Consider the following 68,853-nt stretch of genomic DNA (forward strand, 5'->3'; position numbering starts at 1 on the left):
TGGGTTGTTCGTTTGGGCACAGCAGAGCACCTCGAAGGGCATGGGATGGCTCCAGGATGGTTCTGGCACGGCGGGAGGAGCAGCCGGTGCCATCCCGTGCCCGTGCCGGTGCTGGTGGTGGCTGTGCTGACCCGCTGTGGGAGCGAGGAGGGAGGCAGCTCCTCCCTGGTGAGGTGATACAGCAAGGGGGAGGAAAATAAACTTACTGTGTCAGAAATGTGATTAAAATCAGCCATGACAAAAAAAAAGGGGAAACAAAACCCTCCTGTGCTTGGCGTTAAATTTTACTTATCTTTTAGCGGCAAGGCCCGTCCCACCATGCTCATTGTTTTACTTACTCTGAGCTTCTGCCAAGATCATGGTGCGATCTGTAGCGCTCTGCAGACCAAAACCCAATTGTTTCCAGTATAAGAGGAGACACAGGTTGGTTTTTTTTAATCGATACTCGTTTCAGAAACTCATTCTGCTGCTTTCACAATCCCTTACTTGAAAGCTTCACCTTTCCTGTGGGTGGGCGCTCTCGGCCGCAGCCAGACACCCGACCCGGGCCGCCCTCGCGGGTAGAGCTGGTGTGGCAGGCACAGAAACCAGCTCCAAATTGTGGAAAAAGTCTCTACTGTGAAAAATGAATGTAACTTGTACACTTTTATTACTTCCCTGTTTTGACAGCAATAGCCTTGCTTTTCCCTGCAAAGGTTCAAATGCTAGCGAGGGTTAATTGTGACGAACTCTGGTGCCTTTGTACATTTACCAACCTGGTGTTTCTCCAGCTGACTCAGCAAAAAATTTTAGAGCTCTTGCCCACTGACAGTGGGCAGTTTTTCACTGGAGTGAAAAAAACAAACCAGCCAAAAATTCAGAGCTGTGAATCCTCCCAAGTGTGTTTGGTGCTGGGACAAAATCCTTTGAAAGAGAGGAACCCCCTGTAACTCGACTTTAGAGCAGTGGCTGGCCACAGGGGTCAGGCCACACTCTGGCCAGACCCGGCTGGGAACCCCGGCAGGTCCCTGGCCGCCAGCGTGTCAGGCGGGTGTGCGGGGATGATGCCTGGGGGGGTCTGGAGGGCACCCGGGGTGTCGCTGACAATCGCACCCCCCCCGCCCGCCCGGGTGGGCTCGGTGCGTGGCCCCGGCCGGGCACAGCGCGGCTGCCTCCCCCTCCGCCTGCCGGCAGCCCCTGTGTCGCCCTCCGGCCCCGGCCAGTCGGCAGAGGTGCAAGGGCGCCGCCCGGCCAAGGCTCTCCCTGGCCCCGTGCCTGCCCCCACTCTGCCAAGGCAGCCCCTCGGGTCCCTTCCTTCAGGCCCTGCGTTTGCTGCTTTGCTGGGTGAGCCCTTGCTCCTTGCCAACGGGCGGGCGCTGTGCTGAGGGCGCTGCTCCGCCCTTGCTCTGCGGTGGTTTCAGCTCCTGCTCTCGGGCTGTGGCCTTCAGATCTTCCTTCCCTCCCTGTGGCTGGAAAGTCACGCACGGGCACCGTGAGCCAAAGAAAGCATTGCCAGAAGGTAAGCTGAGCAATGCAAGGGATGCTGAGCAAGTGAGAGGACGAACAAGTTGAATTCAGGCAAGTGTCTGAAGCAAGTAGTGCTTTAAGGACAAATTATTGCAGGGAGAAGCAGCCGTTCAGTGAGAATTGTTGTGTGCAGGAATGGAAAAAATTAAGCAGATTTCTTTAATTGCCAAGCCTAATTCTTAACTCTCCTATGAGCACAACACATACCGAGCGCCCTGGTGATCTGCTAGAAGAGATTAACGTAATGTGCACCTAAACCACAGGTCACGTGGCTGGCTTTCCGGCCTTGTACTTTTTGATTGCAGAGAGACGAGCATATTTCAGTTTCCTCAGCCATGCCCCAGCGTTTAGCAAAGCTGTTCTGAGTGTCCTTCCTCCGACATGGCTCTAAGGCGGCTCATTCAGCAGAACCATAACGCCAACCTGGTAGGGCTCGGGGCCGGCCCCGCCGGCGGGGACGCGGCTCTGCCGATGGACAGCAGGAGGATCCAGCACTTGGCCAACACGGTGGGGACGCTGCCCCGCGGGCGCAAGCAGGTACGGGGACGCTCCTGTGCTCCGGGAGCCGTCGGCTCCTTCCTGCCCGCGTTTGCAGGGGTGAGCAGAACCGGTCGAGTTTTCCCGAGTGACCCCCGCTGTGTTCACTGCGACTCCTGGTTGCAGGGTGCTGGAAGGATTCCTGCTGGGTGCCTTTAGCCGGTTTGGGGACTGCAGTGAAATCTTTGCAGTGCTGGCAGCCTGGGAAGCCCTTGGGAGGAGCGAGCGAAGAGGCGTTCTGCCTGCGGGGGCTCGGGCACATGAAGTGCCTCTGCAGCTGAGATCTGCCCCGGCTGCGTTTCTTCCCCAGTCACAGCAGTGCTGGGCGTCAAAAGAGGCTCCTGCCGGCCGGGTGCTCCTTTAAACCTGCGGTTACCTCAGTAGAGCAGCCTGGCTAGGCTGCCCTTTGCTCTGCAGTGCTGACAGAAAGCGCCTACCATGAGTTATTTCCACCCAGATTTTGGAGTACTTTGCTAGAACTGTTGGGGCTGGTTGGGCTGTCTCTCTCAGCTGGGCGTTTCCCCCAGAACAGCACATTTCTGTCGTTTGCAACTGGATTCCCACAAAACTCTTGCTGTTGCAGTAAATTGCCAGCTGAGCAATCCCAGCTTGGGTCTATTTGTCTGGCATGAAGAAGCCTAAATAGAAAATGTTTGAGACACATTATAATCTGAAAGTATTATCAGAAGAGTGGTACATAATATCTGTGCACTTAGGGCTTTGCTTTGTTCAGTAACGGAAACGCACTTAATCCTTTTCTTTGCACAAGTGTGGGGAGATAAAGGGAAGCCAGAGCCAGACTAATCCTGGGAACGCTGCTGCTGGGCGGCATCCAGCTCCCTTTGTGCGGCGGCTGCTGCCCGCGCGGGGAGCCCGACGGCAGCGGCTGTGACGCGGCTGGGCTGGTTAAAGACGAACTCCAAGACGGGCGCCAGCCCCGAGGACGGCTCTGCGCGGGCCGTGCCGGGTGCTGCAGGGCCCAGCAGCCCGGGCGAGCGCCCGCCATGGGCTCTTTCACCCGTCGTGCTGTTTATTATTACACACTTGGCCTCTCCCCCCTCTCCCATAAACGCGTATGTATAACGTCAGGTGTTTCTGGGGGTGGTCAGGCTGTGGCGTCGTTTTGTACTGCCAAAGGCATTTGGCCATACTGACTGCAAACATTTCAGTGATAAAATCCCTTATTCCTGGTTCATTTTTATGGGAAGGATCAACGTTTAACACTGATCCTGGCTTTTTCCAGAGACCCGCTCAGGCCCAGGCCCACCCAGCCTGCAGCAGGGCTCCTGATGCTCGGTGCCATGACCAGGCATGCACTGGCTCGGCAATGCTATGCAGCCACCAGAACAAACTGCTGAGATAACTGGCTGATTTAGGTGTGCTTCCTGCCTTTTCTGACGAGCATTAAGCTTATAAACACCCACAGATATTTAGGGGAAAGGTACAAAAGAAAGGTGAGGTCTTAGCATAGCAGAGACGTGATTTGGGCTCACTAGTCACAGCGTGAGGGGGCCCGATGGCAATCCACGGCCTCCCGAAGCTTGGAGCCTCACTTTCTTCAGCATTCTGAGGCGTCCCCACTGCCGGAGAGACACCCTGGTGCTGTGTGCCCGTCAGCCCCTTGTCCTTCCACAGGAGCCCAAGTGCCTGTGCACCCCACGGATGGAGCAGCCCAGCCGTAGCTCGTGGCCTGGGGTGGCCACTTGCCCAGCCGCGGCCCCAGCTCGCCCCTTGCTCCCCAAGTGTGCCACAACAAAGCCATGTGATCCACAGAGAGGGAATAGTCCTTCTCTCATTCAGAAACACAGGGCTGCCATGTAGCTTTGGGGTTTTTTTGTAATTATGCAAAAGAGGAGGACTGGGGACATTGCAGGGAGCAGTGGGAGGTCCATCTCCCATGGCCTGTCCACGCAGGGTTCTCTTGAGCGGTCGTGCCTCTTGTCTTTCCCACTTCTACTGTCCATAGAAATTACACCTCCAGCAGTTCGGGGAGGAGTTGCCTGCCCCAAGTTCTTTTGCTGTCAGAAAATATTCCTTGGGATTCAATCTGAATTTTCCCACGTGTTCTCGTGCCTTTTCACAGCAATCTCTATCATGCTCAACAGCACCTCGCTGCCGCGGGCTCTTCCACCACTACAGGCGTCTCCCAGCCAAGTCGCTTCTGGTTCCAGACCTCTGTCCCCCTCCGAAGTAGGTGTCTGTGAGTTTATGACAGCAAATTGTGAAGGTGTCAAATCATCACCCCCGTGCAAAAAAAGCCTTGTGTTGCTTCTTATATTGGCTGGTGGTAGCTCAGCTCTCAACCTTAGCTTGTTGCAGGAAAGGTTGGAGAGGTAACAGGTGGCAAATTTTTTCTATTGACGTTGGAACGGGTACTGCGTTGCCATCTTCCAGCAAGGATGCCCAGATGTTTTCTGGAGGTGAACAACTGAAACAATATACATTATGATGTGCTAAGAGTACCCATGTGGTTTTTTATTTTGGAAATATGGAGTTTTATATTTAAAAGGTTTGGAAAAATGAAAAAGCTGCCCTATAGCCAGGGCTTTAGGCTTTTCCAGGGCTTAATTTCCAACATAAGAAGAATAAACATGAATTCCTTCAACAACAGCCTCTTGCAGGTTAATGCAACCCTTCACACCAGAACGTGTCGCAGTTGCTACTTCATCTTGCAGCAATGCCAGTTAAACGTCCCCCACAGGCATCAATATCAGACCTGTTACTCTGTAAAATTACTCTCTAGCTCACTTGGAAAGGAACCATAAGGTGGAGGAAGTCTGCTTGGGCAGGAGGGGGCCTCTTCCAAGCTTTGCAGGGAGCAGTCAGCATGCCCAGAGGCTGCTGCCTCTGCCTGGGCCTGGCGGAGCTCCCCGCCAGCATCTAACGGGTGGCTTTGGCTGTGACGGTGCATTGTCTTGCATCCTGGACCTAGTTGCTCTTCCTCCTGATCTGAAAGTTTAAATTCTCATTTGACTGAGGGAGAGGCTGCGTTGGTGCAAGCTGGTGCCAAGTTTTTCTCTAAACTGCTGATTTTAGCCATGTGCCTCAAAGAACCATGAACCTACTGACCCGTTTCCACTCCCATTTCTGGTTCCAGCTTGCCTTAGCCCGATCCAGCTCCCTGGGCGACTCCTCCAGGCCACAAAGGTATGAAGATATTCTTCTCTAATCACTGTTATTTACTTACCCTGCACAAAATGTGTGTCCTGGGAATCTTCCTGTTCATCAGCCCTCACGGGACAAGGGTGCAAGGCAGGGAGTGGTGCCCGACACCTGGGACATGCAGGTGAAATTGTGACACTCAGTTTGACTCAGCAAAGAGCAGGCACCACCACTGCAGTGTCGGGGGAAGGCGTGCTGACACCCTGCGGGCATGGGGGGGGTGTCGGGGGGGGGCACAACGGTTTTGGTTAGAAATAGAGTGCACGAAGTGTGGCACCCCAGCATTCATACGGAATTCTGTGTATTCTCCTTCCAGACACCTCGTTGCTATATTAAAAGAAGATAAAGAGACGTTTGGGTTTGAAATCCAGGTAAGACTTACATGACACGTCGATTCATTTAAAAAAAAAACATGGTGCAAACTTGTAAGTGTAACATCCTCAAAATTAAGACAGCATAGAGCAGAAAACGGTATCTGTCAGCTCCTCGTGAGATCTGAAGACCTCACAGCAGTGATACAGAACTAGGATGCATTTCCAAGGAATTTTTTAATAGCAAAGGTCACAGATAAGAACTTCTGGCCTGCTCACAAGTCAGAGCCTTGAACGTAGGAGAAATCTCATCCAAATCCAAATATGAGGCAATGTCAGTGTCTTCTTACCTCCATAAGTGAACATTTTTGGGCAGAATTGTATATGAGAATATGTTCATATATAAAATGAGAGATAAAAAATCCCCTCTCCAAATATTACCTTATCCTATCATTTTATTACATCCTTTAACATATATAGAGACATGTATTTTTGAAGTAAATGTACAATATTGGTATGGCTTTTAAGAAATAACTACTCAGCATGACTTTTGGGGGGCTAAACCATGTAGAAAGACATTCTGTTAGATGTAGAAATCAGTAAATCAGCAAAAAGTGGAAAAAAATCAGGAAAAGTGGAATCTCACAGCCGTACTGCTAATGGGAGATTATCGTTCTGTAGATTTTTGTGAGAACGGTAACTCTTAGATCAGTAAACCTGCTAAAATTCTAAATAAACAAAAAACAATCCCAGGAGTACAAGGCTGTAGTGTTGGGAGCAGCGGGACGTGGCAGCACCGCAGGGCTCGGGCTGACTGGGACCTGCAGGCAGGAGCCTGTTTCGGTGCCCCCTAGGCCCTCCCACGCCCCCCCCCGGTTTCGGTGGCGGCAGCACCGGGGCATCTTCAAAGGGCTTCCTGTATCTGTGCACAAAGGGAAAACGGTGTTTTCAGTGAAATGAGTGTATGAGGAAAAGCTTAACTTTTTCAAATTTGGTTCTGTGACTAATGAGCGGGTAAGTGTTCAGCTCGTGAACAGTGGCGAGCTTTCAGAAGGGAGGATAATTGAGTCAATTATTGGGCTTTTGTAGAAATCGTCAGGGCAGATTTTCATTATATGTGACATTCTGATAAAAATAATCGTTCTTGGCACATTTTCTTCCTGAATGTACATTCAGCATGAGCACTTCACTAGAAAGTCCAGGCTATGGAATGGCAGCATCTGTCTGATACTAAGGATAAGCCATTATTTAGAAACTATAATTTCATTACTACAAGTTAAATTTAGGCAAACCAGAACAAGATGATGTGAAACTCCAGGTCTACCATCTGCAGGGAGCACATGAGAACTACAGTGATGGCCGAACGCCAGAGCTTCTCCCATGTTACTGCTTCTTCTCCTCCTTCCCACTCACGGACCAGAGCCTGGGGTGAGGCGGACGAGTGGTAGCACGTCTGTCCCCTCAGTGCAGCCACCTCAAAGCTAGATGTCCCCTCCAAAACCATGGCTGTTTGCTGCTGTCTGTCAGGAGCAGAAGGTACACGAGAGGGAAGTCCACCCCCCAGGTCGGAGTGCTTCTCTTGGGGCCATCAGTCACACGCCAGAGATGTCCACTCTCCTGGTGGCGCTGGTGGGGATGTTGAGACATCTCTGTCCAGATGGCTCCAGTTGGGTGTGAGGAGCCCCATACCCCTTGTCCAGCTTGTCTTGCTCAAACTGGCCCAATCTTCCAGGTTAGTAGGTGAGACCTACCACTCTGCACTAGGTAAAAACAAAAAAGGCAAGTGTCACCTGCAGTGGCTTGTCCTCCAAGACCCTCGTGCTTCACTTGGCGCTCTTAGTTTAGCCCAAAGTTTTAGTGTTGGTCTAAGGGCTGAAATCACTGCCTTGTGATTTGGCCAGATGATAAGCTCTGAACTCACCTGGTCTTCATCCCTATTTGTTCTCTGCTGACTGAGAAATTTGGGAATCTAACGTGACTTCTTATATCTGGTTTAGATGTGGCTGTCACAGGTTTTCAGGAAGTTCAGCTTCAGTCTTAAATTTCGGTAGGAAGATGTGGCTAAATACCGATATCTACATGAAAGCAAGAAGACATTTCCTGTCAGTGCAAGATCTGGTCATCACCCACTTTTGCATCTTTCTAAATACGTGTCAGCACTGATAATCACATGACGGATTTGTACTGAGAATTACTCAATGTGTGTTTAAATGTGTGAGTCAAGAACTAAAAGCACTTTGGAGGGAGTGTGGGGCCATGTGTGGATAATGAGTTTAAGAGGCCAAAAGAGCCAAAGAGTTCAACTCTTCTTTGCTTTTCAGTTCTCACTGGGAACCAATTTATCTGTCAGCACCAGCTGCCTTCATGCAGCACTCGCCATGAGTAGGAGTCCAGCACCTGGACAGCCCGGGTCACCCTGCCCTGCTGTGCCTGGGAACGTGACATACCCTTCCAGAGAGCTGTCCACATCCGTGCTAACAGATATTCTTGACTGAAGTCACTCAGTTTTTCATAATGCATAACCAACTTGCTTTAAAACTTTTTTTTTTTTTTTTTTTTGCAAAACCAACATACATCTGTCAGGTGTCTGCTGTTCTCTATCATAAGAATGCAATTTCTAATTGTTAGGTTATAACATTTTGGTGTTCTCACTTGCATGATACTATACCATGCTCATCACAGCCTTTTTGTTCAAAAAAATGTGTAGAAAGGCTATTAATTTAAAAAATTGTTTTCATGGTTTTAATATCGGTAACACTGTCACTTTGCTATTAACAGACAATTAGATTTCCGCACCAAAATGATAACTCCCTGGAGGTATGCACCTGTGTCTGCAAAATTCAAGAAGAAAGTCCTGCCCATCTTTCTGGCCTCCAGATTGGTAACTATTCATGTTTTTTCCTGCTGTGGGTGGCCTCGTCTTGCTTCTCTCCCAATTACTTTTATTGGAGAGCATGTGGAGGGTGTGCGCGTGCTGCAGATGCTGATTTTCACCTCTTTGTGTCTCTAACAGGCGATATCCTCGCCGGCATCAATGGTGTGAACACAGATGGGTTTAGTCACAAGCAAATAGTAGACTTGATAAAGTCTTCAGGGAACTATTTAAGGTAGGCATCCCTCCTTCTTAGCTTAATAGTCTCTCCTGCTGGAAGCCAAGAAAGCGTCTCGTCTGACCCTGCGGGCCTGTGCTGTCTCAGGGGCAGAAACCCCCGTGGGTTGGGTTGTGCAGCTGCGATTTTACAGCAGGTGACGGCTCAGGAGGGGGACCGGGGCTCTGGGAAGGGGCACTGGTGTTGACCCTCCTGGCCCTTTTTCTCCTGCTCTTGCCACGCATTTGCTCGTCTTGCACCAGCACCGCTGGTGCTGATTGCAGGCTTAGGGGAGAGGGTTTGGATGGGTGGGTGCTCCCTGTCCCCCACCTGCAGCCGCTCCCCAGGAGCCCTGCGGCACCCTGTGCTGCGCCGCAGGGGTGGTGATCTGGGGTGATCTGTGGTGAGCTGTGGTGAGCTGCGGTGTGATGTGATCTGGTGCAATGCTGCGGTGCGGGGCCCATCAGCCTTGGCAGTGCCCAGCGCTCCTCTTCCATTCGGTGCCAACATCGCCCGCTCCTCACAGGTTAGAGACTGTCAACGGGGCCATGTTTCTGCGGAAAATGGAGCTCGAGACCAAGCTGCAGCTACTGAAGGTAATATAATGGATTCGCTCATCCACTGCTGAACACAGAGGGCTGTTGTGGATTCACTGCTGAGGGGGTAGGTGGGTGTCCTGGCAGGGGGCACACCCCTACGTGTTCCCTGCCACCAGCACCCCCAGACACTGGCCCTGTAATATTTTCTGTATAGTTTTCTGGTAATACTTTCCCCCACAGTAATTTGGGGTGCCAGCACCCCAGCATGCCTCTCCACTCACCCCACTGTAGCCACGCAGGGGCCGGGCCTTGCCAAAGCCGGGACTCAGCCTGAGTGAGGAGTTTTTCCTTACGGCAACTCTGTGCCAAAACCCTCCACGCAGGAGTGTGGTATTTTAAAAAGTGTGTTAAAAATCAATCTGGCGAGAATAACCCTCCTGCCAAACGGGTTGGGCTTGCCAGGGCTGAGCGGCAGGGGCAGGGTTTGCCCTGTGTGCCATGGCCAGGGGGGCGATCTCATGTTTAGTATTTAGCATGTTTAAAACAATGTTCATTTAATTTGGTTCATGCTGCATTTATGAGAGCATGGCACTGGGTGTTGTCATTTGCTGTGTGCCGCTGATGCTGTAGACGAAGGAAATGGCAGCCGGGGGGGCTGGACAGTCCCAAGCTCCCCCGGTCTGCACTGGCAGGGTGCTGAGGCAGTGCTGGGCTGTGCGGGTTATGTCTTGGTCACCCTTACTTCACCTTAGAAGATGGTCGCAGCAAGGAGACCAGGGTGAGAGCTCCGTGAGCTGGGTTTCCCCTCCGAGGCTCATTACACTGGTGGGGGCTATGGGGTTGCTTTTGGGAATAGCCGGGATGGGTTTAGGTGTCGCTCCCCAGCTGCTGGTGCTCCCTGTGGGGCTGGGGCTGGGACAAACCCCTGCACCCCCGGCACGGCCCAGTGTGGTGGGATGCGTTGGGATGCTGGTGTGGGCACAAGGGCCGCATGGTGTGAGCTGGGGCAGTGGATGGGGATGCTGAGACTGCCCAGCCGGCTGGCAGACGTGGCCAGAGAGCTCATCGCTGTGTTAGTGAGAACGCAGCAGCAGGACGCTGCCATCCCGGGCACGCTCAGTGCCTCTTGGCAAGCTGTTCGCTCTGGTCCCTTAGAAGTCTGGAGGAAATAAGCAGTAAAGCCACCAGAAATGGGCTATCGCTCTCCCCCCCTGCTTCTTTCCGGGGAAATTATGGCACCAACATCTCAAAATCTGCTGTGAAAGGTTCTGTTTCAAGAGGGGAGGTTTTAGATATCAGCTGTTTCCCAGAAGTGCCAAACCTCTGCAACGAGCGTTGTTACAGAGTAAAACCCGGGTGTGTGCCCGGCCTTGCGCTCTCACGCCACAGTGGAAAGAACCCAATTGTGTTTCTAACTGTCTGCGCTGCCTTACAGAGGGGTGCTCGCTGGCTGCAAACCCCCGTAACCGCAGCGAGACGGCGGCGTGCCCGCGGGTGCTGAGCTCCACGATTCGGCCGCTGCAGCCAGCGCAGCACCCGCGGGAGGCTCAGCCACGCCGGGGGAACAGGCGGCCGCAGCCCTCTGACAGTCCCACAGCCAGTGAGAACTGGGAGAAACCAAAGAGGTCATTGCTCTTTTGTCTGGGTGCGGATAGGGAAAACCTTTGGGCAACTCCTCATCATCTCTTGTGTACAATTTCCTGGATTTAGTTGAATTAAAACTTCTAAAACCTACTTTATTCAGCACTGTATAAGCCGACTTCTCTAGTCTAATTGTCCTGAAGAGCTGTCATTGCTCCCGTTCTGCAGGTGAGCCTGTTTTGTGCTGTAGGAAAGGCAGTTTTGGGGAGGCTGGAGCCCCCCGTACCCCCAGTTTGGGGATGGCTGCCCACCCAACCTGCGCCTGCCAGCCCGGAGGCACCAGCACCCCAACACGTGGTGTCCAAACCCGCTGGGAAGGGGTTCAGTAAGGAGAGCAGCCAGGAAAGGGCTTGTTTCCCAGAGCCCTTGTAGATGGCTGAGGGACCCCCAGGACCCGTTGCCCTGCTGGGGGGCTGCTGGGCCTCGGTGGGGTGCTGGGGCTTGCCATGCTGGCTTTCATTTTGCGATTGATTTCTCTGAAATGTGGAAAAGAGAAAAAATGTGGATGCAGTATGCCCACAGAGACCAATTTGGGTGTGTAAACGTGTGGTTTGCCAGCCGGTCCAGCTGCAGGTCTGTGGTGCACTGGGTTCATGCAGTTCACGGGGAAGTGCCTCCACGCAGAGGTTCACCTTCTTGTTGGTTCTTTTTTATCAGCGACGCAATAGTTTATTTTTACACCAAAAGCTGACCTGCAACAGAGGGAAAACAAGCTGCTGCTCAGCGCTGGCTGGCTGGCAGCTGTAAGGCTGCACGGGGCGGTGTGTCCTCCACAGCCAGCTGTGCCATCCCCGTGCCACGCTGCCGGACCCCAGAATCAGGAGTGGGATGCCCCGATCCTGGCTCACTCCGGAACCTCAGGGGGTGGAGGAGGGCAGCCTGTGGGGATCTGGGGTCCCGCGGCTGGAGGGGGACAGCCTGCGGGGAGCTGGGGTCCCGCGGCTGGCCGCAGGCAAGCGGCATGCTCGCCGGGTGTCAGGCTGCTTCTCTTTAAATCAGATTTACACAGTACCTTGGCCGAAGCACCCAGGGCACGAGTGGACTTGTGCTTTCTGCAAGGGATTTGCTAAACTCAGGGAAAATAGTCAAAAGAGGAACGTACAAACGCTTCCTGTAGGTGACCTGTACTTTCTAGATACGCTGTTTTCTTTACAAGTGTTTCATACTTCTGCGAAAGTGCAGGAGTCACTGAGCCCTGTTTCTCCTCACAGCAAACTCTGCAGCAGAAATGGGTGGAGGTGCGCTCTCTGCTCGTGCGGGAACAGCGCTTGCTGCACGGTACGTCCTCGTTTCCGGGTAGGAAACCGCAGCGCCATCGAGTCCCCCTGTGGAAACACTCTCTGATCAGTAAAAACACAATTCTTTAACCTGATTTTCATTTGCTTTCTTTTACCCCTGTTAATGAAGGCCTGGGGCTGGCCCTGGGGTAGCTTTTTTTTCTGGGAGTAATGAATTTGGATGCTGCTTGACTAATGCAGACCAAAGGCTCTTTTGCCTGAGTTCGGGGAAAGGAGTTGATGTGGGTTGCAAAGTTTGTTTCCATTCTTACTTTGGACTTATCAGGGGAGAGTTCTGTTTGTTTGTTTGTTTGTTTTAAATGGGTTGCCCAGGGAGCAGCTTTAACCCTGCAGGTGGGGCCAAGAGCACCCCACAGCCAGGAAGCAGCTCCCCCGAGGGGAAGGGGGGCCGTGGCGTTTCCTGCGCGCCGGCCTCGAGGTGAGTAACGCTTCCCCTCGCCTTCTTCTTCCAGGGGAGGTGAACGACAACGCTCTGCCGAGCGTGCTGGAGCTGGAGGGGTCCGGCCTGCTTGGTGGCAGCACCACGCCGGGACCCCTCTTCCCGACGCAGCCTCGCTTCTCCAGCGAGAGCAGCTCCCGCAGCCGCCTCAGCTCCATGACCCTGGGCAGCGAGGACAGCTTCTACCTGAGCGGTGCCTTCGAGGACTCCGCCGCCGAGAGCCTGAGCCGCCAGTCGAGCGTGGATGACGACTGCTTCTTCCCCAGGGACGGGGACGGCGCTGCCAGCAGGTCCTCCCTGCGGAGGAACCGCAGCATCAGCCTGGCCAGCAGCGGCTCCATGTCCCCGCTCTGGGAGGGCGGCAGCTGCACCAGTAGTTTTGGGACCCTCCCGCGGAAGAGCAGGAGATCCAGTGTCCGAAAGCAGCTTTTGAAATTCATTCCAGGCCTTCACCGGGCGGTGGAAGAGGAAGAAAGTCGGGTCTGACATCGCACCGTCATCCTGGACGCCTGGGGCCGTGCGCGTGGGAGCGCTGCGTGGCCTGCGACGGGGCAGAGCTCGCCCAGAAGCACGCAGGGTGGCGCGGCGTGGCGTCCTCCAGGCAACAGTACTGATGATATTTAAAAAGCTTTGGGCTTTTTAATTATTTTAATTTTTAATCAGGGCACACTGTGGACCTCTTCGTTGAAGTGAAAAATGACTAACTCTGAAATGTGAAGGATGTTTGCACAACTTCCTCATCATACTTTAGTGTTAATAACGGTTTTTAATTGAATGCAAAAATGATAGCTATTTATTTCCTGCTACCGAAGTCATAGTCTTCCAAAGGTCTTTAATAAAGCAAGTGCTTCGACTAAACCCACCGACAGTCCCGTTCGAAAGAGCCCAGCGTGTGGGACAGAGACAGACCCTGGCAGTAACGTACTGAAATGAAGGGCAGAGATTCACCCATGGTTTGCAGCAGGTGATTTATGCGGGTGTGCTGGAGCATAATATTCCAGGGGATCTGGAGTAGAAAGGACCCTCCTGAGCACACCCGCAGCCCCTCTGCTGTGCCGGTGCAGGGGAAGCCAGCGGAGCCCCGAGCAGCTCCGCGCACCCGGAGCAGGAGGAGCGCGCCCGAGAACACCGGCGGGATGATCTGAGCTCCTGAAGGCGAGCGAGGTGAGGGCAGAGGGTGTGCTGCAGGGACGAGCAGGGTTGTGCTGCGCCTGGAGGAGGTGACAGGTCGCAGGTCACTCTCTGGGGACCTCCTCTGAGGGCTGTGCCGGGGACCCCGTCCCTCTGCAGCCCCAGCGCGGCAGGAGATGCCCCTTGGGCTGGTGTTTCTGCTGCTCGTCCTCAGGCAGATCATCAGCTGTTCCCATTTCTCCAGGAGCAGAGGCTTCAGGCAGTAAGATTAACTTGATGGCTCATATGAAGTGATTTAATAAATACGGCATAGAAGTGAAGAAAAAGAGAAATTTTATCTCCCTCTCACACAGCACAGAAATAGGCCATTTGTCCAGCCCAAGCAGCCTAATTATGTTTTTCAGATACAACTGGAAGAATTTTAAAGATAATTTAAATACCTTGTGTGACTCATTCGTCTTCTGACCGAGCAGACCGTGTTGTTGTTTACCACTCGGGTACTACTGTGGCAAGACTTCCTGGTCTTTTCAGGAAGCTCAGGCTGAACCCGACAGCTTCTATCCAAGGTGAACCCCAAATAAAACCCCGAATAAAACCAACCCCTTCCCAATACTTCTCTAATTAATAAATGTTGCTAAGCCAGCAGAATCTGTACTGGCATCTGTAATTTCTCTTAAAAGGATTAGGTAGATGGTAATATGGCAAGTCTCCAGGAGAGCAGCTCACGAGGATTTTACGTATGGGACTGCTGTTGTGTCAGTGCTGCTGAAGCGAGCAGCTGTGGTTGGTTCAGCCTGTGAGCCCCTCTGCCGTTGGCTCAGCCCCAGCCCCGGGCCCGGAGGGGTCTCTGGCCTGGCACCCAAACACCACTCGTCAGCCCAGACTGGGGCATTTCGGGTGCTGGTCTGGGCTCTGCAGCTCATGGCTAGACATCGAGTGTTTTGCCTGTGATTTGCTGTCTCAAGATAGAGCTTTACTGTTCTTTGCCAGCTGAGAGGAGAACAAAAGGTAGAGAAGATTTCTGTTTGGACAAACGGTGGGGTTAGAGCCAGATACGTGGGTGTGGAAGCAACTGTGGCACAACAACCAGAACATATGGTGAAGCTTGTCGTAGTGCCCCGTGGAGAACAAACAGCTCAGCACTTAGGAAGGGACCTTGAACTCCGTCCCACGGTGCGATTCAGACGCTTGGCTCCAGGTTTCAGGCTGGCAGCCGAGGGCAGAGCGCTGGCCATCGCCTGCAGAAATATGTGGAGGTCTTCAGCCGGGCTGGCTCTGGCTGCGCGTGGCTGCGGTGCCTTGCTCCGCATGGGCGGGCGCGCTCCTCTCCATCCGCCCAGGGAACGTTTGGCCCCACGACTGTTGCATGTGTTTGTGTCAGAAAGCAAAATATCCCTAACCTGGTGCTAATCTGAGCGGGGGGGTTGAAGCTTTGCCCACTGGTGCTACGGGCTCGTTCCCTTGGGTGACAGTTGGTGTAAGCCCAAAGCCAGGCCAGAGCCCTTTGCCTTGGAGAGCGTGGGCTGACTGATCTGCAGAGACCAACAAAAACGCGTCAGCCTGGCCAGGACCTGCTTCACTTCCCCCCCACAGCTCCTTAGAAATAAGCACTGAATTAAAGTCTGCTTTTGCCTTCGTTGCAGCTGCTGTATAGAGACCCCGTGGCCTGGACAGGGAGCCTTGGTGACAGCCCAGATCCTATGCTTTGTTTTATAGAGGGGAGAAAAAAAAGAGTATTTAAAACACTGTATAAACTCTAGCCCCTACGGCTGTGTCTCTGGTGGGAATTAGTGCAGCTTTACAGTCCAAAGCAGGGATTCCTTCTGGTATGGAAAGTTAATTCGACTTACCTTGGAGATACGTGCTTGCTTTTAGTGTGGAAAGGCCGAATGAGCCCGAGCACCCAACAAGCTTAAGAAAGGCCTTAAGAAAGACCAAAACATTGTGCTCTTCCAGCGGTGGTGAGCACGTGCTTTGGTTGCTACAAGAGGACGACATGACACGTTCAGCAAAAACAGGATGTGGGTGACGGGCTCTGCGGGGCCGCTGCAGCGGGCGGGCGGCGACATCAGCAGGGCCCCAACCTTCCAAGGGGAGAAGGGGCTCACAGCCAAACCAAATGGCTCCGAGAGCAAAACAGAGGAGAAATCTCTTTTAAAATGGCATTTCTCCTTGCAGAGAGAAATCTGGAAGGATCAGGAGCTGGGCAGGAGGAGGGAGGGCGTAAGGGCAATGCTGCGTGGTGCCGCCGCGGTCCCCGGGGCTGAGGCTCTGAGCAGCGTGTGTGGAAGGTGCTCTGACCCTCGGCACGGGTGTTCTCACTGATTTCCTAACAGCCAGGGAATCACCTTTTCTCAGCCCCTGTGGGTAAAGGAGGCAATACGAGTTTAGTGCAGAAAGAAGCATGGCTGCGCTGAAGAATGCAGTTCTATTTTAAACTCAAAACTTCAACTAATTTGCTGCATGCCACTTAGCCGGGTCCTGCCCAGTGCTCAGCTCTAGGCAACCCCTCCCTGAACTCAAGACCCTGCATCAAATACTGGGACCCTGCAAGGGCCTAGAGGTGCCTCTGCTGCTGCCCCGAGACCTGTTCACCTTGTTCGTGCTGGCTTGCAGCTCTCTAGCCAGCCTTGCCCTTTTTTATGACATTTGTGGTATCTCAGGGTTCTTTTTTTTTTTTTCCACAAAACCATGAAACAGGTTGTGGCTTCTGCTGGGAACATTTCAAATCCAGTGGAAAATCATTCTGGTTCCAAGGCCGTACCGTGCTGCAAAACCTCTCTCCTCTCAGGTTAAAGGTGCAGCCCTGGAAGCTGCTGGAATGCGTGAGGAGTTGCCGCGTTTCTCTGCCTGGCCCGGTCCCGGTTGGCTCCGCTGGGCCGTGCAGCGCCGCTCTGCAGGCAGGGCTCTGTGCCCGCCCTCCCGCGGGCAGCTCCGCTCCGCTGCCTCCTGCTTTCGCACCCGGCGGGTCCTTTCTCACGCAGCTGTTTCAGGCGTGTTCATGCGTAGCAGCTGGTGGCACCCAGCTTCTGTGGAATTGAGCAGAAGCTCACGGGACGTGGCTCTGGCGGCCGGGCGGGCCGGGAGCGTGGCGGTGCGGGTGGCGGTGCGGGGGAGCCGCCGGGGATGCAACCCGAATGGCTCTGTGAACTTCAGCCCCTTCAGCACAGGCTTGTTCTTTTTTTTTTTTTTTTTAAGAAAGCTTAAAAAGGCAGAAATCGCACCTCCTCAGGTTTGTGCAAATGAAATGTTTTCCTGCCCTTGAGAGGTGGTTTTGCCCAGCTCTGTTTATAAACAGCTGCCTGTGGTGGGAGGAACCTGCAGCTACTTTTTCCTTTTCCCAAGTCCAGCTATGAACCCTCCCTGCTTAGAAACACCGCGGGGGATGCTGCAGTGTCCGAGCAGCTCCCAGGCTCTCAGTGCCGTGATGGTCGGGGGGTGACAAGCAGCCCCCCAGCTCCTGGGGTCAGTCTGGGGAGAACAACCCGCGTGGGCAGACGCCCTCAGACAGGCAGGAGCTGCTCCCCCCACCAGCGATCCCTGCGGGCTCCTTGCAGGGTGTTTCCATGAAGACAGCCCCAGCTGCCTATTTTTAGCACTGTCAGAACGTTCATTACTCTGCATGTGCCCACGGTTTGTAACTAGCGTGCCCTTGCTGCATCCCTCTGGCATGTATTCCTGTTTTCAGAGACAACACGCTGCTCCTCCGGCAGGTCCCCTCTGAAGCCCGGCGTGGCCAGCACCAGCATCGAGCATCGGGCCAGCAGCGCCCCGGCCCCGGGGCTGTGCAAGGGCTGGCTGGCGCCCGACACGGCTCTGCTGGGGGGATGCCCATGTTTCTGCTTTTCCTTTCATTCCCCCTCAGTGTGAAAAGTTAAAATTTTGAAATTTTCTATAGAAGAGGAATCCCAAGGTATGATTTTTCATAACCATAAGGTGTTTATCTTGCTGACAAAATGGAAATGCCTGACTGTAGTTTGTTGACGTGACCCACAGGACATTTTCTCTGGGTGTTCAAGTGAAGTGTAATCCCTCCTGGCTTCCTGGTGGGAGCGTTTGCATCCAGCGCCACCATGCCTGTCATCCTGCCCTGGCTTTTGGGTGGCATTGCATCTCCCATGGTGACCCGGGGTTACGTGGCTGCTGCTCCAGGGCTGCTCCAGCGCCTGTGTGTCGTGCCTGTTGTCCCCCGAGCAGCAGGGTCTGTGCAGGAGCTGCTCCTGGAAACCTGGGATCGGAGCAGAAACTGCGGGGCTGAGAGTTAACGGCAGAAGAGCCTACAGAGCTCTGCAGTAACACTCTGCAAACACCCTGCGAACGCTTTGCCATGGTGGCCTCTTCCTACTTCTGGAATGAGCTGGAATTGCTGTGGCTCTAATGATTTACTGCACCAACTTTCAGATCCCTGTTGTGCCCCAACACCTCTGAGATCCCAGGTGCTATTTCTGAAATTTTAGCAGAGGATAGATATCTCGAACGGAAACTTCCTGTGTTAAAGGTCACACGGAAAATGATTTATAATAGATTCATGCAAATCGCGCTTCGGCCACGAGGTGCTCGTTTGGGAAAATGTGAGTTGTCGAGAGCTGGTTGTATAACCAATAGATGGCATCAGGAAATTCCTGAAAGTGTCAATATCTTTTTGCCATCAAGAAGGCAGGTGGGCAGGTTCCTGGGGAGGTGGGGGCAGGACCTGTCCCCGTCCCTGTCCCTGTCCCCATGGGAACTGGTGTGGCTCCCGGCTCAGCAGGGCTCCCCGCTTCCCCAGCCTGGCGCTGTGTTTTCAGCTGCAGGTTATTTCAGCTTTGAAGCCTGGCTGGGAGTTTGCCCCCACGCCCAAGCCCCGGTGCAGGATTCGTGCTGGCTGTGCCGAGCAGGGTGTGGTGCCCATCCCAGCGTGGCCACAGCCCCTCACCGCATCCCTGCTCTGCCCTCGCACCCGCCACCGGGCCAGGGATGAGCCGGGCCTGGAGAGACACCCCCATGGCTCCCCTGCCCAGGGGGATGCCAGCTTGGTAAGAACAGAAAATAACCTTCTCCTCTGCAGCCACAGCCAGGTCCTCGGCCTCTCCCGAGGGCACCTACCACTGAGTGTCGTCAACCCACTTTCAGACCTCGTCATCCATTTTTCTTGGATGAACTTTTCCAGCATGGGATTGAGTTTATAAATCAGTTACACCAAACGCATTTTCCTAACAGTGATGAAAAGTTGTTGATTTAAAGATGCAAACTCACAGACAAAAAATAACAGTGGAAAGGCTTTGGGTCCATTTCTAATCAAGGTCTGAACTCGACAAGAGGATTTTCAAACCCTAAAGCCCAAAGGTGTCAAAAATGTTGTATTGTACAAACACAAGAAGTCATTCACAGCAGGAGATTACACTCTTACGTAAACCTGGCTTTGGGCACCAGGGTTGAGTTCAGCTGCGGTCAGAAAATGCCCCAGTGCTGCTTCACTCTGCAAAATGTTCCCCTCTCGCTCCTGCTCACTTTAGGTCTGACTGATAATGACTGATCTAAGTGCTGATCTCGTCCCTTGACCCTTTGACATTCCTTTAAAGAGAGTTTCTACTGCTGGGGCCAGAAGCTGTTTCTGCGGCTGGGGGTGGTGCTGCCCTGCCTGGGCGCCGGGGGGGGTCCTGCGGGGGTGCCAGCAGGAAGCAAGTGTCCCGCTCGGCCTCGGGGACCTGCCGCCTCAGTTCACATCCCCCCACAAAACCTCCCTTTGCCTTCTGATTTGGTTTTCATCTGCTAGTTCCGTCCCTGAGGGCCCAGCCCTGGCGATACGTCATGCTGAGCAGGATGCTGCAGGTGCTCAGCACCCAGCAGGACGCGGCCCTGCCCGTGTGTCCGGGCTGAGGCTGCGCCGTGGAGGAGCGCGGCGTTGTGCCGTGTGCGGGGCATGTGCCCTTCCCACCAGCCCCTCGGTTCCCCGACAAGTGCAAAATGCGCTCATTGTCCAGCTGGCGGCACGGCAAGGTTTATCGGCGCGCAAACCCGATGGGGAATGTTAAGCGGGTTAGGTGGGAGCAGCGCGACAGAAGGTGGTCACCCTCCGGGGATTAGGGGTCAGAACAATCGTCGTCCCTGTGACCAGGCCGAGACACAAAGGGCCATTGTGCCGGGAGGACAAAATCTCTGTTTATTACCGCGGGGCTGACATGCTGAAAGACCCGCTCTCCACGCCAGCACAAAAGCTGCCTTGCTTCAGATTGTTTGTTTATGTAAATTAAAATGGTGTATTTAATTATGCAACGGGACGAGCCTCAGCAGTAAGCGAGGTGCTGATTGGATCGCCCCGTGGCCAGAGCCCGCTGGCAAGCCCTCGGCACATCTGACGGGGCGGCCGTGGACCCTGCTCTGCCGCAGCGCCCGCGGGAGAGGAGACGCGCCTTGACCGTCGGCGCAGAGGAACAAAACCCCCGGGGGGAGAAGGGGTGAGGAGTCGCGTCCCCACCCCGGGGTGCAGGAGCGGGGCCCCCCGAGGTCCGCGGCCCGGGTCGGCGGGCACGGCACGGCCCGGCACGGCCCTCAGCATGACAGAAGAAGTCCCAGCGGCGTCCGGCATGCCCGAGTGCAACGGGAGCGTAGCCCCAGAGAAGGGCCCACTCCAGGTCCTCGGTGTCATCGATGAAATAGCAAAATCTGTCGGGACGGTTCCTTACGCAAATGCAGAAATGAGCCCTGATGCTCCACCTGCAGAAGGAAAACAGGAGGAAAATAGAAATTCATTGGCAGAGGACACAGCTTGTGGGGGTTTTGATGGAGAGAAGCAATGCGAAGGTAAAGTACAAGGCTGCCTGTCTTTAAGCGTTTGGAGGGAAAAGCTTTTATTTTATGTATGGCCTTATGAATAATGGGATGTGTTATGTGTGTCAGTCAACATTCCTAACGTGTGGTAGTTGTGACAATGACTCAGAGTAATTCAGAGTTAGGGACAAATTTGAGCTAGCAGTCACACAGGAGGCAATAAAAAGTATGTAACTAAATAAGCAAGCTATTTTTTTCATCTGCTCTAAAAATCTACTGCCAATCTAAAACCCAGTTATCGTCACTAACTGCTCCATCAGTCCATTTCTTGCGCTTTGTATTTCCTAAAGAAAAGCAAGAGGCAAACGATGGGACACTACAGCAGGGATCGGCTGATCTCCAGGACACGGGGACCGACGGCCGGGAATCAGAGGAAGGTAAATGCTGTGTGACGGGGGGTCTTCCCAAAGCATAGCAAGGAGTAACCTTCAGAGACAGTTGCATACAGGTGGTATTTTTTTTTAATTTGGTCAGACCCTTATGTTCTGGAGAGCAGTGGCTCATTTCTCATCAGTAGAGTTGCTGCACCTTAGAAAACACGGCTGGCGACTTTGTTCCTGAGGTTTGTGTGTGTCTCCGTGACCACGGAGGGGTCTTTGGCCAGGAGATCTCCCACAGCCTGGTGAGGCTGGGAGCTGCTTTATTTTCTGCTCCATGCAGGGGAGTCCAGGGGACAACCTCGGGAGGCTGTCAGTCAAAAATGTGTGGCCTTAAAACTCAAATCTTTTCCTGCCTGATTCAGCAAGTGCCTAAAGCCCCCTGACACACAAGTGTCGAGCAGAAAATTGCTCTCCTAAACATCCGCTCCTGGGTCTCTCTCTCCTCATTCCTAGGTGAAAATGGTAAAAACAGTCAGATGGAGCCAGGGCTGGGGCTCGCACCGGTCTCCTGCACTCTCCTCACTGCCCGGCCCCGGCAGCAAGTTAAAATGTGTTGAATATATACATACATATAGACGAATGTATTTAATTATACTGTGCAGAATGCAGCCACTCCTCCAAAAAGGAGGGGGGTTTATTGAGTATTATTAAAGGAGGAGAGCTATGTCTCGCCACAGGCGGGCTTTCAGCCCTGCTGCCCTTCCCCGTTTCCCACCCTGGGCTCTGCCTCGCTCCTGGGCCGGCCGGGCCGTCCCTCCTGTCCTTCACACGGCCACCCGGCTGCAGTAAGCTGGTATTTCCTATATGTCAGCTGCCACTTAAACATGAAACCCCAGCCTGCAGAAGAGAAGATTAACAATCCAGAGTAACTGTGGCAGGCCTGGCAAAGCCGGAGTCACCCAGCGTAGCTCTGAGAGATGCATGGGCTGTGCCTTGTAAACAGAAACTTTGCTTCGATTAAGAGAAGGAACAAATATATGAACTTTTGTCATGGGCAAAATAACATTTCATAGCAGCTGCAGAGGCTGCGAGGAGGTGAATCATGATGGAGGCTTTCCCACTTGGAGCTGACAGCCGTATTCCAGCTGTGTTGCTTTGTGAGTGCACAATAAAACCTATTAAACGATCTCGCACAGCACCCCCGCCCTGCACTGCCCCCCCAGCCACCAGCACTTTATCTCTAAATTGCAGGCAGCTTTTTAGTACCCTACCGATTTAGTCTAATTAATAGTCAGGACCCCACAGGCAAAATGTTGAATAGACCATTTGTTGCGGGGCTAAAGCATCATTTAACCCTGAGATGTGCCAGGCAGAAGGAACAGGAGATGCCCATCTCAGGCCGGTGGGTGCCCAGGGGGTTGTGCTGGGTCCCCTCCATCCCCTCCCTCCCCGCCCGGCCCGGCGGGCAGAGCTGGCACCCAGCACCCTCCTGTGCCCCCAGCAGCCGCTCCAGAATGGGGAGTTTGGCTTCGCTGAGTCCAGCGGCCACCCGAGGCGGTCAGGGAGCTTTGGGAAAGGCCTTTGGAGGCCCTGCGGAGGGGCCCAGCACCGGGCTGGATGCCAGAGGGCAGGAGCTGGTTGGGTGCCTCCGGTCCCACGGGGGGCTCTGCTGCTCTTCCCTCCTCGAGGCTCGACCACTGGCACCTCCTTTTAAAGGAGGGAAGCGGGGGCTCCATGGGAAAGGTGGTACATGAAAGAACACGAGGGCAGGTTGCTGTAAGCGGTGAGTTTGAGCCTGCTGGCAGCCTTTCTAAAGAACCTGCGAGCGTCCGTGTGGTGGGGTTCAGCCTGGAGACGTGGGGCACGCCCCCAGGCCGTCTCTGGAGGTTGGGTGCTGTGGTGGCAGGAGCTGGCAGGGCCCCGGGAGCGATGCTATGCCCAGGGCGCGTGTGACGGGGGCGTGAGGGCGGCGTGGAGCCCGTCCTCGCCCGCGCTCCCGCTGTGTTGCTGCAGGTCCGGGCAGCCAGGGGCCGTCTGCGGGCAGCGGGGACCTGGGGAACGCGGCGGAGACCCCCGCAGCCAGCGCCGACGGGACCGGAGTGAGAGTGGCTGAGGAGGAGGAAGAGGAGGTGGAGGAGGAGGAGGAGGAGGAGGAAGAGGAGGAGGAGGAGGACACTGAAGAGGATGAAGTTCAGGTGATCGAAATCAAGAAGGAGAACAGCGAGGTGTCCTGTCTAAAGCAGCAAGACAGCAGCAAGGAGGCATCTGCCCTGGCCAGCCCCGGCTGCAACGCCCAGGTGGAGAAACCGGAGGAGCAGCCCAGCCCGGGGAAAAAAAATGATATCTCCAGACACAGCTATTCCAGGTACAACACAATCTCCTACCGCAGGATTAGAAAAGGAAACACCAAACAGCGAATCGATGAATTTGAATCCATGATGCACTTATAAACTGAGGTGGAGAATTGCTTAACAAGCTGAGTGTTCACTCTGGTTTTTGTTCTTTTTGTTTCCCCCAACACATGTCTCTTCACACCACATGAGGTCACTGCTTTTTCCTTTTTGTATATGATTTCGTAATACACTGTGAAAATTTAACATCTTCGCTTTGACAGCAGGCAGCGGCATCCATAGCGCAGGAAAATAAATAATCAGTTTGCTAAATATAATACCATTTGATTTAAAGTTTATCATCTTATTTTCTATCCAACTTTTGTAACCATATTGGAACAATGGGATGTCTTGAACTGGCTGGGGTTCTCTAGCTGCCGCCACACATGTGGGCCATGCCGTCAGCCATGCTGGTAATGAGTTGGCAGCGCAGCAGCTTGGTGACGCTGCCCAGGGCAGTGTGAGGAATAAAAGAGATGACTGTTTGCAAGCGCAGCGTGCTCGGTGCTCGGTGCTCGGTGTCGCTGTCCGTCAGTGCCGGCGTCTCAGGGCGCCCCGATGGCCTCCTGCAACCGACCGGCCACCTCGCCTTGTGCTGGTGGGACCGAGGCCTGTTTGCATTTGTGGGTGGAGGCCGATGTGCCGGAATCAGACAAGATGAGAAGGCAGCAGGGCCCTGACGCCTCTCGGGGTAGCCGGCTTCCTTGCCTTGATCCGGCAGTCAGCACCAGGCAGGATCGGCACCATCCGCCAGCCCCTGCCCGCGGTGGGGGCAGCGTGGATACCTTTAGGTGTGACATCGCCTGCCTGCCGCGCTCCGCTGCCTGTTCTGGGCTGTAGTGTGAAACCAGGGGTGCAGGCAGCCCAAACCGCTGCTGGGACAAAGCAGCTCCTCTTCCTCGTGGCCCTCCCTCCCCCAGCCACGGTGCCCAACTCACCAGCCCAGGGGGTGGTACTGGTGGCTGGTGCCGTCCGTGGTGGCTTATACACCGCGTGTGCCGTGCATGGCACGTGCCCCCCTGTTCTTTGGTGCTCGCCTGCAAAACCGGCTGCTACCAGAAACACAGATTTTCAGAATGCCACCAGTTTAGACTTACATGTCTTTTCCATTTTCATGTTAAGTTTAGACACAAAATTTTAAAGCTTTTTTTGGTCAAAGGCAAGTTTTAGGCATAATTTGGTTTTGTGTCATCTGAACACAACCTTTCTCCATTTTTAAAAACCTTTGTGTAACTACAGGATTTTTTAGTCTTTTTAAAACTATTTTACAGGCAGATTTGTCTTGAGTTGGGACTAAGCTTTGTAAATGTCATCCCAGAAAGCATCTGGGAAGGTTGAGAGCAGCTGACAAAGGGAGAGGAGGTAAGAACAAAGTTAGACTCTGAGTTCAGCTGCAGTGGCCTCCTTCCACCGTAAGTGCTTTTTTAAGGATTAGTTTTACATCTCCAGCAGCACTGAATATCATTTTGACTTTTCTTGTTCTACATAAAGGCAATTATTTATTGGCAACATGAAAATAATAAACGGCGATTCTGCATTGTACAAACCAGACACAGCCCACATTGTGCTATTCAGACTTGTTTATTCGCTCTTTGGCTTGTGGAAGTTCAGAGGTTTGCTTGTATGAACTTATACTGCGGGTTTGTTTGCCTGCTGACAGCTGCCCCCCGTCGCTCCTCTCGCAGCGGTTCCTGGAAGAGCAGCACTTTTAAAGACGTGACCATTCCCTGGGCTTTCGGTGACTCGCTGAGGTTGCGGGTGGCAAAGGGCTGCTCCGAGCTGAGCAGCCACAGCTTCAAGCATCCACACCCCCGCCGAGGTGGGGCCGGAGCCCCCCGCCTCTCCGACACGCCGACAGGGCGATTTGCCCTTCACAATGTCAAGAACAAATTTGCTTTACTGTGATAAAAAAATGCAGTAGGGAAGAAAACAGCAAGACAGGGCAGGGTCTGTGTCTGGCTGAAAGCGCGGCCAGTGGGGTGATGAGGAGCCGGGCAGAGCTGCCTGCTTGGTGTGCGAGGGGAAAGGCCACCCACAGACCTGAGAATCTGCCCCTCGCAGCGGAGGCACTGTCAGGCGGGTGGGGATGCTGACTGAGACCGCCGCTTCAGGATGCGGTAACTAGACCCAGCCTTATCCTGAAAATAATTTCTCTCCGTACCCACAGTGCCAGACGAGGGCTGATGGCAGGTAAGCAAGAGATGGAGCCTTTTGGAGGGTGGCAGCGCCTTCCCAGCCTCTCCGGGCACTGCCGCCGGGTGCTGCCTCGCCACCGGGAGCTCTCTGGGGCAGCGCTGGGAGCTGAGCTGGAACCTGAATTAATCCACTTCGGCGGAAACTTGCCAGTTGCCACAACATCTGCAGCAGCCGCGGGGCCCCGCAGCCAGCTCGGCTGTGGCTGGTGCCTGCACTGGTAGCGCGCTCAGCAGGCATCCAAAGCGCGGCCAGAAATGGGGGAAAATCGGGGGTTTAAAGGTTCTCCCTGGGGTGATGTTTTGCAGTTCAGCCTGACAGTTGGGCAGGAGAGCCCCTAGAAAGGGTCCAGGTTGGTCAGAAAGAGTTAACACACGGGGCTCAGAGGAAGAAGCTTCATCTATTATTATTTATTCCCTTTTTTCCCTTTTTTTAAACTTTTTTTTTTTTAAACAAACCAAACGGGCCCTCCAACCGTGTCGACTCTGATTTGGGGCACTTGCTGATGGCAGCACAGCACGACGTGCCCCGTCCCTCCCCGCCACAGCTCAGGAGACATTTGTTCTCATTCGGAAAAGCTGCGCCCATTTCCCGCTGCCAAGACAGGGACGACGGCAGCTCCTTTCCACCCATGGTACCTTCCTGCCCTTCCTTAACGCTCACAAACCCTGCACAGCCCCGAAACCTCCCGCACACCCAGGCGCCAGCAGTGGAGATGGTGGCAAAAGGCGCGGGCAGCTCGCTGGGGACGAGCCAGAGGCCGATCGCCGCGTCTGTGGAGCATGCCGGAAAATCCCCGCCCGATCCGGGTGCGATCTCGTGGGCTGGCAGGGCCCCGGCTCCCTGCCCGCAGCCCCCCGGCATGCTGCGGCCCTTGAGCAGAGGACACCGAGGTGGAAGTGAGCATTTACAGAAACGGGCAATGGGCGTGCGAGTGACAAGGCTGGCAATGGGCTGTGACCGTGACACACGACCGCCCGGTGCCTACGCGGGGACAAGTGATTGAATGTCAGCAAACAGAACCTGATGAAATTCACGCTCCTGATAAAAGATGACTGCACAAACAACATCTGTGGCATTTTCCTGATGGTGACTGCAGGCTGGCTGCGCGGAAGGAAATCAGGAAGACAGTTGGAACAGAAGCCAACTGGAAAAAATCTGTTGGGCCAGTCAATATTTTGGCAGACTCAGCCTGTCAGACGCTGTCAGCGTTGATCCACCATGGGAGAGGGTACGTTTTGCTGGGGCCTTCTGAAAACCAAAGGAGAGGTAGAAGGGGATTTGTGAACGTGGGATGGTGGGGGCTCAGCTCCCACAGCGGGAACTTCCTGACAGAAATGAGGGAAGAAATCCTGCCTGGGACACGCTGGTGTTCCCTGCCTTGGATCTCACTGCCCTGTCAAAGCAGAATTTATTCTCCTGTCGAATCTGCCCCTTCAAAAACTGGAGATGGCTTCTGGAGATAAAAAGTTTCACAGTAAGAAAAAAAATTTGCCCGTGACAGTAAGTTCAGAGGGATTTTTGGTGCAGAGCCTGGCCATGCCGTGCAGCTGGGCTGTGTCGAGGTCTTGTTGCACTGTGTTCTCCTCCACAATGGTCCCTGTGACGCGTGTGTACACACACTTGTGTTCTGCAGCCCCTTTTTGGGGAAAAGTACTGAGTTCAGTAAGTGTTTTCACCCCTTCCGAGTGCTGGCGGGCAATGCTGCCCCTGGGAAAGCCCAGGCAGGAGCAGGGGGAGCCACCCTGCCTGGGGCTGCACCAGCATCACCAGGCTCCAGCACTGGCAGGGGCCGAGGAAAGCAGCAGCGATCCTGGGAGAGCCCCTAAAAAGGTGTGGGGGCTCGGGGACACGGCTGGGGCCCTGGCAGCCCCAGGGCGGGGACAGCCCGGCCGCCCTGGGACGAGGTGCTCCCCGGCTGGGCTCTGATCTCTCCCCCCCGAGCAGATCAAGGCAGTGTCCTCACCGTCCCCGGGGCGCGGGCAAGGCCTGCTCCTCGCTTCTGCCGCAGCCCCCGGTCTGCCTCAGCTGCTGGGTGGTTTATCGACCCACATTTGCCTCCCATTATTAAAAGAAAGCTTTTTCAATAAACAATCGATTCCTAACGGAACCCTGATACTCATCTGTCAGAGGCAATGGGTCCCACAGGGCGGGATTCTGTGGCCAGGCCCAGCACCGGCATGTCGGATGGATTTTTTTTTTAATGCATTGGTCAATAAACTTCCATTTTCTGCGGAAGAATAAGCAGCCCAACTTGCTGTTTACAGGCTACAGAGCCTTGGGAGTACTTCTGTAGCTTATGCTGATGTCTGGGGAGAACTGATTAAAGTTTGCTTACAGTAGGACGGGGGACTTCAGAAAATATTTCCATTTAATAATACAGAAAATTATTTGAGCTTTTGCCAGTCTCCCGCAGTGAGGGCAAAGCACGCCTATCTGCTTCAGACATTGCTAAACCAGATGTGCTGCTCTTGGTATTCCGGTCTCTCAATATGCTGGTTTAAATTACGGATTTCAATTACCATTTGGAAATGAACTTCCAGTTTTGTAATTGCTGTCACAAGTCGCACAGATGTCCTCGCTGGATTCACAAGATGAAAACACAGCGTTTCTGGTTCAGCTGTGCTCCCTTCAGTCTGCATAGTAATTGCCAAACTGCCACTTCTGATAAGGATTTGCAGAGTCACAGGCATTTACCCTCAGGGCTTTGTGAGAGGGATCCACTTCCAAGCACGCCGGCTGCGGGAGGTGCTCCCAGACGATGTGGTCGGTCTGCAGGGAGAGAGAAAGGGCTTTAGGTAGGCTGAGGTTTTAGGAACCGTGCAGCAGCAGCTCTGGTTTGTCACCGAGAAAGCTTGATTCTTTATGGTGTGCCCCTTCTTTTGCATTTTCCTAAACTTAAGATCTTTTTGCTGACTTACAGAGACTTTTGGGTGTGCCCCAAAGCCTGTGCCTGTTGCTGAGCCAAGATCCTACCACACCTTCTGTGCTCTGTGGCGTTTTGCTCACTGGAAATGGGAAGGTTAGTTCCCCCGCTGTCCGAGCGGTGATTGCCACGCAAAGGCAGTCGCTCCAGATGGTACTTGCTATACAGGGGAACGTACAGCAGGAGGAAAAACAAACCCTCCTATTTTGGAGTTTCTGGGCTGATTCACTCAAAGCCCGTGTACTGTGCTGAAAAGGACGTTAGGTAATTCAGCAGTGAAGTTCAAACGCTGGGCCAGTAAGGTAGATCATGAAAGAATGAAGAATTATCTCCATCCTTCTGCTTTTCACATCTGCTTGGCTTTACCTGCAGAACCCACGTGGCCAGCAAGGGGACGCTGCAAGGGCCACCAAAGGTGGGGGCCCTCTGTGTGTCCCCGCCAAGCACTGCAGTGTTTCTCGTGATCGGTTGGTTAACACCTGGATTAAACACTCCTGAAACGACGCGCAGAGCATTGTCTGGGCAAGAGCTGGATCTCTGTGCATGTAGAAAACGCACTTCGCATCCCTAACACGACACGGTGATGCTGACAGCGGAAGGTAAAGCATCACAGCTCCTTCGGGCAGCACTCGCCAGCCATCGAGCTGCTCTGCACCACTCCTGTGGCTGGCACCAGCGAGGGCCAACACAACCTGCTGAGCGAGGCCGGAGCAGCGGTGCTGGCCGGACACAAACCCCCCAGCTCACGCCTCGGGGCGAGCCCCGGCTGAGCAGGTGACAAAAACTGCCCGTGCACTGATGGTGCTGTCCGGGCTCCCAAGCGGGTGCAGTTTTCATGTATTTCTCACAAACATTCTGGCCTTTCTGAGCCCTGGTGCTGTGGTGTTCTGGCTTTCAAAATTTTTTTTTTCAGACTAAAGAGGAATAGGAGCTTGTCAATAAGATGAGTGTATAACTTAGCTATATTTTTTCTTTCTTAAATGAAGAGCATTTCTTTCTTAAAGTATCCCATTTCACAGCATTTTGGACAACTCCTTACACCAGGCTGACAGAGACGCAGTTGTGACGCTTTTGCTTTTTGCAAGAGTAATAAATGTAAGTCCCCATTCTTTTCCTAAATGCTCCCTTTTAAAGCCCGCTGCGAGCCGAATGCCGATCGATACCAAGTCGTCTCCATCTAAGTGCTATCGACGGTGTCGGGCCGAGGCAGCCCACGGGTGGGGTGTGCGTCCCTCCCCCCAGGGACCCACGCGGTGCCAACGCGGCTTTGGCAAAGCCGGGGCCAGGGGTCGGGGAAGGGCACCAGGGCCCCGCTGGCACCAGCACTGGCGTCGCGGCTTCACTCACCAGCTCCGGCCGGAAGGCGGCCAGTGACCCGTGCAGCCAGGCCAGCCCGCGGCTCCCGCCCCGGCAGCGGCGCAGGCCCAGCGCTCCAGCAGTGCCGGCCGGGGCCAGGCAATGCTCTCCGTGCTGGATCAGCCTCAGCCAGGTGTAGTTGAACTTCTGGTGCTGTGGGGAGAGAGCGGGGACAGCGGTGAGCCCGCTTGCCTTCCGCCAGCCAGGCTGGCTGCGGAGGATGGCTCCTGGCAGCGCCTCTCCTCACCTGCCTCCTGCCCTCACCGGGGCTGGGGAATGAGGAAAGCTGTGATCCATGGCAAGACCTTTCCTACAGATTTGCAGAGCTAAAAATCACAGAATCATCAAGGTTGGAAAAGCCCCTGAAGCTCCTCCAGACCAGCCATGACCCTCCCCCTGACCGTTCCCAACTCCCCCAGATCCCTCAGCGCTGGCTCAGCCCGACTCTTCAACCCCTCCAGGGATCCCGGGGACTCCCCCCTGCCCTGGGCAGCCCATTCCAAGGCCCAACAGCCCCTTCTGCACAGAAATCCTTCCTCAGAGCCGGCCTGACCCTGCCCTGGGCAGCTTGAGGCCATTCCCTCGGGGCCTGGCGCTGGGGCCTTGGCTCCAGAGACTCATCCCCCCTCTCTGCCCCCTCCTGGCAGGGAGTTGCAGAGGGCCAGGAGGTCTCCCCTCAGCCTCCTCTTCTCCAGACTGAACCCCCCCAGTTCCCCCAGCCGCTCCCCAGCAGACCTGTGCTCCAGACCCTGCCCCAGCTCCGTTGCCCTTCTCTGGCCACGCTCGAGTCATTCAATGGCCTTTTTGGGGTGAGGGGCCCAACACTGAACCCCCTCAGCGAGGGGCGGCCTCCCCAGTGCCGAGCCCAGGGCTCAGATCCCTTCCCTGTCCCTGCTGGCCACGCCAGTGCTGACACAAGCCAGGATGCCGTTGCCCTCCTTGGCCCCCTGGGCACACTCTGGCTCATTCTCAACCCCCCCAGGTCCCTCTCTGACTGGCTGAGGACAGCCCCGCAGGCTCTGGGAGTGACTCCTGCTGCAGCAGCCCAGACCCCAAACCCAGTGGCTGCAGGTTCCTCTGCCCCACCACCTCCCCCAGCTGCACCCCAGCACCAGAGTGCGAATGGGTGAACCCCGTCCGTGGCAGACCCCCATCCATGTGCCGGCCCGTGCCCGCCGTGAGCAATTAGCAGAGACCTGCCTCAGAAACGCTGCCTGTAACGGAAGGGAAAGGCTACAGTGGCTCTAGCAACCCAGGCTTGTATTTAAACATTTCATTTCCATCACGTGCAGGCTCATGGCTTTATCAAACTTCCCGATTCCAGCTCTATTTTCTGGTTCTGGGGTTGTTGCTTGGCTACAGAGACACTCCTGCCCCTTGCTGCTCCCGGGAGTGCTCTGGCCACGTCCCGCAGAGGGAGGGACTGCGTTGGCTCCTGGGGGCCGCGGTGGCACGGGGAGGTACAGGCAATCGGTGCCACACACTAAAACCAGTATTACCTAGTTGGGATGCAGGGTACCCTTACCTCATTGTTAACATCACACGTCTCAAAAGCCAGGGTGGTGTTTTCCACAGTGATGCATCTTGCTGTGGCTACGTTAACAATCTAGAAAACAGCACCAAAACAGAAAATTAGACATAAATTCCCAAGCACGGGGCAAGGCTGGTGCACTGCAGTTAACCTGCTGGGCTCACAGGACACCCACGCTGCCCACCGCCGTGTCATGGTGTAAATCCACATCTGGACGACTACAAATGTTTTTCTACTGAGAGAAGCTGGAAACTAATAATTTCCAGCCACGTTCAAGGTCACGTCACCGACTCCTTGCAAACTTTGTTCCTTTTCTTCCAAAATTTCTGAAGAACTCATGCATGAACCCCGGTGAATAAACAGGCTATTCAGAAAACAGTTCTCAAGTAACTCTGGATAGCGTTTGGCACAGCTGGAATTTGCAGAGCTAGATGAAAAACAGATTTTCTGCCCTACTAAATTTTGAGAATGAAGACAAAAGCGTGATTCAGGTGGCCTGAATCAGGACAAAGCAAGACAACATCTTGAAAATTGTCATAAACACCTCTGGAAAGTTGAGGTGAAAGAGAGGTCTCTCCATACGGTCTAACTGCTTTGCACTGAATTTGACGTTAAGGTTTATTGCTCTGACTGAAACAAAAAGGCTGAAGAAGTGACTGTTTCTCAAGAAATATCGCATTTTCTGATGTCCTCAAGACTATTGCTGCTAATTCTTTTTAGCTGATGTTTCATGGAAGCCTTTGGCCTAATCCGGTGCTTTCTGAAAGCCCCAGCAGACAGCCCTCGCTCACACCGAGACGGACGGGTGAATCCAAATGGATCCACTGCTCGGAATCCGTGGAAACGCCCCAAACCACTCGCCTCCTGCAGCTTTTCCACGAGCGTCCCGAGGCTGCCCAGAGGAAGCACAGCGTCGCTCTCCACAGAGCTGCCCCCCACACCTTCACAGCTCTAGCGGAAAGTGACGGCCCGGCGGCGGCGGGCAGAGAGCCTGGCTCCATCCCGAGGGACCCCTGGGACGGGCAACCTGCGTGTCAGGGCCCACAGACAAGCCTGAAAGGCGGCCCAACGCTCGCTGTGCCTTCTGCTGGCTCCCCGCAGGGCTGGCGGTGGCTGGGGGCCATGCGCCTCGGCAAGGCCCAGGGCAGGGGCAGGGCTCGTTCTCAGCCCCCAGCCATGCCAGCCCTGCGGTCACTGGCCCCTGGCCACCTCCTCTCGGCAAGTGCCGCTCCTGCCGTGGCACTGGGAGACGGGGATGGGTGGGGAAGGCAGCAAATCCTTTAATTTTCATTCCTGGCATTGCTGTAATTTTTCTGACAAACCAGGTTATTTTACTTTTGCTATTGCAATCATAACTAGCATGCAATCAGTGTTGTATCTTTTCTCGGCAGAACATTTCAGGTTTGTGAACGTTCAAAGCAGCAGATTATGTTCTGCTGGGCCAAATTCAGAACCCATGTTTTATTCTTGTTTAATTCACCTTTTAATGTTGGTGAGGCGACGCTGAAGACCTGTGGAGCTGCGGCACAAGCAGGACCCAGTGCCAGGGCACACCAGGAGCTCCCCAGCGGTGGAGGAGAAACAGAGCCCGACCCGGCTACGCTTCCCACCCGGCCAGCAAGGGGCTTGCGGGGGCAGGACGGAAGATTTAACCCAAAACGGGACTTTTTAGAGGCTGCTGCCCTGCCCTGCCCGGCTGCAGGCAGCGCGGGGGAAAAGCGGGTTTGTGCTGCGCTCTGCTGGCAGCAGAGCACCGGTGCAAACCCTGCCCGTCCCCGCGCCCTGGGCCCTGCCTGCGCTGCCCGGGCACCGCTAATCCCCCCCGGAAAGGGAATTTCTCCCTCCTGACGTGGGCAAACCGCTGGACAGGTGGGGAGGGTGCTGGAACCCCCGCCTGGGGCGCCCCCGGGCCAGGACTGCTGTGCCGGCTCCGTCAGCGCTGAGCTGGCTCTTCAGTGGGAAATAATCTCCTGGAATTGTGCCCTATTTCTTTATAAAAACATGGGCGGATCCAGACCACCGTGACACGTTAAATCCACAGAAATCTTACCAAAAGCCAGGGAAAGCAGCTCCGAGACAGCACACCGGGATGCTACCGAGTGCATGGCCGTCCCAAAAACATGTTTTCATGTTTTGAAATCAATGAAGATCGTTTGGCTACGTACCAGCCCGCTGGCTTTAACCAGGGGAGCTTCCAGGTCCGGGTAGACGTTCTCCAGGTACCACCGGAAACTTTTGCACCGAAGCTTCTTTCGCAGCTGGATTTGTTGAGTCAGGTCGCCAACATCCAAGTTTTTCAAGACTAAGTGGTAAGCGTGGCCGTAGAATAACTCCTTGTACTCGTCCAGCCAGACCTCCGCAACACGGGCCAAGTTCCTCTCCACTGTTCTCACCCGATCTTTCGGGAAGGAATAAGGATTGTCGTTCCTGAAAATGTGCCCAACTCTGGAGCACGGAACAATCTCGATCTCTCCCCCACACATCCAGACCTGAGAAACAGAGGTTGCTTTGATAGAAACATGGGCAAGTGTTGGGTGCTGGCTTTGTGGAAGCCAGAAGAGAAGCAAGAGGACTGCCAGGAGGGACGGGGAGCCCCTGGCTGAGGCCCATCACCCCAGCCAGGCTGGCAGGGATGCAGGCGTGAGGGACAGGCTGCCGAGAGCAATGTACCTTGAATGAAATCTCCATATTTTCACCTCCCCAAACATCCAGTCCTGGGTCGTATGTTCCCAGCTCAAAAAAGTACTTCTTATCGATGGAGAACAGGCCACCTGCCATGACAGGGCACCTGGGAACAGAGAAGCCCCACGGCACGTCAGCTGGTTGGGAAACACCCGTCCCTTTCCCCTTGCTTCGGCGAAAGAATGGCTGAGAAGCTGTGGGCTATGAAATGCTCGGGGGGGTGCGTGAGCCTGCACCTACAGAGACCGCCTGGACTGCCCGATGCGTCGCTCTGCTGCAGGCTGGCAGATGCAATGTTAAAACTGACGGTATTTGGGTGGTTTTACCCAGCCTGAAAGCCGTAATGGGGCATGGAAGGGAACAGGCAGTGGTACCTCCCCCCAGCCCTGGTGGCACTGGCTAAATGCCGGCGGTGCCACGGGGGCCAAGAAGGGCTTGCTCAGCTTTGTCCATGGCTGGTGATGCCCACACTGATCACTGCCCGTCGTCCTTACAACCAAAGGAAAAACATGTGGCCTGGAAGGAGCCTTTGTTCTGAAATCATTAACAGTTTGGTTCACAGAGCTCTCACCTTTGCTTTTTTTTACCTTATTATATCCGTTTCCTTGATTTTATTTTTCTCAATGACCTCTTGTGGAATCTGCCTCCATCCAAAATTCATCGGCCAAGTGAAAATCCCACGCTGAAAGTTGTCCACAGTCATGTAACTAAACAGGGAAAAGATTGGGATGACTAATTCTGAGTCACATTCCTGATTGAAATGTCACCCTTAATGAGTGAAGATGAATATCTGTACATAATCAAAACAAGTTTTTAACAAATTTCATCAGGAATCCTCATCATGTACTAAAAGTCAAGAAAAAGGGAAAAAGTGTGGGTGATAAATGAAGGGGTCACGTCCACAGCCAGTGTTAATTCCTGGTGTACAGCAACGTTACATATCCCTCGTGAAACGCTGCCGAAGGCCAGTTAGGGGGTCTGGACCTCTGTCTTCTTGTAATTAATATGTTGGTGGTCCCAGGAAGAGGTTTTGCTCAAGCCATGGACATGGACTTGGGGTTTCCCAGGGGCGTGAGCCACCTCACCTCATGTCCTTGTCGCTGATGACCTCGATGACGGGGCAGGCGACCTTGGCCCGGCTCAGGCGGACCCTCTCCAGCAGCGGCTCCAGCCAGCCCACATTGCACTCCACGTGCGAGTCCAGGAACGTCAGGACGGCGCCTGAGGCAGAGGCCGGGGTGGCATCAGGCCTTGGGCACTGCCGCCCTCCATCGCCGGCTGGCCTCCCCACGGGGTTGGGGGGCTGCTGACGGTGCCACCCCCCTCCCTGGCTCCCCAAAGCCTCCCGGCCGTAGCTTGGAGCCTGTGCAGTAAAGCTGGGGGGCATGGCTGGGGGGCCGCTGGCTAGGGCCGCGCTGAGGGATGCTGTACCCTGTCCCCGTGCCAGAGCCTCGTGCTTCGTGCACCAGAAAGGTGCCCTGATCTCACTGGGAGGGGACTAAAGCTCCACGCTGGAGACGGCTCGTTGGCACCTCTGTGGGGCGGGGGGGCAGGCAGGGCTGTAAAATGGCTTTTGTCCTACCTTTGGCGATCTGCGCTCCCGCCAGCCTGGCCCGTATCAGCCCATGCCTCTCCGGCAGGTGGAGGATCTTCACTTTCGGGAAGCGCGACATGTATTTGTCCAGCTTCTCCTTGAGGTACTCTGCAGAGGGGAAGGAGAGGCTGAGGTTGACTTACCCACTTCACACCTGTGACGGGTGGGGGTTTGGTGCTGGGGGCTCGCCACGGGCTGTCCCCCTGCCCTGGTTCTGGCCCCCAAAGGAGATGCTGCGGGTGGGGGCATCACCCCCCACTCCCGGCATGGTGGGCGGCCACTTGGCATTGGCACCAACCCAGGGGACACAGCAAAGGGGCACCCGTACCCGGTGCTGGGTGATGGCTGCACACAGGAGACGTGGAAAGTGGAGAGCAGCAAGTGCAGAGCTTTGGGGTTTTTCTGCCAAGCCAAGGCTTTTTGGCTTTTTTTGCCATGAGCAAAACCCCAGTGGCCCCACTCGGGTAGTTCATGATCCAAACCCGGTATCAAACGATTGTTCAAAGACTCCAAAATGAATTTTTTTTCTTCATTGCACTATAATTGCAATTAAAATCTGGCTGTGAACTGTTCTTTGCATAAAAAAATATTTTTTTTGTGCTCTACAAATGTCTCAATATTAATCACCACATTTAAAGACTCAGCCCAGGTTTAAACTGCAGGAGGGTTTGCTATGGCATGTCTCTACTTTTCAGGTGCTTTTGTCATGGTTCCGCGTGGCTGCGGAGGCAGCTGGTGGCAAACTCTCAGGAAAGAGCAGGGCTGAGAAAGGTGGTCCGGGGCACTCGGGTGCCAGGCTGACCCGTTGCTGGGCCGTTTCCCTCTGGCAGAGGAGCCAGGGAGTCTCTGCCACGGTGCTGCCAAGCGCTTCGTTCGGAGACAGCCACCCACTGACATCGTTCGCTCTGCGGGGAGGACCCCTGACCTCCCCCACCTTCACTGATTCTCTTCAGTTTTCTCCGGGAGAATATGACTGTTTGCATTTCAAAAGCCAGGTAAAAGCTTTGACAGGCTCCAAAGGTGGAACGTTTGTGGACACGTTTGCTGTAGGTGACTGCTGCTGCTCCCTGGGTCGCGGCAGCGCCGAGCACAGCTCCCCAGAACCCACCCGCACCCGCAAGGTTCCGGTTGCAAACTCAGCGTTTCAGACGCTCCCTCGCTAATGAGCAGACACAAAGGGAAGCCACGGAGAGAAAGCAAATAGGAAACTTGAGAAAATGCTTTGGAGGGGAAATGGTACAAGTGTGTTTTAATGATTATTTTATAAATGAGCAAACTGAGTGTTTTTCCTCTTTTTTGCACCTAGTCTTGTTGCACTGCGGGCTCTTTGCAAGCGTGGCACGAGCTCTGAAGCTCGTCTGAGACAGCACTTTCCCCGAAGAACCAGAAGTTGGAAAATTACATCATTCCTAAATTTTTAAGGGCTGAAGTCAGCAGAGAGCCGAAGCGTTACAAGGCAGAGGTCCGGTATCATCTGAAATGCCGGAGCTGGCCCGCAAAGCCGCTGTGCAGGCACAGCCGCCCGGCTCACCGCTGCTTTTACTGCGACCGCCCCGTTTTCTGAGCAGCCGGGCAGCGCGTGCGGTGCCCCCGCGGCCGCCACGCAGGGCAGCGCAGGGGGGTACACCCAGCGACGCCCCGCTGCAAACACAGCAGCCAGCTGGGGTGGGAGAGGCGGGAGCAATAAAGGCTGGCAGGGTCTCAGGCAAGAGCTGCACCTCGATTTCCCCACAGCCACCCCCCAGCACCCATCTGGCCTCTGAGCCCCCTCATCTGGAAAGGTAACAGTGCAGGGACGCGCTCCAGCCCGTCCGAAGGAGAAAACGTGATTTCTCTCTACTATTTAGAATTGAATTGCAGAGTACAAATCGTATTTTGGCCTCAAGTTGTATTAGTTTCATAAAGGTAGAAGATTCACCTACCTTTAGTGCTGAAGTCATCCACCAAAATGACCTCTTGGATGAGATGCGGAGGAGATCTGCTGAGGACGCTGTGGACGGAGCGGAGGAGGGTGGACCACACTTCATCCACGAAGCACATGATGATGGTGGTGGTCGGGAGGTCGTCATGAACCCGCTGCTCCGAGCACCTGCAACAGCAACATGAGCTGGCTGAAAATCTCCCAGCTTGGTGTTTCCTTGCAAAACGCGCAGGGAGGGGGGAAAGGCCAAATGGGAAATATGGAGGCAAAGCCCTGCACTGGGATTTTGTCAGAAGGAGCAGAGGGGCAAGCGGGGAAAATCCCCGGGCAGCCCTGTGCTCCCCCCTTTCCAACCGGCACCTCATTTCATCCCGGGTTATTATCCCTCCTCTCCGTGAGGAAACAGTGGAAGGGCCCCCGGAGCCAGGCGGATCCCAGCTCTGCCCCACTGGTCTCAGGGCCTCCTGCGGGGTCCTGCGATGCTCCGAGCACCCACAGCGCTTGGGACCGCGGCTGCGTGAGACAGCCTCGTCGGAAGAACTGGTATAATGCTCAAAACGCAGGGAAATGGACTCAGCGCAGCGACCTGTCGAACATTCTGACAGCAAGGAAGAGTCGCCCAGTCCGACCCCTGCACCTCACTCAGGGAACTGCAGAGGACAGGAAAACATTCAAACATCTGAATTTCTGGTGTGACGGTGCTGGCGGGTCCGCTCCCTCAGCACCCCGTATCTCGGGCCTGCAGCACCCCTGTGTCCCCCGTGACGCCGCGGCCTGGCCGGCCATGCCCCCAGCCCACGCTGTTTCAAACAGCCAGCGGAACGCGCCAGCGGATCCCAGCAGCGATAAACTTTCTCTCGTGTCTACGGCTTTGTCATTTTATTCTGTGACAGCCAAAAATGCAACGGCTGGGTCAGGCCTGAGTCTTCAGTGTTTGAACAAAAGGTCGACGAGCAGCTTTTCTCATCTCCCATTTGCAATTCAAGCAGTGCTCGGCTGCCTGCCTTGGGGAGCGGGGCTCCCTCAGCTCTGCTATCTCCGAGCGGATCTCCCGGCCTGCAGAACGCCTGGCAGAGCGCTCCTCTCCCCCGCGCTGCCTGCTCTATCCCAGGGTACCCACGAACTGCCGGGACCTGCTTTCTCTCTCTTGTCACTAAGTCTGATAGCCACTTTTTCTCTCTTGCCCTTCCAGAGCAGACCTCCCGCAGGCAGGACAGGCGCCAGCCTATCTGTGGACACAGAAAATTAATTTCTCAGTGATGAATCACAACAGAGAGTAAACAGGGACAGGTATATGGGAACATATGGAAAACTGACTTCTTTTTCTTTGCCTCAATGCACGGGCCCTCTGGTTTGGCTGGTGCTGGCTCAGATGCCAACGCCAGGGCACTGCACAGCTCAGACCATGTGGTGTTTTGAAGAAAATTCAGAGTATTTCAGGGCTTTGCAGCTAATCAGAAGTGCTCCGGGCAAGTGCAAATAACTCCTGAGTTACTCTCTGTCGCAATCCTTGGGATGTGTCTTTCCATCTCTTTCCACAGCCTGGTTCACCCCGGGCAGCGGCCAGGCCTGGCTCAGCCAGGAGGGGATCGCTGCTTGATGGGGTTTGGTTGGAAACCACAGGGGTGTTGGCCCGTGGTGATGGGGCCTCTCTGCGGCGTGGGGGCTTGGCCTGGGCTTGCTGGCAAGAAGGAGACAGGACGAGGGACAGCTAAACTAGGAGAAAAGAGATGAAATGTAGTTGCTCCTACAGTGAACCCAAGGAGGCAGCTCACGGGGGGAGGAGGGACAGAGGCCGTGGATGAGGCAGGAGACAGCTGCTGGGCACAACTTCCACTGCATGGTGAGAGGGACGTGAGGGCAGCTGGGGAACGCGGCTGAGACCCTGGCCGTGGCGGCTGCGTGCAGCCAGGCACTACCTGCTGCGAGGAATCCTCTCTTCACCCTTCGTTAGCAGCAAATGGGCTGTTGGCCAAGGCCTGCGTGTACCCCGGGCAGCTGGAAAGCATCCGCACGAGGCTGACGGGAAACCTCAAACTGAGGAACATCTTCTTCTGCCTTCTTGCCTAAAAAAGTACTGTTTCTAGGTGTAGCGTGATGATTTTGTTATTGTTGACTCCCAGTTAAAAATATTTCACACTGTCCTGTGTGAGTTTGGGCTCCATTTCTGTTGCCATTGCCCTGGAAATAGCAGAGTGCAGGCGTTTGAGCTGCTGAGTGCAGGTGTTTGAGCTGCGGCTCTGGGTTCCGAGCTGGGGAGCAGCCTGGCGCTGCCCCAGCCGCAGGGGTGCCCGGCGCCTGCCCCCCCGCAGCCGGGTCCCCCCCGCGCCTGCCGCCTGCTGACTCAGCCAGGCCCTACCGTGCCGCGCAGCGTGCGACACTTTTTTGTGCCAGGCCAGGAAATGTGGGTCCCTGTCTAAACCTGGGTAAGTTGATGTCCCAGAGAAGGGACCTTCACGGCTGGTGCCGCAGCGTTGGGCTGAAATGGGGTCCAGGGCCCTGCAGAGCCCTGGGCCACCCCCAGCCTTCCCCCGAGGGGTCCCCCCTTGGTGGCACTCCTCCTGCCTGCATTCTGCCTCCGCGCGGGCGGGCGGGCACCAGCACGGTGAGTAAAGCTCGGGAAGCAGCTGGCATCGCACCCGGACAGACTGAAGGCTGTGACGGAACAAATCTGTTGGCCAAATTTCAGCGGCCTAGTCCAGCACTCCAGCAAGGATTGAGAGAGAAACTGGGGTCTGAGCTGGGAGAGACTGGAAGGATCCAACAAAGAAGTAACATGCTGTTTGACCACCGAGAGCTGCCGACAGCCCCGACCTGGCCCTGACGGCCGATCTCTGCCGTGCGAGGCTGAGGGCAGAGCCCCACAGGCTCCTCCAGTGCCGGGGTGCCCAGGGGAGCTCCCCGTGCCCCGGCGGCAGCACACGGCCACGGGCAGCACCGGCAGGGACACACCCGTGTTTGGCCAAGGCGTTGCGGGTGACGCAGCAGTGCCGGCACCTCCCGGGCAGGAGCAGGATTCACGGGAGGCAGCCTGCGCTTACAGGCGCTCCTGGGAAGTGGTTTCTGCTCCAGGGCTTTGCTGTCAAACACCAAACCATGGTGCTCGGTTTTGAGCCACCGTGGCTCTTTTTCCGTGTGCCAGTGGCTTCTGTAGCTGGCATCCTCTGCCGGCCAGAAAGCTCCCTGGCTGTGTCCCTCCTTCCCTGCCTCGCTCTGCCCACGCAGGGCCTCACCCCAGCTCACAGGCGAGCACCGACAGTGCCATGGGCACAGCTACATGTGGTCCTGTGGGATGGGGACAAACCACGGCATGGCTCCCACCGCACCGTGCCTGTGGTTTGCGAGCAGGGGAAGAGGGACCGGGGAAGGTTCCTCGTGAGGGATGAGGCCAGTTTCTCACCTGCCAAGGGGCCTGTTGGCAGCAGGAAAAGCTGAGTACGAGACGAATCTGAGCTGGTGCCTTCCCGGGACCCTGCCTGCAGCTGGCCAGGCCCAGCAGCGCCGGGGGGACCCTCCAGCCCCTCAGCCCTTCCGCCAGCAAGGCGCTGCCCACCACTTCCCCCTTCCTTTTCCGTGGGGACCACGGGGAGTGTTTGTCTGAAGTGAAACACCGAGATCTGCGGAATCAGCTGCTCATTGCACCAGACCAGCTGCAACCGAACGACACTTTTCCAACCCAAAACTCAATGTCCCTCCCCGCGTGTGCTCATGGGTCCAGGTCTCTGGAACGGGCAGCAACCGCAGTGCTCTGCAGCACGAAGGATCGCTCCTGGGGTCGCTGCAGGCCAGTGCATGTGCCCGTTTAGTCATGTCAGAGCGTGGCCTCGTCTCCTGCGGAGCCCCCTGCGGACCCTTGGGGCAGGGGAAGCCGTGGGGTGCCTCTGCCTCGAGGGAAGGGCAGTGGCAGCTTGCAGGTGGGAGAGCACCCCAGGGGCAGGGGGGGGCTTCTGCTGCTGAGACGAAGTGTTGGGGTGCGGGAGCGCCCCAGGAACCGAATGCACAAATACCGAAAGCAAACAGTGCTCAGCGCTGCGCCTGAGAAACCAGGTTTTAAGGCACAAAGAGGCCGGAGCCCTGCTGCCCGCCTGCTGTGCCCCAGGCTCTCTGGACAGCAGGGCTTAGCAGGGTAAGACAATCTGCAAAGTTTGCCCAGTTTTCGGTTTAGTAACAAGCTTCTCTAAGCTGGGAAGGTGAACGCTGCCCAACAGCCCCCCCAGGAGCCACCGAGCAGGTTCCCAGGGCTGTGGCGCAGGTATTTTGTGTGAGGGAAGCAGATCTTACCCGGCAGGCCTGGTGTCCGCTACGGCTCGGTCTACGGGGATCAGATCGCTGAGGTAGACATTGAAGTTTCCTTCTTTCCATCTACTTTTTGCTTCTTCTTGTTTATCGTCAGGGACTGCCACAGGGTGCCCAAACTGGCCGGGAGCTTGGGGGTCTCTCGGGGCAAGTGTTACATCCACCGACAAGACCCTGTGCGTTCCGGGGCTGCTGCCCGCTGCCTGCTCCGGCCTGTCCCTGCCAGCGGCCGCTGCCCCCCCGGGGGCTGCTCCTCCAGCCGGTGACCCCCTGGGGGCTGCTCCTCGAGATGTCCCCCCGCGGCCCTCCAGCCCCGCAGCCCCGGGGACGGCGTGGGCACCGTTTTCATTGGCGAGCTGCTGCTCTTGGCGCTTTCCTTGGCGCCGCGCGACGGTCCCGGCAGGGTGGGCCCCGAGGCGGGGGGCGGCTGGGCTGACGGGCTTCACCCCCTCTTTGCTCGTGAGGACCAAGAGATCCTCGGGGGAGGTTTCCTGCCGTCCCACGGTGGATTCCTCCGGCCCGGGCAGGGCTCCCAGCCCCGCTGCCCGCGCTGCCAGGCTGGCAGGTCGCTGCCGACTCCCGTTGGCGACGTGTCCGGGTCCCGCCGCCACCCCCTCCCCGGGGGCAGGAGGCTCGCTGGGGCGCAGCCGGGGGGGGGGCGATGCCTCCCGCGGCCCCGCTCCGTTTCCAGGGGGGCCCGTGACGAGCTCCCCCGCTGCCCTCGGCGGGGGCCCGCCCGGCGCCCCCGCGCCCCCCCAGAAGGTGACAACCGCCCTCGGCCGGGCCGTTCGAGTCCCCGGGGGAGCGGCGGGGACCCCCCCGGGGGGGGGCGGCGGGGGGCTCGGCGGCGGGGGGAGGTCCCGGCGGCGGGGCCGGGCGGGGGGGGGCCGGGGGCTGCCCGGCGGTGCCCGGGGGCCGCGCCACAGCCCTGCCCGCGCCTGCCCGCGCCCCGCCGGCAGCCGCCCGCCGGGCTCGCCGAGGGAGAGGCGGAGCGCGGCCATGTCGAGGAGCAGCCAGGCGACGGAGGCGGCGAAGACGAACGCCAGCGCCCGCCCGCTGCCGCGGAACACCCGCCGCAGCCCGCTCATCCCCGGGGCGGGCGCAGGGACCGGCCCCGCCGCCGCGCGGCCCTGCCCGGGGGCACCGGGGCGGGCCGGGACAGGGGCTCCTCTCGCCCCACCCGCCCCGGGGCAAACCCGCGGGGCCGTGCCGGCGGGAGCAGGTCGCAGAGCGGCTCCTTGCGGGCGGGGGGTGGCGGGGCCGCGGCCCGGGGCGGCGGCAGCGCGGGTGGAAGCTCTGACGTGGCAGGAGCCGGCGGGGCAGCGCCGCGGCCGAGGACGCGGGTGTTTCTCACACCCCCAGGTCACCGCGGGGCGCGGGACCCGCGGCGGAACGGGCTGGCGGCAGGCGAGGCGCTGCGGCCCCCGGCGGGACAAAACGGGGTTAAAAACGGAGCCGGGACGACGCAACACACCCCCCCGCACACACACCCCCCCGCCGCTGCCCGGGCTCGCAGGCTGAGACGTGGCGGAGGGCGCTGGGCACGGCCCCGGCCCGGGGGCTCGGCGGGGAGCCCCGGGACCCCCCTGCGCCCGGGCGGGTCCGTGGGGCTGCGGTTGTGGGGTGACGGCGGGGGGCGCTGGCCCCCGGTGTCCCCCGGTGTCGGGGTGACCGGCTGTGCGCGGTTCGTCAGGAGAAGCTGCGCTGCAGAGAGGGTGTTCGGGAGGGCGTCTGCGCGCTTGGGAGGGTATTTCGATATTTGGGAGGATATTGGGGTAAATGGGAGGGTATTTGGGCATTTGGGATGGTATCTGGGTGTTTGGAATGGTATTTGGGAGATGTATTGGGGTATTTTGGAGGGTATTTGGATATTTGGGAGATGTTTTGGGGTATCTGGGAGCCTATTTGGGAGCGTATTTGGGTATTTAGGAGATGTATTTGGGCATCTGGGAGGGCACTTTGATATGTGGGAGATGTATTTGGGATGGTATTAGGGCATTTGGGAGGGAATTTGGGTATCTGGGAGGGTACTGGGGAGATACAGGGTGAAGGGGGTCGGTCACGGCGAGCTTGGTGTGCTGGGACAGTTGCACAGGACCCCCATGACTGGATTGCACCCACTGAGCTGAGCCTGGGCTCGGGGGAGCTCTGCCACCCCACGGCTGCCAGGAGCCTTGGAGCAGAGCCCCAGCACCAGCCGGCACTGTCCCACTGCCTGCCCTGCCCGCGCGGCCCCGTGCCACCGCGCTGCGGAAAGCGGCTTCGTGCCCGCGCGCAACGCCCCGATCTCACCGCGCTCAGGACAGATACTGGACTTATCCAGGCCTGCGTGCTCGGGGGACTTTTCCACAAATCAAGCACCCCAACGGCAGGTTTCCGTGCTTATTTTACACACAAAACTCCGAGGTTAGTGCTTTTCCAAACACTCCTATTAGACCCTGACCGGTCAGTGATTAACATGCACCGGTAATACGCTCACACAATGCTTCTACTCCTAGGCATGCTCAGGAGAAGGGTCTTAACTGGGCAGGGGGCTTTTTGACTTGTGGGTGTGTTTTTAGTATGATAATGAAGGCAGTTCACTGTCGGGACACTCAGTTTCATTGCCAAGATAATCAATTAGTCCCTTTGCCAGGCTGTCAACTCATCCTGAGCACAACTCCAGACATTCTCTTGACGGTCCAGGGCATTCTGCTTATTTTCTAGGGTTTGGGATCAAAGTCTGTCGCTGATGAACTTCTTATCCCTAATCAAGGTCATCTTGACCATGCTTCAAATTCTTGTTTGTCCAAGAATTCTTCCAAACCTCATCATATATCCCCCTAAGTGTGGTAACTCTCGTTACTGGCACAGCTATTAACCCTGGCTACTAGTAAATGTAGTCAGTAGTACATGTAAATGTGAGGATAATACTGTACACTAGTACAGTAAATGTAGGGTCAGTAGTTTGCAGCTCTCTCTTAAACTCTGGCATTAATAAATTTAAAAGCAATGCATGTTATCCCAAATCACAAAGCTGATTTTTTAAAAGAACGGGCTCCAACCCACTGCAGTGCATATGAATACTGAAAAGAAAGGAGTGGAAAAAGATGATGTCCACATTCATACTTTAAAAGAACAGAATTTCAAAGCCCAGCCTATGATGGTATTACGAGATCGAAAACAAAAGAAACAAACGGCAGTTCTGTCAGCAGGATTTGCATGTGTGGATGGTGCACGCCTCAGGACTTCCAGTAAGAGTGAAGGGTAAGATCACAAAAGGACTGTTAGAAGGGGAAAAAAATGAGTAGCTGTTGAAGAGTAAGGAAGCTTGGAGTTAAGATAAAACTTGAAATAATACGTTTGGTTTAGAAATAAAAGTTTAAGATAAAGCACGGACTGTGGGTTCACTGGCCGCGCTGGCCCTGGTTTTTCGTTTTCATTTGGGTTTTGTTCCCGCGCTGTCCCGGCAGGGCCGGGGTCCCCAGTGCTGGGACAGGGCCAGCGCACCCCAGGGCTGCACTTCGGGCGCTGGGCCCGTGCCACCCCCCCGGGCTGTGTGTGGGGGCACTGGGCGGGCGCCCAGCCCGCCTCTTCCTAAATGTGGGCACGTGGCCGGCAAGGCCCAGCCCTGCGCCGGGCCAGGAGAGAGACCCTCGACCCTCCCCTGAGCTTCGGCCTCACGCTTACGAGTGATGACGAAGTCGTGGCTGTTTTGGTATGGTCAGGCATTCCTGCTGCTAACTCTGCGCTTTGGCTCTTCTCCTTGGCAAGAATAAATGTTCCAGATAGCTGAACAGATTCCTTGACACAAGACAGCTGCTTTTGTAGGGAGAAATTAATTCAATCAAGGCTACTCCATCATTAAAATAATCTGAAGTGTCGGATGGAAACGCATGGAAGCAAGCTGACTCGAAGATGAAAACTCAACATTTTTTCCAGCCAGAAGCGTCCCAGAAGATGAGGTAACATTATAATAAGTCACTCTGGGTTTCTGTATAAAATATACTAATGTAAAAAAAATACTGTCCAATAAGAAGTCGTGAAGGAATGATCTCTTGCTAAAGTCTGGCTGGCTTGATAGATTGTATTTCCATTCTGGAGCATAAGGGGCGGTGCAGAGTCAGACAGGGATCCACGGAGCGCAAGGTCAGACATGTCTGGCTGACCCTACCGTGCAGAGGACAAGGGCCCTTTTGGCTGAAAAGAGCTGAAAATAGTGCAAACAGGTTGCGCAAAAAGCCATCAAGCTCTTCCTCTTCCCACAAGGGAGGACCTGCTACATCTTAATTACCTGATTACCCAATTGCTCCTCCATCCTAGAGCACCACAGTGTGCTCTCCACAGGCAACCACCATGGGTGTGGACACGGGCACCGCATTCAGCAAATCATGTTGAAAAAGACATTTGTTTAAAGAAACCTGCTCCGTGCATGGAAGGGGACAGCAGCAAAGAAGAGATATTTAAGGGTGAAAGCAAACAGAAGGAAAGACTTAACAATTAAGGATCTTACTCAGAAACTGGTATATGTATTTGTGTGTACGTGTATAAAATTTAACCTGCAAATACAGCAAGGGTGACGCTAGAAGAGATAAATATTGAACTTGCAGTAACCTGCCAGAAGACCAGGACACCTTTCTTTGCTGTCATTCAGCCACACACGTGGCCACGTTTTGCCAGGGGAACAGCCACACACACCACTGAGGTTCTGAGGTGTCACTGCTCAGTTCTGTGAGCCCTGATGGGTGACGTCCCCACGGTGCCAGGCCTGAAGCTGTGTCCCTGCGGCTGTCCGGGGCCGGGGGGGCTTCGGCAGTGTGACGTCTGCTCACGGCTGTGGTAGCTCAGGCTGCTCCATTGCTGAGGGCTGCCCACAGTAACGTAAGCTATTTTAAATGAAATACATCTCAGGATTTTAGATCTTCCTTATCTGACTTTTCAGTAAGTTTAACGCTTCCCTCCTGAGCACAGAAGCGCCAAGCTTCCTGCAGGCTGGCGTGATGTTCAGGCGAAATCTGGCAACCGCTCCTTAATGAAAGCAAAAGGTACAAACTGAGAAATCCTGATGGAAAAACGACTGAGGAGGGGAGAAGAGAGCACAGAGAACATCTGCATGGGCTCTTGCAGGTCAGCAGCCCAGCACACTGCCGTGCACTGCGGGCACCGAGGTGTTGGTCGTAGCGAGGGGGTTAAAACGTCGTGGGGTCGGTCACCCTCTAGCCGGGCCAGCTGGTGGCTGTGGCAGGAGTCAGGGGAGGACTCCTGCCCACAGAACCCAGGCCTCGGCTGCGACTGTGCTGCTTGACTCCTCGTGGAGCTGTGAGAGCTCCTCAGCAGGCCCCGAGACAAGCCCTTCCCTCCTCCCTCCCAGCAGCCCGGGCATCTCAAACGTGGGCGCTGCCGGAGCGGGCTGGCTCTCCCCGTCTAGCCCACACCGCATCTTCATACACCTTCCCCGCTACGAAATCATGTTTTCGTTTCTGGAATGCACCACACCTACCAAATGTTAATAAACTACTAGAATAGTAGGGAATTACTGGTGAATGATTTGTTCATTAAGTTCCATAAGATACTAATTATATTAAGTAAGAGTAACATGATAAATCTCATTCTCTCTCTGTCTGTGTGTCCTCTCCGAGGTCCTGCTGGCTTTTGACTCTGCTAATTAACTTTGATTGAATTTGACAGAAAGATACATGACTTGAGGACATGAAGTGGAGGAAAGCAAGCCCCAGCTCAGCACCCCACAGAAGGAGAAGGAGAAGACATGAGGGAATCCATGCCAGCAGGCCGTGTTCCCTTCGCTGTGGGATATCTTATTTCTCTGACTCCGGAAATTGAGTCTGTAAAAACTTAGCAAACTCTGAATTTAGAATCCCCTGGCAGTTCATCTGCACTGCCAGGGTATTCGGGGATCTTCCTGAAGGCTCCACACACAGCAATTATACAGTCAGACGAGAATGGAAACTTTGGCTTTGAAAGAAAAGTTTATGGTCGTGTTCTGCAGGAAAACTGCAAAGCTGTAGATGTAGAAAACGGAGATGCTGGGCAATTGTGTGTTGGACGCTTAAAAATCTGAAGATAAAGAAACTAAAGTTTTCATTTCTATTTTGAAAGGTTCCCAGATTTTTCAGCTGACCTCATTATTCTGGGGGCGGGGTGCTTTTTGGTGCACGATGGCGGCAAAGCTCTATTTTTAGATGGCACGAAGTATGATGGAGAGCAGCTTTCCCCAAAATGGAGCTGGTTACGTAATCAAAGATTAGAATAGCCTTTTAGGTTTATTCTTTGTTCTAAACAGTGACCTAGATCCACTGTGGCTCTCGTGAGGGGCACGAGGCTGCCAGCGAGGCGGCCGGGGTGCCCGTGTGCGAGGGGAGCGTGCCGGAGAGCCTTCGCCGGGACCAGGAATGGAAACAGCAGCAGGGCTCGGTAATTTGCATAGAGGTCATGTTTTGCTAATATGTGTCTTGTAGAAGCAGACAGCATGTAAAAGAGGATGGTTAAAACCTGACCCAGCAATGTTTTTAAATTTCAAATTATGCATAAAGTATGCATTAAATTAATTAGGGAATTCATTAAGAAGAGAAGAGTAAAGAAACTAGCTAGCAGTGTGCAACATTTAGTAATGTAAGCCATTTTCTATAATTGTTATATATAATTTGTCTCATAACATTATCCTTTGATAAATTATTGCAGCATAATATGATATATGTAGCTTATTAACAGTTTCATTAATTACTATTAGAGCAAAGGCACTCTGAAATCTGGTACACATAAGAACAAATGTTGAAGCAGATGGTTGAAACCAGTGAAACGCAATCGGCTGCTGAACCCTTTTACCTAATTACATTATTACATCAAAATAGTTAAACTAAATTTGTCAAGTTGTCGGCGAAGCGCTGGGATGTTTGGGGCCACCGCCACGGTGTGGGATCACCCCCAGACCCCACCTCCCCGCGGGGCACAGGGACCTTCCAGACACCTGACACGGGCTCCTGAGATTCCCTTTCTTTTAGTCCTGGAGCCATGAAAGGCAGTTTGGAAGATAAAACCAAGACCAAGTGGCAGATAAACCGTGCCTAGGCCTGCTGGGGTACCCAGAGTGAAACCTCCAGCCACAGACTCAGACAGGGCACGTACCTGCACTGGTGTCCGCTGCGAGCCAGAAGCTTCACTGACCGCCTGTCCCGCAGAAATCTGTACCAACAGGTCCCATGTGCTGCAGTGGGAGTAGGGAGGGGTGAGGAACCCCAAGTGTGGCATTAACGCACCGAATACATTTTGCTCCTGCAGGTCCCAGACACCAATACACTCACACAGCACACTTCTGCTGGAGCAAACAGATTTACAGCAGCATTTGGTTTAAGCTTCCTGAATTCTTTCCTTTCATACCAGACTAAGGCCAAAGAAATATGAAGCGCCTAACTTTCCTGTGTCCTCACAGCCCAACGACGTTGGGGTGACACCCCTCGGAGGGTGCCCTTCCTCCTGCCCCACCTGCCCTGGGCGCCCCGCGTTCCTCCCGCGTGAGGGGCAGCCTTTCCTCCTCCTGCCCAGCACAGCTTCCTGGAGGGGCAAAGTTACCTTCTGAGGAGGATTTTGACACTTCGGCAACTTGGAGCTCTAATTATTATCAAAAGTGCCCAATTTGCAAGAAAACTCGAGAATAATCACTTAGAATCACTTCCAAAATGGGGTCTTTCACACAACAGAATATGAGAAATTACTTTCAGAATTATTAAAGGAGGAAATTCAGAAAAGAAACAACGTTGTAACAAGGACACCAGGATGTGAATTTTGACAGGACTGTTTTTCCCTTTTTTCTCTACACTAAATTTTAGCAAATGTGCACAGACAGGGTGAACCCAGCTCCCCACCTCTCCCTCCCACCCACTGCAACACCTTCCTGGGCTACTCGGGAAAGCCAGTCCTGCCCCAACCCTTCCAGCAGTGGGGGGGGAACACACCTTCCCCTTTTGCCCAGGACCCCCCTGCACGTCCCCATGGCCACCGGCTGCCCTCTGCCCATCCCGCTCCCCAACGCTTTTCTTCCTGACACTCCATCTGCAGGGTGTACCTCAAAACCAGCATTTTCAGCCATGCTGGTGGGGTGGCTGCGGTACGGGGGGGTCCCCAGCCCTGCCAGCATGGCAGACCCTGGCCGTTTGCTCGAGGCAGCAGCTCCTTCTGCATGCCGAGGACGGCTGCCCCGCCATGAATGCATTAGCAGGAGAGTTCAACCTTTCCTTCTCAGCCTGATTAATGCGTGGATGGATCCAGATTCTTGTAAATATATACTTCTGTATGTGCTCAGCTCGTGGGGTAGGGGGTTTGAAGCCTGTTCAAAATAATGATTTAATATTTGAGGTACTTGACAGCTCACCTCAGCTATGCATTATTTTCTCTGCTCCTGCCCGAAAGGCTAAAACCGTTAATAGAGGTATCAGAAGTGCCGGCTCTACGGAAGGCGTTAGAGGTGTGTGATCATTTCCACCTCTGTTTGCCAGTGACAGTGGACATGAGCACCAAAGGCAACTTTCCTCTAATATTTGCACGAGCAGGACCGGGCACACATATGTTAGTGAACAGCAAACAGGAGGGGAGCGGGACACGGCTGACCTATGTCGCCAGCGGGAATCGAGACAAATGTCTCCAAACACTGTTTTGGGGACGTCTGGCTGGCGGCAGGCACACCGCACCTTCCCGAGGCACTCCTGCCCCGTGCAGCACCTGAGCTGATGCGGAGAGGCTCGGCGGGGGCTCTCCCACCTGCTCCCAGCGAGCCGGGCACCCGGAGTTTCGGTGTGCAGAGCCCCTTCTCCTGCCCTTTGATTTTTCCCCTGATATCCAAGTGATGTTGGGTGAAACTCTCAACAGCATGTGAGTAAGGCAGGACGTGAAGCCTGGGAGCAGTTCCTGCAGGTGAGGAAGAAAGGCCTGGTTGTTCCCAGAGTATGGGCAGCCCGTTGCTAAAAGTCTGGTAAAATAAGCTTGTAGCTTTTCTTATTTTTATCAATGTAAAATCAAAGATAAGAGCCTCCCTTCCGAGTCTCAGCTTACTCCTTCATCTCTCTTTGAGGGATAATGTTTTACTGTTTGGGGACTAAAGCTGCTGGGTAAATATATTGAAATGAATCACTCCTTATATTAGTTTCTGCACACAGTCTTTTAAGAAGAGGGACATTTTCTTCAGTACGCGAGTGCACGCTTGGTCCTACCTCCTGTGTCACAGCGTGGCGGGACCAGCTCCCCGTTCCTGTCTGAAGCAGGTAGATGCGTAAGTCTGGTTCCTCCTGCTCCCGGCACAGCATCGCTCTTCCACTGCAGAGTGAATATTTAGGAATTTGTAATATTTTTACCACAGGTATTTCTGACAAACACTCTGGAAATGTTTTGGTCACTGACCTTGCTAGTCCCTTCACCTAGGACAGTGGCAGAAATTAAAACCAGCAGGGAGTTATAATGGGTTAGTTAACAAAGCCGAAATGATTGGGTTTGGATGGTTTTTGCTCAGTATTTCCCTCTCTCGGGTGGTGAACAAAGGTTGGAAAACTCTCTGGGATATACTAGAGCCCCATGCAGATCTTGGAGCTCCCCGCCCCATGAGCATCCTCCTCCTGGGAGGAGATGCTGTCCTGCACGCTGCAGGCGGGGCAGGGCAGGGCAGTACAGAAAGTGCTGCTCTGCCTGAATGTGGCCCCAGTTCCTCCGACACTGAATTAACTCTTGCCTTTTGTTATCTGTTTCATCTTTCCTGGAAGACACTGGGCAGTGCCTGCTCTGTATCCTTGACCGCTCATGCGATACGTTAATATTTTAAAAGCGTTGTAACTGGTAAAGCAACTGATAGCAGCAAATGTATATTCCTTATATATTATTTTAACATCAGTGATCACAGAAATGGATTAATCTAAAAAACCCTCCCATGAAATCCAGGGTAGCCAGGCGGTCATTCTGCTTGACAGTCCTGTCCTGAGAATGAGTGACGATGTTTTGGTAGTTTGATGGCCATGAAACGATATGTCACGTAAATATAGTCAGCACGACTGCCATAAGGCAGTCTGTCATTGTCTTGCTGAGCAATTCACATGCATGATGCATAAGAAAGTAAAAATAATCAGTAATCTATTGCAAGCCAGGGAAAGTAATCAGTAATATGTAATGTACTCCTCCTTGGACTTGCCAATCAAAGCGGTTTCCCAAGCAATTTCAAAAGCCCATAGGTTATTTAAAAATGAATTCCTGGTCGTGTTCCCGGTGCATCCAAAATCAAGTCCCAGTTGCCCCCATCACACACCGGGTCCCGTAGGAAGGAAGAGGCACATCAGGCCTTTGCTGCTGGCCTGGCTGCGTAGCAAGGAAGAAGGAAATAACCAGGCTATTTTAAAGCTGTTTTTCACCGTAGAGGTGATAACAAACTGAGAAACCGAGAGACAGAGGCAGGTCAGGTCGGGCTCTGGCATGGCAGGCTACGGACACAGCGCAGGAGGCGTTTCTGGGCCGGCCCGGGAGGCAGCGGGGCGCGAGGGCTGCCTGCCCCCTGCCTTTCCCGGAGGAGACGGCCGCAGACTGGGGCAAACTGGAGCAAAACCACCGCCACAAGTTTGCCTCCACAGTCGGGCCGGGCTGCGAGGGGCCGCCCGGCTCTGGGGCTGCCCCGCGGCCCAACCTGGGGCGAGGCCGGGCCTAAGGCACGGCCTGGGGCTGGAATACCCTTCTTCTTCCCGTCACCTGCGGCCTTAACCCGCGCTCCCTCGCGGGACGCGGCGGGGACTTCGGGGCTGGGAGGCCGGCAAGGCTCGGGGCGGCGGCGGCGCGCCCGGCTCGGGAGGGGAGGCCGAGGCGCGCTGGGGCAGGCGGCGCCGGGCGAGGCCTGCGGGGCCGCCGCGGGCCGCACGTCCCCGCCGCCGCAGGGGGGAGCCTTTGCCCGCCGGATGGCGGCTCGGGCCGCGGCGGCAACGGGCCGGGGCCTCCGGTGCGACCGGCCGGGGCCTCGCGCCTCACAGCGCCGGGCCGGGCCTCCCGCCTGGGGCTCGGCCCCGCCGCCCCCCGCGTCTCCCTGCCGCCGGGCTGCCCGCGGGCCCGCTGCGGGGCGGCAGGGGCCGAGGCACGGCCCCGCGGCGGCGCTGCCCGCCCCCGGGAGGGCGTTTGCCTCAACAGCGAACGGAGCACAGCAGCAGCAAAGGAAGCGGTTTCCCATCTCGCAGGCTCCTCCTCGTGGGTTCAGCGAGGGGGATGCTGGCGCGGGCACTGAGGCAGCCGGCCCGGGGCTTCCACGCTGCGGCTTGCCCTGGCCAAAAAATGCTTGGACTGGAAACGATCCTATTTTTCTCTCCTCGCTTGTCCCGAGTTTAGTGATCTTTAAATTTTTCTAAGGTTTCTAATATAATTTTATTCGCATTTTACCAAGGCTCTGGCTCTGCCAGGAGGCAGGTTTGTGGGATTTCCCAGGCGACGGCTGGTGCCGCTTCCCGGTGGTTTGGTTAAAGCGCATCAGGCAGTTTTTACAAAAGTTACTTTCAAGAGGGATCTGAGCACTAAATCTGGGTGTGACTCTGTGTGTGGAGCTGCAAGAGCTTATTTTCATGCATAAACAATGTTAAAAGTCTGTCGTTGTCCCTTCATGTGTCCCCCGCTAATACACCACCAGTGCTTAATGCCCTGACTCCTCATCCCATTATCTTCCGGAATTGCACAACCTGCGAATGGACACGATGGTCAATCATCTGTCCAGGACACTGAGGATTTCTGCAGTTTGTTCAAATCTCCCCGACGTTCTCAGCCAAAGAATAATTTCCACCCTACAGAGGTCGGCCGGTGCGGAAGAAGGTGATGAGCCTGAGGACAGATTTTGTAAAATGCTTGAAAAGATCTTGGAGCACAAGATCTGCTGCAAAACATATTGCAAAGAACACAAGCTGGGACCACAGCGGCGTTCCAGGAGTCAGAAGAATTTGTGGCTCTAAGCCATAGAGCCCTTGGCAGGCCCCATCCTACACGGCCAGGTTTCTCAAAGACCTGGAAGTGATTCCATCTGTGATTTGGAAATGCATTTGTGCCTGTTGCTAGTGCTGGTGGCAGCCTCGGGGCTCAGGGCCGGCCAGGTGACATGGGGGGTGCAGGGGGGACGCATGGCTGCCCCTATCGCACAGGGTCTGCTGCCACCTCCAAATGCCTCTGTCCTCTCCTGGGCTCCAGGGAAGTTCAGAAGTTCGTGTCTGTCGGTAAGGAGCCAGGCAGGGTGGCTGCCCTGGGTGAAATCAAGGGCTTCAGCTGGCTGGGACTGGAGCTTTTTCAGAGCACACATGCATTTTAGCTCAGTTTTTAAAGGAAAGGAGAGTCAGGCTAAGAACATATGGCTTAACGATGTATTTGGAGATGGTCATTTGCTCTATTTTCCACCTGAATAAATTTAAAGGCACAGCTGAAATTAACATGTCAAATCTTCATTTGAAATGTAATCTACTGTCATGTGGATGCTATCGGATCTGTTAATAATTAGAACCTGGCACCTCAGCTTAAGCGCAGCCACTAATTCAAAATCGTGGTGCTTAGCTTACTTAGCAGTGCTGGAAATAAGGGCACTGAATTTGTTGACAGCAGATCTTTTATATACATTTAAACAGATTTGTTTACCTCTTCCTTAATTAAAATGAATGTGATTTGGGCATGTAGCCCCCTTTTATGACTTTGGAAATGTTTTCCTTTAAACATAGTGTTAGCTCCATAATAGAGACTGGCTATATGGTAATTGATGTAGTCGAATTGAAATTAAACTGAAGTATTTAAGAGCATTTCTCTCTTTTTCTCTTCCTCGAGGTTCCTGACTTTCAGCACACCCGCTCTCCCAGAGGAGTCGCTAAAAGCTGAGAGAACTGCGTGCTGGCCAGAGGATCCACACATCATGTTGCTGCCTGTGATCTTCTCGGGTTTTCCAGGAGGTCCAAGAGAAGGCTCCTGGTGAGCAGCTCCACCAACCAACGATTCCGCATGAGACGGCACAGACCTGAGGGATTCGTGAACTGCTTCCACCATGCAGATGGGAGAAGGGCTAAAAAATGAATGCGCAATTATTCCACAGAAGTCCATCAAAATCATAATGAGCATAATCCATGATAAATTCCAGCTCTGCTCTGAACTCTGAACCCTGAACCCAGTAATTAAATCATCTCTCAATTTTTTAAAGAAGCCTATACCCATTGGGTACTTTAAATAATACCATTAGTAACGTAAAATAATTCTTTTAAAAAAGCAGCTGCACTGCCGTGGGTTTTCTCTCCAGAAGGGTTTCGGGTTAGCCAGGATGGCTGAAGGTATCTCTGGTAGGTTTGCAGACCTGCCATCACACTGGAGGTGGCCTCAGATGGGCAGGAGGAGAGAGAAAATGGGAAAAGTACAAAGCAGGAAAAAAACGTAAGTGCTTAATTTCTCCTCGAGCATCAGAAGGCGTGTGGGAGGAGAGTGGGAGTGTATGGACTGAGTCACGGAACATAATTTCATGTGTTTGGGTTTTATTTTAATTATCCACACGGGCAGTTTTCAGGAAATCTCCCACCTCTGTGCTCCTCCCAGCGCTCCCCTCCGGGTCCCGCGTCAGCAGGCGGCAGGGGCTGGCGTGGCGGCTCTGCCAGCCCCTGCCCGCACAGCACCCAGGCAGCCCCTGCCCGCGCCGGGCTGAGCAGGCCCTGACAGCAAGGCTGGGGAGGAGGCTGCTCCTTCAAGTAGTCTGGCCCTGTGCTGCCCCAGAGATTTACTTAGAAGGTGGAATTACGGACCGAATGCCTGATTTCTTAATCACAGGCGCCTTTTCCTAAAACGTCTGCCGTATCTAATATTGGTCAGCCTTTACAGGTGCTCTCATGCTGCAGCTGTGCGTGCAGGACGTGCCGTGAAGACTCCAGTGGCTGAGAGATAAAAGGTTGGGCCAGGGTACTGCTCTGTTCCTGCAGGAGAGCACTGCACGCTTGTGTCCTCCCAGCCACATCCTGGTGATGTCTTTGGTGACAGGTACCACGGAATTACTGAGAAACCCTTTCAGCAAAAATGCTTTACAAACGGCAAACACATTTCTTCATTCAAGGGGCTGAAAATGATTATGGCCTGCTCTTGCCTTTGCTTTTTCCCTAGTGCACCAGCCTCTCCTTAGCGGTGCACAGGCCGGATCTCAGGCTGGGCTCCAGGTCCCGGTATCCCGGCTGACTCCTCAGTCAGGGAGGTGGGAGCCGGGTGCATCGCAGCCTCCCCACAGCCCCTCTCATGGCAGGGCTCCTTGCTGGATGCTTCTTTTCTGTACATTCTCCACCAGTTTGTCAGCCAAAACTTAGCCCGTAATTTCTGGAAGCCCCTTGTCAACTTCAGCACAGAAGGTGCCGAGCGATGTCTGAGCTGCTGCGGGGGGGAGCCCTGTCCCTCCACTCCGGCGGGACCCCTCCCTGCCCCGCACCGCAGGGAAGGGGCTGCTGGTTTCTGCAGCACCATCTGATGCTGTCCCTTCCCGCTTCTATCAAGAAAGCTGGCAAGATGTACTCTTCCTTTGCCTAGCGTTCCTGTTAACCCTTTCACTGAGGGGAGAGAACCAGCGGGAGCCGTGGCAGAAACCAACAGCTGCCACAGTGGCAAGGCAGAATGACTTCTGACGTTAGAGGGGCTGAGCTGTGCAGGATGAGTGATGCTTTTGTTAAAAAAGCGTCATTGAAAAAGCCAGATGATTAATTCTTTAGGTTGCAAAGTCAGAACTTCAAACTTCAGAAATGTTGTAGTTACTTTGCCTCTTGGTGGGGGACCACTAAGGCATATGTAACTCACTTTGGGGCTGGAGGAAGGGGAAATATCATTAGTTAGGGTCTGGAAGTCAGGGGAGAGACTAGGAAATTTGTACAAATAGGCAGGATGGAGGATTGTTAGCTCCAAATCCATCTCATTTGAGGCACTTGGGAGGTCTGGCAACACATTCAGATGCGATGGGCTACACAAATGATCTAAAAATGCAGATGAAAATTCAGTATCACAGTGTCATGTTTGAAACAGAAGTGTTTGATTTCTGAGATAAGCTCATGGGTTGGGGGCGGTGGACGGACCTGAACGCTTGGTGCTTACACTGAATTTATTGTTTGTGTCCCCAGAGGTCCCAGGGGTCAAGGTGTGGTTGTCGTGCCAAAGCTCAGCCCTGTGGCAGCACTAGCCAAGGGACTGGCTTTTCCTACTGATTTCTTGGGCTGAGCTTGATTTTAACAACAGTTGCTTAAGCTCACCTTTGCTCCATGGACCTGGTTTCTTCTGGAAAGCTCATGGTCCCTGACACGAGTGGGCTGGGAGTTTCCCACTGCCAGGCTCTCTGCAGGCCCCCAGCCCCCCGGTCTGGAGGACGTGGGGGCAGCCCCCGCCGCTTCTCCGTCGCCCTGAGCTGGGCCCATTGCCCCCAGAGCCGCGGGGGCTGAGGGGCTTTCCGGGGGACAGCCAGGCTGGCCGGGCATTGCCGAGCGGGGCGCGGTGGCAGCGTGTCCCCCACCCTGCCAGGAGCCCGGGGGGAGCCGGCGGCAGGAAGACGGTGCTGGCTGCCCATCGGAGCCGCTGCCAGCAGCGTCCCAGTGTGAAACCAACGTACCATATGGTGAGTAGGTACGGCAGCAGCTGAGCGGGGCGGTGGGCAGCGAGGCGGGGCCGGGGCTGATCATCCCATGAGCGTGTGAGAGGAAGGATTCCAGGCCCAGAATATCAGTGCAGCGCTGTCCTGGGCTGGTGCACATATGGCGGAGAAGATCTACTATTATGAGTCACTGAGAAACGTAATAAAAATAGGTTCTGCTACTGTGTAAAGAAAATAACGGGTACTAATTAATGTGGGTGCTCTGGGTGGCCCAGGGGAGTGGCGGGGAGGGGAGCGGCAGGCAGAGGGCTGGGTGCGAGGTGCTCCCAGCGCTGGCGTGTCGAGAGCTGGCAGAAAGGCTGGGAAACCCTGGGTGACTTCAGCTGAAAAGACTCTTCAGATATTTTCTAATGCTATTTTGTGATGCGTATGCAACTGAGCAGGCACTTTTTTTTATTTCTATTCCACAGGAATTAAATTAATTTTAGAAATGGCACTATAACTATTTTCCTGCCTCAGGGACCATTTGTTTTAAAATCATTAAAGATTTTTATATGACACTGCACTGACATTTGATGTGAATAAATTAAGGGAATTAGTATAAAACTGCGTTCTTCCTTTGTAGACTTGCCCGCACAGATCTGCGCGCGCGCCCGTTCGCTGAGGGCGGCCTGGGGGAAGGCAGCTGACTCCGTGTGCCGCGGGGGGATGAGGCTGCAGCCCAAGGGCGGCGGCTCCTCAGCCTGTCGCAGTGCCCGTGCCCACCCTGCACGGGGGCAGAACCCGCGGGCCAGGACCCCGCCGGGCTGGGGAACCCCACGGGTCGCTGCTGGGCACGGAGCCCTGGGCCTGCCTGCACATGGTGTAAAGTTTGGGGCTGCTGGGCTCCTGCCTGCACCCGCAGCGTGTGGGCAGCCTCGGGTAACAGCCCCGTTGGCTCTCTCCTCCCTGCCTGCTCTGTGTGCCCTGGGCCCTACTGATGGCCCGCCCGCGCCCCAGGCGCTCTCACATCAGAGCAGGACGGGGCATTTCCCCTGGCACCCTGCTGGGGGACTTGTTCCCTGCTGCCTGGTGACTCAAGCCAGATATTTAATTTAGAAAGCAGTCCCATGGCTGACTGGGGCCTTCTTGGTGCCATCGGCCACTAGAAGTGGTGCTACACGCATGCATATGAGAAAATAATTTGTAGACAAACAAGCTATTTGAGCTTGCAGGAAACAGAGCGATGCTGCGATCGGAATGTACCCCGGATTCAGACTTCAAGCATGAAGTCTTAAACCTGTATTTGTTTTACTCTTTCAGAGGAACACTCGGTGCCCATCATGTTTACCCTGGGGATGAGGAGGTCTAGATACCATCTGTGGGGATGTTCCTGTGTCTGTAACTGCCCAGCTAGTCTCTATCTCCAGCTTTGCTGGGGTCTTCCGGAGAGGCGTCCTGCTTGACCTCCTAGAAGCCCCTGATTTCTGACTGCAATATAATTGCCTTGTGCACATTACTGAAACCAGTAGTGAAATCAAAAGCAGCAGCAGGTCTGTTGGAGGATGACATACTTTTTTGTGTTCTAACCCCACCATGTGATGTTTAAGCAAACTGCATTATTCCAGGATTATTTTCCTCTGTGGACACGTGTGGTCAGGACTGGCTGGCTCCCGCGCAGAGCCCGGCTGCGGGCGCCCCGGGGGTCCCGGCCCCGGGGAGCTGCATAGCAAACCCAGGGGAGAGGACAGGGGGCAGAGCCCAGCTCTGGAAGTGCCCGGAGATGTGGGGAAAGAGAGAGCCTGTGCATTAATTTTCACTTCCAATAGCCGCTGGGGAATAGACTGACGCGGAGAGGACCAGACGGTTCCCTCTGAAATCAGTGGCGAGTGTCTCAGACCCATCCACATCGGTGGGAGCACACAGATGAGGGAAGCACTTAATGAAGTGCCAGCTATGTGATGCCATTAAGGACAGATTAATGCGATAGACTCGACATGGGGCTACACCTTAAAACCATTCGGGAGTGATGTTAGTGCAGGCGCAGCGCCATGCAGGGAGGACATCAGAGCGCTGGTCTCTGGCATCTGCAGAGGGGTTCCCTGGCAAGGTCTCACCTTCCCCCCGCAAAAGCAGAGAGCACCCCTGTGCCACCAGCCAGCACAGCCGTGGACCCCCCAGCCCTGCCCCTGGCTCCACAGCAGCTTTGGTTCATGATTTATCTCAAACATCACGTGGAAGCTCTTCACAGTGATACAGATTCGGGTCCTCTCCAGCCCAGAGGTCCCAGCCCCGCTGCCCACAGCTTGGCACAGCCCCAGCTTGTCCCCAGTGCCACACGGACACCCTGACTCCCTCCCGCGACTGACCATGCCGGGAGCCCCAGGGGATGGGGAGAGGAGACAAGGGGAAGGAAAAAATAGATAGCTAAGCAAATTAAGAAAGTCTGAGCTCTTGGATGAACTATGGATGTTTGTTGCCAGGATTATTCTGGGGTTTCTTATTTCCTAGTCGGCTCTCTACAGCCTTTGTCTTTGCGGCTGTTGCTCTCTCAGCTGTGGGAAGCCTCCAGCAATCAGGTGCCTGAAAACGAAGGCCAGTTCTCTGGACATCAGGAAGGAAGGCAGGACTTGGCGATTATTTGCCGAACCTGGTTTTCAGGCCAGCATCCTGCACCGCTGCTCTTCCCACCGCTGCCCTCCCCTTCCCACCTGCCCATGTCTTTTCTGAAGCGCCCCGGCCCATCCCGGTCCCCCCGGCCCCGCCGTGGCCGTTCCAGCGGGGAAGAGCAGGAGGCCCCGCAGAGCTGCGGAGCCACAGTGCTGTGCTCGAGGCTGGTGTGGTGTACGGCCCGCGGCCGGCACAGCCCGTGGGAGCTGGGGCTCTGCAGATGTTTCTCCTCTCTGTCCAGGCGTGGGGGACCTGGCCAGGCAGCGTCTGTCTCACCTGCAGTGTCACACAGGTCCCCGGGGGGGTTCAGCTGTCCCAAACAGCTCTCGCGGGGGGTGGACATGGCCTCTTCGAGGAGGCTGCTCTGGAAAGCCGTTGAGCATGAGTTCTGCTCCTACGCTGTGTGGACTTCAGCAAACGGGCTCCCAAGGCAGCTGAAACCTCGAGCCCGTCGGCACAGATGAGGCTCCCTCCTGAGCCACTCAGGTACCCCATCCCAACACCCCAAACCCCCACCTCAGGCACCCCACCAGTGGCCACCAAACTTGGCCGGGCTGGGGCCAGGCGGCTCTGGGTCACCAGCCGCTGCCCCGGGCACAAATCCCGCTTCTTGTCTGGGGAGCAGGACCCGGGGTGCTCCGGCGGGTGGGCCCCCAGCTAGGGACTCTCTTCCACCGGTTTCCTGGAGTTTTGGTGGGTTCCACACTGTTTAGTCAAAACAATCCCCGACAAACGAGGGCTGGCTAAAGTGGATTACTTTAAATCAAGAGCTTATCCTTTCTAAATGTCAAGAAAAGGCAGTTCCAGCTTTCCGAGGCAACACAGGAGCTGGGCTGTGTGGGTGGGGTCCCCGCTCCCCCTCGCTTGCCGGCAGCACCCCGAAGGCCAGGGAGCAGCCCCCTGCCTGGGGCTGGGCTGCACAGCAGGATTCAGCCCCTCAACTTAAACTCAGTCGTTCGCAGGCAGGTGCGTGGTCAGACTGAACTGATACATATTTTAAAGCATCAGGACCTTCAAATGTAGGAAAATATTTGGCGCTAAGGGTTCAGCAGCTTGTGAATTGCTACCTCAGCGAGATGCGGTCTGTCCCAGACTGAGGGAGCGGAGCCGTGGCACAGTGCAGGGGAGCTGTCGGAGGGCAGCACAGGCAGGGGACGGGCCACGGCATCAGTGGCTGGAGGTGGCCGCGGTGGCCGGGTCCTTTCGCCACCCCACACTCTCGGCCAGAGCTGCCAGGAGGTGATCCCGGCAGACATTGAAAGCCAGCTAGGAGGGGAAGGAGGAGAGCTCGTCAGCTTTCCTTCTGTCATCTCGTACTTGTACAGCAAAGTACTGTTAATAATAATTTAAATGCTTTGGTTGTCAGTCACTGCTCTTTCTTTGTAAATGTTACTCATTTCATAAATAAATCAAAACCTGCAGACCCTAGGTTTTCAGAAACTTGAATGCTTTTGTTAAAATTGTATGAAGCAAATTCACAAACACATGATTTATATTATCTCAGCACAGCACAGGAGATGATAGAATATACTATTTAAATTAACTTCTCTCCCAACAAATGAAATCAATTCTGTTCTTGGGTTACTTTTCATCTGCCTTTTGTCTTGTTGCTGAATCTTTTCTATTTCTTTCACTCATTCATCTATTGTGCCCTTTCCTTGATCTGATAGCATTAAACATATAATTAAGTCATAAAGGAGGGAACTGATGAGTATAGCAGATGGTAATTGCTTCCTACATTTGAATGAAATGATATGCATTGCTACAATTTACAGCTCTCGCCTCATATTTTATTCAGGAACCTTTTATCTCTTTTCCTGCAGAATTATTCTGCAATAAATTTAGACATCTTATCAATAGCTTGTGTGATAGTAGCAGAAACGGGGAAAAACTGAACTTTGTGCATCTTAATGTTTAAAATAATTTTCTACAATAATTGAATTATCTACCAGCAAATATCACATATAGAACCTGACTGACTCGGCTGTTTTCCTTTTAAGAGCTCCCCCCATGATTAAAGAGAAAAATCGGCCTGTATAATTACAACTTATTGAACTAGGAGGTGCTGGGAACCTAATAAAGCCACGTCTCTTTTGGGTGAGTTTTATTTTTCAGTGCTGCGAGGCTTCGGCCGAGCCCACGGTGTCAGAGGAAGGGCAGGCAGCAGCACGTGGGAAGCTGCCGTGTCTGGGGACCCACGCCGTGCTACGGACCGCTCCGCGCTCAGAATTAAAAAAAAAATAATTTAAAACTTTAAACTTACTTCCTCGGCAAACTAAGACCATCAGGTTGCTAAAATTTTGAGTCCTGAAGGTGAGTGCTTTGCCAGCAGCGGGGCCGGCCCCTCTCCCCCCGGCCGGGGCGATGCGGCAGCACCTGCGGGTGCCGAAGCTGCGGGGCCCCTCCGGAAAGCCTCACCTGAAGGGGGTTCCTGCTCCTCTCTGGTTCTTGAAGTTGAGAGAATTTATCACACACACCAAAAATGGAATAGGCACATGGCCAAAAAATGGCAAGTAAAGGAGATAAGGGATGTTTTGGGGAAGAACATCCATATTTTGACACAATTTGTTAAAGAGCCAAAGGGGTCATGGGAGAACAGGCACCGGAGCATAATTAAATCAGCTGGTTTTAAATCAGTGGACAAACTGGAAGAAAAAAGAGGCATATTAAAATTTAATCTTTTGTTCTTAAATCTAAGTTCAGGACTAAGAGCCCTTAGTTCTAGTCTAGTCTATCCTTAGTCTAATCTGTTAGCTGATGCCCTGTTGGCTTTGGTAAAGCCAGTTGCTATCCTGCTGGAAGGACAGGACCCGAGGCAGGCTGAGACCTGCTGCAGCTCGTGTCACTGCCACCATGTGCCTGGAGGCAGGTCAGGGCTCAGGGGTCTCGTGTAACTGAGGTCACCGTGGCTGGGGGAGCCTTCCTCCCTCCCGCGCAGCCCAAAGGGCAAAGGCAGGTCTCACACCAAGGGCACTTTGTGCCACTTTACTCTTTGAGTTTTCTTTCCCTTTTGATTTGGTCTGTAGAAGCTCAGGCCACGCTTAGGACTTGGTGGACTTTGTTACAAGGTGCCCACCAAACCTACCTGGAAGCAAACCCAGCTGTGGGGCCCCACCCCAGACCACAGAGCACTTTCCTGTGCCCTCTGGAGACCTGCAGGCGAGCAGCAGAAACCACCCCCTGCCAATCCCATATCATTTCACACTTAAAAACTTATTTTTCAATCTCCCCTTCGGGTCTGGTATTGGCACTTGCTCCAGGGACTTGTGTTCCTGTAGCCTGGCAGTGAAACACAAAGAGAGTGAAAAAGGGAAATATTAATGCAAAACAATGGTAGTATCACGGGGCTGATGCTACTAATACATTACATGGCAGGGAGGGCATCCCAGTCCTTGTCTCCATTTTCCTCCTCCTGCCTGTAAGTTCACTGCTGGAGAGTCTCCCAGTCAGTCCCAGCACAGAGAAGCTGGCGTGGGGCAGGGCCCCCTGGGAGGGCTGCTGTGGCCATCTGTTTTGCCAGTTACCAGGCCTGGCATAAAGGCCACAGCCAGCATCAAGATGACCCAATAACCAGGTTGTACTGGACACAGAAGGGTCAGTACATGGGTGAGCGCTGGGGGTACAAACAGGCCTATCAGGTTATACATAATCAACATCAATCCCGATGATCCCAACAACGCCACCACACAACCAACAACGGGTGGGATAAACCGTGAAATAAGAGTCTCCCAGAGAAGGGATGGGAGCAACCAGGTCAACAAGCCAAACACATCAGACCAAGGAAGCCACACCATGAATCCCCACAGAGCCCGCGTTTACAAAGGCCAGACCTGCCTGGAGCCCAGTCCCAGGGAGGCGGGAGGTCCTTCCCCAGCAGGGAACTCTGCCCAGGGCATCCCCCTCACACACAGACACTGCCCCTCCTGCAATGGTCCCAGCTGTGATCCCTGCGTGGGACACCTGACCTTGGGTTACTCACTGCGGGACCCCTGGGGCTCCTTTACCCCATGGCTCTGTCTGCCAGGCCGGCCCACCCTGGGGGGGAGCCTGAAGGGAAACTCACCCCCCTTTGGGAAGGGCTGGGGCAGTCACCCACATGTCAGCCTGAATTTGGGGTTGGGGCTGAAAGCCCAGCAGTTCACCACATGACTGCCTTTCCGAAGGCACGCAAAACAAAATCAGGAAAAGCCCATGAAGTTTTGTTACCGACATGCCCGGCAGGACGCGGTGCAGACAAAGTGCATCTCGCACATGGCTGAGAGTGGCCGAGTTGAACCGGGAGATCCGGGGCTGCTGGATCCCACCCCTCAGGCCTCAGCAGCCCACCAGAGCTTCCCAGGGATGTGCTTGGTGCTTGTCTTTAAGGAAGGCTCAGCACTGCCCACACCGTGTCTGAGGTGCGGGAGCTCTGCCGCTATGGCGGCAGCGCTGGGACGGAGCCTTGCGGGGGCCGTGGCCGCTGGCACCACGTCTCGGTGATGCCCACCCCGTGCCTCAGCCAAGGCCGCTTTTCAGCCTCCTCTTCTGCTGTTCCAACAAGACAGCCAATATGTCAAATTCTTCTGTAAAAAATGGCTCTATCTTTCCCTTTCCACGGGTGGTAAAGTAGAAATCATATCGCTGTCTTTGTGAAAGTCCAGCTGTGAAACAGCACAGGAGGGAAGTCCCACCGTGGGGGAAATCAGGAGGAGCCCTGCAGGTGGCCGAGGCAAAGCCCCCGCCAGTAAGGGAGAAGGATCGCTCCCCGCGGCGGGACAAATCCCGGGGGGTAGGAAGGCAGCGTTTCTGCCGGCATTTCTCAAGATGGAAATGGATGTGGCCACACATGGTCATGTTCTTTTTTCCACAGAAGATTGTTATAACGGTATGAAATGCAACAATATTGGCAAGAAACTGGTCTTTATGTCATTTCCCCCGTCGTCTTTTTTATTAGGTTAAAAGTGTGATTGATAAAAGTAACTTCATTGAGATGATATTCTCTGCTGAAGCGCGGGCAGAGGTCATCGCTGATATTAGACCTGCTTGTGCGGTTGCAAAACAGAGAAGGCTTTGGGCGCACGGGCTGTTCTGGAGGTCTGAAAGAGAAGTGGCAAACTTTGGGCTAAATATCACCCAAAATGAGCACCCAGCGTGGCAGCTCCCCTCCGGGAGCAGGGCTCGGTGAGGGGGCTCGCATCTGGCCAGCTCGGTGGGATGGGGCAGGAGGAAACACCACCGTGGGGCTTGGGAGGGGAAAGATCTCAAACTCCCCATAAATGCTGTGGGTAAAGTGATGGAAAATATTAAACAATATTTTGGAAAGGTGCAGTGAGCCCTGCGGGACCAGTGGGAGCATCATGGGACTGCTGCGTCCAGGTCTGGTGTCTACTCCTCGGGAAGGAGATTTAGAAGTCACGGAGTGCCCCAAAAGCAGCCGTGACGGAGCCGGAGGTGCAACAAATCAGGCTGGAGGCAGACGCGCAGAAAGTCGAATACGGATGGATGAAGTTTTTGCTTTGGCTGCAAAAAACCTCTGGCTATGTCATATCATGGTTCTTTAAACCCCACAAGGGCCTCTGTGGGGGCAGCCCCACTCCCCGGGGCGGAGGGACAGAGTGGGAGGGGTTTGCCCTGGGGAGCCGGGCGGAGGGGTCGGCTCTGCTTTGCTGTGCTGTGCCCCTGTCTTACACCTGGGAATCAGAGGGACCCTGCGGGGCCTCTGGGTGCCTGTGAGCCAGGCCAGCGCTCAGCTCGTCCACAGGCTCAGCGCTGGTTTTCACTGCTTTTACTCAGGATTTGAATTTTCAGTACCTAAGCAGGCACTAAAAAGCCCACAAAATATTTCACAGTTAGTTATTTCCTTAGAACATAATTTCTGCCATACTTAGCCAAAATTAGATGTTTGTAACAACTTGCACTAGAAGCTTCTGTTACCCCAGGTGAAGTTTCAGGACTGGTTCATTTGCAACGTGAGCTGCTGCTGCAAGACCCCGCACTGTAGAGCCTGTATGTCCTGAGTGCGTGTGGCAGCAAACCCACGACCTGACATCCTGCAAGGCATCTTAACTTCTCAGTGCTTTCCTTCGGTGGAGCGAGGCAAGAAAGAGTTGTCAGTAATAATTTCCTGAGTGATTTTTAAAAACCCGTGACTCCCTCCCTTATTAGTTTTAATAAAGAGTCACTGCTCCCTAAGCTTGCTTGGAAAATTATTACCTATCAGCAAGACGGAAGACAAACATATGAGCTATTGACAGCAGCAGAGAGTAAGCCCCTCATGATGGCTATTAAGAGACAAGTGTTACCTTTTTTCTCCACAGCCTACCTGAAATTAAGTTCTTTTTGAAGATCAGTGCTCTGCTGGGCCCTGGGAGGCCACGCCAGAGCCTCGGTGTCCGTAACACGGGTGGTTTCCCAAGGCAAAGATTTAGCGATTAGCGATCTACTGAGCTTCCTCATTAGGCAGGTTCACGTGAGAGGGCGTTTCCACGTCCTCATAGAAAAAGTCTGATAGTCAGAAAAGGGGGTGCAAAGCTTCCCCTCCTCCCCAGCTCCCGCTAGTTTGGGGAATGAGGAATACCCCCAACAGCACGGGTAGCACGACGACCCACCAAGGTGTGTATCTGTGCAGTTTATACAGTGGAGCATTCATGATAAAGATCAGTTTTGTCCCAGATGAAATACCTGGAAATACGCTGGTTTGCTCTGGTGGATGTGGCCGGCCAGGAAGCCGCGGGCTGGGGTGCAGGCACGGCCCCAGGACCCGGCCCCACGGGTGCTGGTGCTGTCCCCACGCTGTCACACGGCTGTTACCACGCCACTGGAGTTTAACATGACAGAAATGATTACTGGCATTTTGTGAAATTTAACTTTTTCTAACCTTCAGCTCAGGAAAAATATAGTCATAATGCAGAGAACCCGCTGTCTGCAGAGAAAGGAGGGGGACTGGAATAATTCGGATTTTGGGAGCTGATAGGCTAAATTTACAGTTGTGTGTGGTCAAGCTGCTATCGATGCTTGAGAGTTTCCAATTGCTGGTAATAGACTGGGGAAAAAAGATAATGTGTTTGATCGATCAGCATGGACAAATTTCATTTAGGGGATCAATAACAGTTTATACTTGACAGAGCGGAGGGACCACATTTATTTTTCCCTTTGATTGAATAAATGTTTTCAATGAGACTGCAAATGTAAAGCAATCCTAACCATTTCTTAACTTGAGGCACAGCTTCCTGCTCCAGTGTTATTGCAAGCAATGTGTATTTAAAACTAATATACAGCGCAACGGATAGCCAGAGGCTGGAGCTGCTGAATGAAACTAATGTGCAGTTTATTAAAACAGAAGACACGGAAAGTGCACGGGCCAGTTTTCCTGACTCCCAGCAATGTGAAATACCAGAAAGAGACATCACTTGGGCATATTTTTCAAGGGTGGGTAGAAAAGAGAAGATTTTTTCTGAGTTTTTTTATTTTTTCTGTATCAAGCATAATTCCTTCGAGCCTCTGAGAAGATATGTAGGAGGGTAAACACGCAAGAGAAAACAGCCACATCTCCACTAACATATGTCGCCGCTTCTCCCAAGCAGCCACCACGGCTCCACGCTCTCCTGCGGCAGCGTGAGGGACCGAGGGCCAGGCCGGGGGCTGCCTGGGGCGGGCTGGCTGCCGACACCACCATGCCCCGCCATCACCGTGGGGCCCAGGCGGCTCCAGCCTCTCCTCTTGGTAGGGTCTTTATGGCCCACGTGGCCTTGGAGGTGTGTGGTGCTGGCTGGGAACACACAGCAAAGCCCCGCTCAGCCGCGGAAGGAGCTCAGGGGGTACCCACAGCCCTTGCATGGGCTTCTCCCATCAACAGGAGTCACTCCTGGTGGCGTGGTGACATCCCACCTTGTCCAACCTACCCATCACCAGCTGGACGCCATCTCAAAACCATCTGCCTCTTCTGCTGGGTCAGCAGCAAGTGCTCCAGGATCTTCAAAATCCTCAAAAATTCCTCCTTGGAGCAGAGCGGGCAGAGGCGGTGCGTGGCCGTTCCTCGGCCGGGGGACATCCATCCCTGCCCACCCCTCTGTCCCCCCTCGCCGGGGCTGGGGGCACAGGACACCCTCTCAGGAGGATCATACGGGTGTTACCAGAGGACTGTGGGCTTATCACGGACCCGGAGGTTCACTATCACCTGGAGACGGCCGCGGGTCTCTGCCAGAGAAGTTTTCAATTAGCTGGAAGGAGCGCGGCAGCCGCAGCAACAGGCGAGCGGGCTCTGGTCCCCGCCGGCGTGTCTGCGGCCGCTCCAGGTGAGAGCATCTGCTCTGCGGAGCCTGCCGATGGCTCTACATCAGAAATTGTTCCTGCTAGGCCTGTTTCACTCAGCTGCATATGGTGGTTTTGCAAAAGTGTTCCTGAGCAGGGGATCGTTAAGTAATGTACTTTGTGACGGCCATAGTTAACGTTGACTTTGGCTTGCTGACTCAAGGGAGTTCGCATCTCCCTCTTTGTAGGTTTGGTTTTGCTTTATCAGACAGAAGGAAGACTTGCAGTAATTGGCTTTTCTGGACCATTTTAGGATCTGGAGCAGGGCCTGCTGACCCAGCACCACACCTACGCAGCTGCTTTTGCAGTTGTGTGTGGTTTTCTCTTTTAAGACAGAATTTCCCCTCCTTTTTGTTGTTGTGTTTTATGAACTCTCTCTAAAAGAGGCTTAAAATCAAATTTGGCTGGTGGCAGATAGTAATTAAGTTCCAGATGACGCAGATGATAACTTTCCCTTGCAATATGGAGCAAATGCCAATAATAAATGCAGCTAGTTCCTAGCTCCAGATGCATCAGATTGTTTCGTTAGCTGACTTGCTCATCAAGGCGAGAGAGCTGAAATAGCGAGAAGCCTGTTTCAGAAAGGGATCTGTGGCCCGATGACTATTTTAGGCACGCAGCTTGGAATTGTTTAAAATGCATATTGTCTGTGTACATTTCAATAAGGCAAATGCC

At 54.5% G+C, this 68,853-nt stretch overlaps 3 protein-coding genes across 3 annotated transcripts; 2 read left to right on the forward strand and 1 right to left on the reverse strand.

Moving 5' to 3' along the window:
• The first annotated feature begins 1,887 nt into the window (after positions 1-1,887).
• CYTIP (cytohesin 1 interacting protein) lies at positions 1,888-14,219 on the forward strand. Its single transcript, XM_074910685.1, has 8 exons — positions 1,888-2,043; positions 5,141-5,190; positions 5,522-5,576; positions 8,295-8,397; positions 8,530-8,623; positions 9,132-9,201; positions 11,997-12,063; positions 12,536-14,219. The coding sequence occupies exons 1-8, from the start codon at positions 1,888-1,890 to the stop codon at positions 13,006-13,008; spliced, it is 1,068 nt and encodes a 355-aa protein (XP_074766786.1). The 3' UTR covers positions 13,009-14,219.
• A 5,601-nt stretch (positions 14,220-19,820) lies between these two features.
• Positions 19,821-24,717, forward strand: ERMN (ermin). The gene is made up of 3 exons (XM_074910586.1): positions 19,821-20,436; positions 20,754-20,840; positions 22,797-24,717. Exons 1-3 carry the CDS (start codon positions 20,190-20,192, stop codon positions 23,231-23,233), a joined length of 771 nt encoding a protein of 256 aa, XP_074766687.1. The 5' UTR covers positions 19,821-20,189; the 3' UTR covers positions 23,234-24,717.
• A 2,778-nt stretch (positions 24,718-27,495) lies between these two features.
• GALNT5 (polypeptide N-acetylgalactosaminyltransferase 5) lies at positions 27,496-42,809 on the reverse strand. The gene is made up of 10 exons (XM_074910688.1): positions 41,658-42,809; positions 37,378-37,544; positions 35,444-35,563; positions 34,947-35,082; positions 34,449-34,568; positions 33,850-33,967; positions 33,345-33,668; positions 31,174-31,254; positions 29,640-29,801; positions 27,496-28,138 (listed from the first exon to the last, which is right to left on the reverse strand). The coding sequence occupies exons 1-10, from the start codon at positions 42,758-42,760 to the stop codon at positions 27,998-28,000; spliced, it is 2,472 nt and encodes an 823-aa protein (XP_074766789.1). The 5' UTR covers positions 42,761-42,809; the 3' UTR covers positions 27,496-27,997.
• Positions 42,810-68,853: the final 26,044 nt, after the last annotated feature.

Source organism: Athene noctua, chromosome 7 (genome assembly GCF_965140245.1).
Source record: "Athene noctua chromosome 7, bAthNoc1.hap1.1, whole genome shotgun sequence".
NCBI lineage: Eukaryota > Metazoa > Chordata > Aves > Strigiformes > Strigidae > Athene > Athene noctua.

Bases quoted from the DNA above. Each gene is read 5' to 3' on its own strand.
- CYTIP (XM_074910685.1), top strand. From the start codon at position 1,888: ATGGCTCTAAGGCGGCTCATTCAGCAGAACCATAACGCCAACCTGGTA. The intron at 8,398-8,529 runs GTAACTATTCAT...TGTCTCTAACAG, and splicing joins TCTTTCTGGCCTCCAGATTG to GCGATATCCTCGCCGGCATC. The intron at 12,064-12,535 runs GTACGTCCTCGT...TTCTTCTTCCAG, and splicing joins GGAACAGCGCTTGCTGCACG to GGGAGGTGAACGACAACGCT.
- ERMN (XM_074910586.1), top strand. From the start codon at position 20,190: ATGACAGAAGAAGTCCCAGCGGCGTCCGGCATGCCCGAGTGCAACGGG. The intron at 20,437-20,753 runs GTAAAGTACAAG...TATTTCCTAAAG, and splicing joins TGGAGAGAAGCAATGCGAAG to AAAAGCAAGAGGCAAACGAT. The intron at 20,841-22,796 runs GTAAATGCTGTG...GTGTTGCTGCAG, and splicing joins CGGCCGGGAATCAGAGGAAG to GTCCGGGCAGCCAGGGGCCG.
- GALNT5 (XM_074910688.1), bottom strand. From the start codon at position 42,760: ATGAGCGGGCTGCGGCGGGTGTTCCGCGGCAGCGGGCGGGCGCTGGCG. The intron at 34,569-34,946 runs GTGAGGTGGCTC...TTCCCTGTTTAG, and splicing joins ATCAGCGACAAGGACATGAG to TTACATGACTGTGGACAACT. The intron at 28,139-29,639 runs GTGAGTGAAGCC...CTCTCCCTGCAG, and splicing joins CCGCCTTCCGGCCGGAGCTG to ACCGACCACATCGTCTGGGA.